We start from the raw sequence: 72,089 nt of genomic DNA, 5'->3' as shown, positions 1-72,089 counted from the left end.
TAGTAATATCTAACTAAATGGTTGTGTTTCTAGCTCCAACAGTGCAGTAATATCTAACTAAATGGTTGTGTTCATAGCTCCAACAGTGCAGTAATATCTAACTAAATGGTTGTGTCATTGGCTCCAACAGTAATATCTAACTAAATGCTTGTGTTCCTAGCTCCAACAGTGCAGTAATATCTAACTAAATGGTTGTGTTACTAGCTGCAACAGTGCAGTAATATCTAACTAAATGGTTGTGTTCATAGCTCCAACAGTGCAGTAATATCTAACTAAATGGTTGTGTCATTGGCTCCAACAGTAATATCTAACTAAATGGTTGTGTCATTAGCTCCAACAGTGCAGTAATATCTAACTAAATGGTTGTGTTATTGGCTCCAACGGTGTAGTAATATCTAGCTAAATGGTTGTGTTCATAGCTCCAACAGTGCAGTAATATCTAACTAAATTGTTGTGTTCCTAGCTCCACAGTGCAGTAATATCTAACTAAATGGTTGTGTTCATAGCTCCAACAGTGTAGTAATATCTAACTAAATGGTTGTGTTTCTAGCTCCAACAGTGCAGTAATATCTAACTAAATGGTTTTTGTTATTGGCTCCAACAGTGCAGTAATATCTAACTAAATGGTTGTGTTTCTAGCTCCAACAGTGCAGTAATATCTAACTAAATGGTTGTGTTCCTAGCTCCAACGGTAATATCTAACTAAATGGTTTTGTTTCTAGCTCCAACAGTGCAGTAATATCTAACTAAATGGTTGTGTTCATAGCTCCAACAGTGCAGTAATATCTAACTAAATGCTTGTATTTCTAGCTCACACAGTAATATCTAACTAAATGGTTGTATTCATAGCTCCAACAGTGCAGTAATATCTAACTAAATGGTTGTGTCATTGGCTCCAACAGTAATATATAACTAAATGGTTGTGTTATTGGCTCCAGCAGTGCAGTAATATCTAACTAAATGGTTGTGTTTCTAGCTCCAACAGTGCAGTAATATCTAACTAAATGGTTGTGTTATTAGCTCCAACAGTGCAGTAATATCTAACTAAATGGTTGTGTCATTGGCTCCAACAGTAATATCTAACTAAATGGTTGTGTTCATAGCTCCAACAGTGCAGTAATATCTAACTAAATGGTTGTGTTTAGCTCCAACAGTAATATCTAACTAAATGGTTGTGTTCATAGCTCCAACAGTGCAGTAATATCTAACTAAATGGTTGCCTTCATAGCTCCAACACTGCAGTAATATCTAACTAAATGGTTGTGTTCATAGCTCCAACAGTGCAGTAATATCTAACTAAATGGTTGTGTTCATAGCTCCAACAGTGCAGTAATATCTAACTAAATGGTTGTGTTCTAGCTCCAAATAGTAATATCTAACTAAATGGTTGTGTTCATAGCTCCAACAGTGCAGTAATATCTAACTAAATGGTTGTGTTTCTAGCTCCAACAGTAATATCTAACTAAATGGTTGTGTTCATAGCTCCAACAGTGCAGTAATATCTAACTAAATGGTTGTGTTCCTAGCTCCAAACAGTAATATCTAACTAAATGGTTGTGTTCCTAGCTCCAACAGTGCAGTAATATCTAACTAAATGGTTGTGTTATTGGCTCCAAGTGCAGTAATATCTAACTAAATGGTTGTGTTCATAGCTCCAACAGTGCAGTAATATCTAACTAAATGGTTGTGTTATCTAACTAAATGCTTGTGCTCCAACAGTGCAGTAATATCTAACTAAATGGTTGTGTTCTAAATGGCTCCAACAGTGCAGTAATATCTAACTAAATGGTTGTGTTCTAGCTCCAACAGTGCAGTAATATCTAACTAAATGGTATTTGTGTTCTAACTAAATGGTTGTGCTAAGCCAACAGTGCAGTAATATCTAACTAAATGGTTGTGTTCCTAGCTCCAACAGTGCAGTAATATCTAACTAAATGGTTGTGTTCCTAGCTCCAACAGTGCAGTAATATCTAACTAAATGGTTGTGTTCTAGCTCCACAGTGCAGTAATATCTAACTAAATGGTTGTGTTCATAGCTCCAACAGTGCAGTAATATCTAACTAAATGGTTGTGTTCATAGCTCCAAGTGCAGTAATATCTAACTAAATGCTTGTGTTCCTAGCTCCAACAGTGCAGTAATATCTAACTAAATGGTTGTGGTCCTAGCTCCAACAGCGCAGTAATATCTAACTAAATGGTTGTGTTCCTAGCTCCAATAGTAATATCTAAGTAAATGGTTGTGTTCATAGCTCCAACAGTGCAGTAATATCTAACTAAATGGTTGTGTCATTGGCTCCAACAGTAATATCTAACTAAATGATTGTGTTCCTAGCTCCAACAGTGCAGTAATATCTAACTAAATGCATGTATTCCTAGCTCCAACAGTAATATCTAACTAAATGGTTGTGTTTCTTGCTCCAACAGTGCAGTAATATCTAACTAAATGGTTGTGTTCATAGCTCCAACAGTAATATCTAACTAAATGGTTGTGTTCATAGCTCCAACAGTGTAGTAATATCTAACTAAATGGTTGTGTTCATAGCTCCACAGTGCAGTAATATCTAACTAAATGGTTGCGTTCATAGCTCCAACACTGCAGTAATATCTAACTAAATGTTTGTGGTCCTAGCTCCAACAGCGCAGTAATATCTAACTAAATGGTTGTGTTCCTAGCTCCAATAGTAATATCTAACTAAATGTTTGTGGTCCTAGCTCCAACAGCGCAGTAATATCTAACTAAATGGTTGTGTTATTGGCTCCAACAGTGCAGTAATATCTAACTAAATGGTTGTGTTGTTGGCTCCAGCAGTGCAGTAATATCTAACTAAATGGTTGTGTTCCTAGCTCCAACAGTAATATCTAACTAAATGGTTGTGTTCATAGCTCCAACAGTGCAGTAATATCTAACTAAATGGTTGTGTTCATAGCTCCACAGTGCAGCAATATCTAACTAAATGGTTGCGTTCATAGCTCCAACACTGCAGTAATATCTAACTAAATGGTTGTGGTCCTAGCTCCAACAGCGCAGTAATATCTAACTAAATGGTTGTGTTCCTAGCTTCAATAGTAATATCTAACTAAATGGTTGTGTTCATAGCTCCAACAGTGCAGTAATATCTAACTAAATGGTTGTGTTTCTAGCTCCAACAGTGCAGTAATATCTAACTAAATGGTTGTGTTCATAGCTCCAACAGTGCAGTAATATCTAACTAAATGGTTGTGTCATTGGCTCCAACAGTAATATCTAACTAAATGCTTGTGTTCCTAGCTCCAACAGTGCAGTAATATCTAACTAAATGCTTGTATTCCTAGCTCCAACAGTAATATCTAACTAAATGGTTGTGTTTCTAGCTCCAACAGTGCAGTAATATCTAACTAAATGGTTGTGTTCATAGCTCCAACAGTAATATCTAACTAAATGGTTGTGTTCATAGCTCCAACAGTGCAGTAATATCTAACTAAATGGTTGTGTTCATAGCTCCACAGTGCAGTAATATCTAACTAAATGGTTGCGTTCATAGCTCCAATAGTAATATCTAACTAAATGTTTGTGGTCCTAGCTCCAACAGCGCAGTAATATCTAACTAAATGGTTGTGTTCCTAGCTCCAACAGTAATATCTAACTAAATGGTTGTGTTCCTAGCTCCAACAGTGCAGTAATATATAACTAAATGGTTGTGTTATTGGCTCCAACAGTGCAGTAATATCTAACTAAATGGTTGTGTTGTTGGCTCCAGCAGTGCAGTAATGTCTAACTAAATGGTTGTGTTATTGGCTCGAACAGTGCAGTAATATCTAACTAAATGGTTGTGTTATTGGCTCCAAAAGTGTAGTAATATCTAACTAAATGGTTGTGTTCATAGCTCCAACAGTGCAGTAATATCTAACTAAATGGTTGTGTTCATAGCTCCACAGTGCAGCAATATCTAACTAAATGGTTGCGTTCATAGCTCCAACACTGCATTAATATCTAACTAAATGGTTGTGGTCCTAGCTCCAACAGCGCAATAATATCTAACTAAATGGTTGTGTTCCTAGCTTCAACAGTGTAGTAATATCTAACTAAATGGTTGTGTTTCTAGCTCCAACAGTGCAGTAATATCTAACTAAATGGTTGTGTTCATAGCTACAACAGTGCAGTAATATCTAACTAAATGGTTGTGTTTCTAGCTCCAACAGTGCAGTAATATCTAACTAAATGGTTGTGTTCATAGCTACAACAGTGCAGTAATATCTAACTAAATGGTTGTGTTATTGGCTCCAACAGTAATATCTAACTAAATGGTTGTGTTCATAGCTCCAACAGTGCAGTAATATCTAACTAAATGGTTGTGTCATTGGCTCCAACAGTAATATCTAAATAAATGCTTGTGTTCCTAGCTCCAACAGTGCAGTATTATCTAACTAAATGCTTGTGTTACTAGCTCCAAAAGTGCAGTAATATCTAACTAAATGCTTGTGTTCCTAGCTCCAACAGTGCAGTAATATCTAACTAAATGCTTGTATTCCTAGCTCCAACAGTAATATCTAACTAAATGGTTGTGTTTCTTGCTCCAACAGTGCAGTAATATCTAAATAAATGGTTGTGTTCATAGCTCCAACAGTAATATCTAACTAAATGGTTGTGTTTCTAGCTCCAACAGTGCTGTAATATCTAACTAAATGGTTGTGTTATTGGCTCCAACAGTAATATCTAACTAAATGGTTGTGTTCATAGCTCCAACAGTGCAGTAATATCTAACTAAATAGTTGTGTTCATAGCTCCAATAGTAATATCTAACTAAATGGTTGTGTTTCTAGCTACAACAGTGCAGTATTATCTAACTAAATGGTTGTGTTATTGGCTCCAACAGTAATATCTAACTAAATGGTTGTGTTCATAGCTCCAACAGTGCAGTAATATCTAACTAAATGGTTGTGTTCCTAGCTCCAACAGTGCAGTAATATATAACTAAATGGTTGTGTTATTGGCTCCAACAGTGCAGTAATATCTAACTAAATGGTTGTGTTCATAGCTCCAACAGTGCAGTAATATCTAACTAAATGGTTGTGTTCATAGCTCCACAGTGCAGCAATATCTAACTAAATGGTTGCGTTCATAGCTCCAACACTGCAGTAATATCTAACTAAATGGTTGTGGTCCTAGCTCCAACAGCGCAGTAATATCTAACTAAATGGTTGTGTTCCTAGCTTCAATAGTAATATCTAACTAAATGGTTGTGTTCATAGCTCCAACAGTGCAGTAATATCTAACTAAATGGTTGTGTTTCTAGCTCCAACAGTGCAGTAATATCTAACTAAATGGTTGTGTTCATAGCTCCAACAGTGCAGTAATATCTAACTAAATGGTTGTGTCATTGGCTCCAACAGTAATATCTAACTAAATGCTTGTGTTCCTAGCTCCAACAGTGCAGTAATATCTAACTAAATGCTTGTATTCCTAGCTCCAACAGTAATATCTAACTAAATGGTTGTGTTTCTAGCTCCAACAGTGCAGTAATATCTAACTAAATGGTTGTGTTCATAGCTCCAACAGTAATATCTAACTAAATGGTTGTGTTCATAGCTCCAACAGTGCAGTAATATCTAACTAAATGGTTGTGTTCATAGCTCCACAGTGCAGTAATATCTAACTAAATGGTTGCGTTCATAGCTCCAATAGTAATATCTAACTAAATGTTTGTGGTCCTAGCTCCAACAGCGCAGTAATATCTAACTAAATGGTTGTGTTCCTAGCTCCAACAGTAATATCTAACTAAATGGTTGTGTTCCTAGCTCCAACAGTGCAGTAATATATAACTAAATGGTTGTGTTATTGGCTCCAACAGTGCAGTAATATCTAACTAAATGGTTGTGTTGTTGGCTCCAGCAGTGCAGTAATGTCTAACTAAATGGTTGTGTTATTGGCTCGAACAGTGCAGTAATATCTAACTAAATGGTTGTGTTATTGGCTCCAAAAGTGTAGTAATATCTAACTAAATGGTTGTGTTCATAGCTCCAACAGTGCAGTAATATCTAACTAAATGGTTGTGTTCATAGCTCCACAGTGCAGCAATATCTAACTAAATGGTTGCGTTCATAGCTCCAACACTGCATTAATATCTAACTAAATGGTTGTGGTCCTAGCTCCAACAGCGCAATAATATCTAACTAAATGGTTGTGTTCCTAGCTTCAACAGTGTAGTAATATCTAACTAAATGGTTGTGTTTCTAGCTCCAACAGTGCAGTAATATCTAACTAAATGGTTGTGTTCATAGCTACAACAGTGCAGTAATATCTAACTAAATGGTTGTGTTATTGGCTCCAACAGTAATATCTAACTAAATGGTTGTGTTCATAGCTCCAACAGTGCAGTAATATCTAACTAAATGGTTGTGTCATTGGCTCCAACAGTAATATCTAAATAAATGCTTGTGTTCCTAGCTCCAACAGTGCAGTATTATCTAACTAAATGCTTGTGTTACTAGCTCCAAAAGTGCAGTAATATCTAACTAAATGCTTGTGTTCCTAGCTCCAACAGTGCAGTAATATCTAACTAAATGCTTGTATTCCTAGCTCCAACAGTAATATCTAACTAAATGGTTGTGTTTCTTGCTCCAACAGTGCAGTAATATCTAAATAAATGGTTGTGTTCATAGCTCCAACAGTAATATCTAACTAAATGGTTGTGTTTCTAGCTCCAACAGTGCTGTAATATCTAACTAAATGGTTGTGTTATTGGCTCCAACAGTAATATCTAACTAAATGGTTGTGTTCATAGCTCCAACAGTGCAGTAATATCTAACTAAATGGTTGTGTTCATAGCTCCAATAGTAATATCTAACTAAATGGTTGTGTTTCTAGCTACAACAGTGCAGTATTATCTAACTAAATGGTTGTGTTATTGGCTCCAACAGTAATATCTAACTAAATGGTTGTGTTCATAGCTCCAACAGTGCAGTAATATCTAACTAAATGGTTGTGTTCCTAGCTCCAACAGTGCAGTAATATATAACTAAATGGTTGTGTTATTGGCTCCAACAGTGCAGTAATATCTAACTAAATGGTTGTGTTGTTGGCTCCAGCAGTGCAGTAATGTCTAACTAAATGGTTGTGTTATTGGCTCGAACAGTGTAGTAATATCTAACTAAATGGTTGTGTTCATAGCTCCAACAGTGCAGTAATATCTAACTAAATGGTTGTGTTCCTAGCTCCAACAGTAATATCTAACTAAATGGTTGTGTTCATAGCTCCAACAGTGCAGTAATATCTAACTAAATGGTTGTGGTCCTAGCTCCAACAGCGCAGTAATATCTAACTAAATGGTTGTGTTCCTAGTTCCAATAGTAATATCTAACTAAATGGTTGTGTTCATAGCTCCAACAGTGTAGTAATATCTAACTAAATGGTTGTGTTTCTAGCTCCAACAGTGCAGTAATATCTAACTAAATGGTTGTGTTCATAGCTCCAACAGTGCAGTAATATCTAACTAAATGGTTGTGTTCCTAGCTCCAACAGTGCAGTAATATCTAACTAAATGGTTGTGTTCCTAGCTCCAACAGTGCAGTAATATATAACTAAATGGTTGTGTTATTGGCTCCAACAGTGCAGTAATATCTAACTAAATGGTTGTGTTGTTGGCTCCAGCAGTGCAGTAATGTCTAACTAAATGGTTGTGTTATTGGCTCCATAAGTGTAGTAATATCTAACTAAATGGTTGTGTTCATAGCTCCAACAGTGCAGTAATATCTAACTAAATGGTTGTGTTCCTAGCTCCAACAGTGCAGTAATATATAACTAAATGGTTGTGTTATTGGCTCCAACAGTGCAGTAATATCTAACTAAATGGTTGTGTTGTTGGCTCCAGCAGTGCAGTAATGTCTAACTAAATGGTTGTGTTATTGGCTCGAACAGTGTAGTAATATCTAACTAAATGGTTGTGTTCATAGCTCCAACAGTGCAGTAATATCTAACTAAATGGTTGTGTTCCTAGCTCCAACAGTAATATCTAACTAAATGGTTGTGTTCATAGCTCCAACAGTGCAGTAATATCTAACTAAATGGTTGTGGTCCTAGCTCCAACAGCGCAGTAATATCTAACTAAATGGTTGTGTTCCTAGTTCCAATAGTAATATCTAACTAAATGGTTGTGTTCATAGCTCCAACAGTGTAGTAATATCTAACTAAATGGTTGTGTTTCTAGCTCCAACAGTGCAGTAATATCTAACTAAATGGTTGTGTTCATAGCTCCAACAGTGCAGTAATATCTAACTAAATGGTTGTGTTCCTAGCTCCAACAGTGCAGTAATATCTAACTAAATGGTTGTGTTCCTAGCTCCAACAGTGCAGTAATATATAACTAAATGGTTGTGTTATTGGCTCCAACAGTGCAGTAATATCTAACTAAATGGTTGTGTTGTTGGCTCCAGCAGTGCAGTAATGTCTAACTAAATGGTTGTGTTATTGGCTCCATAAGTGTAGTAATATCTAACTAAATGGTTGTGTTCATAGCTCCAACAGTGCAGTAATATCTAACTAAATGGTTGTGTCATTGGCTCCAACAGTAATATCTAACTAAATGCTTGTGTTCCTAGCTCCAACAGTGCAGTAATATCTAACCAAATGGTTGTGTCATTGGCTCCAACAGTAATATCTAACTAAATGCTTGTGTTCCTAGCTCCAACAGTGCAGTAATATCTAACTAAACGCTTGTGTTCCTAGCTCCAACAGTGCAGTATTATCTAACTAAATGATTGTGTTACTAGCTCCAACAGTGCAGTAATATCTAACTAAATGCTTGTGTTCCTAGCTCCAACAGTGCAGTAATATCTAACTAAATGCTTGTATTCCTAGCTCCAACAGTAATATCTAACTAAATGCTTGTGTTCCTAGCTCCAACAGTGCAGTATTATCTAACTAAATGCTTGTGTTTCTAGCTCCAACAGTGCAGTAATATCTAACTAAATGGTTGTGTTCATAGCTCCAACAGTGCAGTAATATCTAACTAAATGGTTGTGTCATTGGCTCCAACAGTAATATCTAACTAAATGCTTGTGTTCCTAGCTCCAACAGTGCAGTATTATCTAACTAAATGCTTGTGTTACTAACTGCAACAGTGCAGTAATATCTAACTAAATGGTTGTGTTCATAGCTCCAACAGTGCAGTAATATCTAACTAAATGGTTGTGTCATTAGCTCCAACAGTGCAGTAATATCTAACTAAATGGTTGTGTTATTGGCTCTAACAGTGTAGTAATATCTAACTAAATGGTTGTGTTATTGGCTCCAACAGTAATATCTAACTAAATGGTTGTGTTCATAGCTCCAACAGTGCAGTAATATCTAACTAAATGGTTGTGTCATTGGCTCCAACAGTAATATCTAACTAAATGCTTGTGTTTCTAGCTCCAACAGTGCAGTAATATATAACTAAATGGTTGTGTTCATAGCTCCAACAGTGTAGTAATATCTAACTAAATGGTTGTGTTCATAGCTCCAACAGTGCAGTAATATCTAACTAAATGTTTGTGTCATTAGCTCCAACAGTGCAGTAATATCTAACTAAATGGTTGTGGTATTAGCTCCAACAGTGCAGTAATATCTAACTAAATGGTTGTGTTATTGGATCCAACAGTAATATCTAACTAAATGGTTGTGTTCATAGCTCCAACAGTGCAGTAATATCTAACTAAATGGTTGTGTTCCTAGCTCCAACAGTGCAGTAATATATAACTAAATGGTTGTGTTGTTGGCTCCAGCAGTGCAGTAATGTCTAACTAAATGGTTGTGTTATTGGCTCGAACAGTGTAGTAATATCTAACTAAATGGTTGTGTTCATAGCTCCAACAGTGCAGTAATATCTAACTAAATGGTTGTGTTGCTAGCTCCAACAGTAATATCTAACTAAATGGTTGTGTTCATAGCTCCAACAGTGCAGTAATATCTAACTAACTGGTTGTGGTCCTAGCTCCAACAGCGCAGTAATATCTAACTAAATGGTTGTGTTCCTAGTTCCAATAGTAATATCTAACTAAATGGTTGTGTTCATAGCTCCAACAGTGTAGTAATATCTAACTAAATGGTTGTGTTTCTAGCTCCAACAGTGCAGTAATATCTAACTAAATGGTTGTGTTCATAGCTCCAACAGTGCAGTAATATCTAACTAAATGGTCGTGTTCCTAGCTCCAACAGTGCAGTAATATCTAACTAAATGGTTGTGTTCCTAGCTCCAACAGTGCAGTAATATATAACTAAATGGTTGTGTTATTGGCTCCAACAGTGCAGTAATATCTAACTAAATGGTTGTGTTGTTGGCTCCAGCAGTGCAGTAATGTCTAACTAAATGGTTGTGTTATTGGCTCGAACAGTGCAGTAATATCTAACTAAATGGTTGTGTTATTGGCTCCATAAGTGTAGTAATATCTAACTAAATGGTTGTGTTCATAGCTCCAACAGTGCAGTAATATCTAACTAAATGGTTGTGTCATTGGCTCCAACAGTAATATCTAACTAAATGCTTGTGTTCCTAGCTCCAACAGTGCAGTAATATCTAACCAAATGGTTGTGTCATTGGCTCCAACAGTAATATCTAACTAAATGCTTGTGTTCCTAGCTCCAACAGTGCAGTAATATCTAACTAAATGCTTGTGTTTCTAGCTCCAACAGTGCAGTAATATCTAACTAAATGGTTGTGTTCATAGCTCCAACAGTGCAGTAATATCTAACTAAATGGGTGTGTCATTGGCCCCAACAGTAATATATAACTAAATGCTTGTGTTCCTAGCTCCAACAGTGCAGTAATATCTAACTAAATGGTTGTGTTTCTAGCTCCAACAGTGCAGTAATATCTAACTAAATGGTTGTGTCATTGGCTCCAACAGTAATATCTAACTAAATGCTTGTGTTCCTAGCTCCAACAGTGCAGTATTATCTAACTAAATGCTTGTGTTACTAACTGCAACAGTGCAGTAATATCTAACTAAATGGTTGTGTTCATAGCTCCAACAGTGCAGTAATATCTAACTAAATGGTTGTGTCATTAGCTCCAACAGTGCAGTAATATCTAACTAAATGGTTGTGTTATTGGTTTCTAACAGTTTAGTAATATCTAACTAAATGGTTGTGTTATTGGATCCAACAGTAATATCTAACTAAATGGTTGTGTTCATAGCTCCAACAGTGCAGTAATATCTAACTAAATGGTTGTGGTATTGGCTCTAACAGTGTAGTAATATCTAACTAAATGGTTGTGTTCCTAGCTCCAACAGTAATATCTAACTAAATGGTTGTGTTCATAGCTCCAACAGTGCAGTAATATCTAACTAAATGGTTGTGTTCATAGCTCCACAGTGCAGTAATATGTAACTAAATGGTTGCGTTCATAGCTCCAACAGTGTAGTAATATCTAACTAAATGGTTGTGTTTCTAGCTCCAACAGTGCAGTAATATCTAAATAAATGGTTGTGTTATTGGCTCTAACAGTGTAGTAATATCTAACTAAATGGTTGTGTTATTGGCTCCAACAGTAATATCTAACTAAATGGTTGTGTTCATAGCTCCAACAGTGCAGTAATATCTAACTAAATGCTTGTGTTTCTAGCTCCAACAGTGCAGTAATATATAACTAAATGGTTGTGTTCATAGCTCCAACAGTGTAGTAATATCTAACTAAATGGTTGTGTTCATAGCTCCAACAGTGCAGTAATATCTAACTAAATGTTTGTGTCATTAGCTCCAACAGTGCAGTAATATCTAACTAAATGGTTGTGTTATTGGCTCTAACAGTGTAGTAATATCCAACTAAATGGTTGTGTTATTGGCTCCAACAGTAATATCTAACTAAATGGTTGTGTTATTGGCTCTAACAGTGTAGTAATATCCAACTAAATGGTTGTGTTATTGGCTCCAACAGTAATATATAACTAAATGCTTGTGTTCCTAGCTCCAACAGTGTAGTAATATCTAACTAAATGCTTGTGTTCCTAGCTCCAACAGTGCAGTAATATCTAACTAAATGGTTGTGTTCCTAGCTCCAACAGTGCAGTAATATATAACTAAATGGTTGTGTTCATAGCTCCAACAGTGCAGTAATATCTAACTAAATGGTTGTGTCATTGGCTCCAACAGTAATATCTAACTAAATGCTTGTGTTCCTAGCTCCAACAGTGCAGTATTATCTAACTAAATGCTTGTGTTACTAGCTCCAACAGTGCAGTAATATCTAACTAAATGGTTGTGTTCCTAGCTCCAACAGTAATATCTAACTAAATGGTTGTGTTCATAGCTCCAACAGTGCAGTAATATCTAACTAAATGGTTGTGGTCCTAGCTCCAACAGTGCAGTAATATCTAACTAAATGGTTGTGTCATTGGCTCCAACAGTAATATCTAACTAAATGCTTGTGTTCCTAGCTCCAACAGTGCAGTATTATCTAACTAAATGCTTGTGTTACTAACTGCAACAGTGCAGTAATATCTAACTAAATGGTTGTGTTCATAGCTCCAACAGTGCAGTAATATCTAACTAAATGGTTGTGTCATTAGCTCCAACAGTGCAGTAATATCTAACTAAATGCTTGTGTTACTAACTGCAACAGTGCAGTAATATCTAACTAAATGGTTGTGTTCATAGCTCCAACAGTGCAGTAATATCTAACTAAATGGTTGTGTCATTAGCTCCAACAGTGCAGTAATATCTAACTAAATGGTTGTGTTCCTAGCTCCAATAGTAAATGGTTGTGTTTCTAGCTCCAACAGTGCAGTAATATCTAACTAAATGGTTGTGTTCATAGCTCCAACAGTGCAGTAATATCTAACTAAATGGTTGTGTCATTGGCTCCAACAGTAATATCTAACTAAATGCTTGTGTTCCTAGCTCCAACAGTGCAGTAATATCTAACTAAATGGTTGTGTCATTAGCTCCAACAGTGCAGTAATATCTAACTAAATGGTTGTGTTCCTAGCTCCAATAGTAATATCTAACTAAATGGTTGTGTTTCTAGCTCCAACAGTGCAGTAATATCTAACTAAATGGTTGTGTTCATAGCTCCAACAGTGCAGTAATATCTAACTAAATGGTTGTGTCATTGGCTCCAACAGTAATATCTAACTAAATGCTTGTGTTCCTAGCTCCAACAGTGCAGTATTATCTAACTAAATGCTTGTGTTACTAACTGCAACAGTGCAGTAATATCTAACTAAATGGTTGTGTTCATAGCTCCAACAGTGCAGTAATATCTAAATAAATGGTTGTGTCATTAGCTCCAACAGTGCAGTAATATCTAACTAAATGGTTGTGTTATTGGTTTCTAACAGTGTAGTAATATCTAACTAAATGGTTGTGTTATTGGATCCAACAGTAATATCTAACTAAATGGTTGTGTTCATAGCTCCAACAGTGCAGTAATATCTAACTAAATGGTTGTGGTATTGGCTCTAACAGTGTAGTAATATCTAACTAAATGGTTGTGTTCCTAGCTCCAACAGTAATATCTAACTAAATGGTTGTGTTCATAGCTCCAACAGTGCAGTAATATCTAACTAAATGGTTGTGTTATTGGCTCCAACAGTAATATCTAACTAAAGTGTAGTAATATCTAACTAAATGGTTGTGTTCATAGCTCCAACAGTGCAGTAATATCTAACTAAATGGTTGTGTTCATTGGCTCCAACAGTAATATCTAACTAAATGGTTGTGTTCTAGCTCCAACAGTGCAGTAATATCTAACTAAATGGTTGTGTTCTAGCTCCAACAGTGCAGTAATATCTAACTAAATGGTTGTGTTCATAGCTCCAACAGTGCAGTAATATCTAACTAAATGGTTGTGTTGCTCCAACAGTGCAGTATATCTCTAAATGCTTGTGTTCCTAGCTCCAACAGTGCAGTAATATCTAACTAAATGGTTGTGTTCATTAGCTCCAACAGTGCAGTAATATCTAACTAAATGGTTGTGTCTAAATGGTTGTGTTTCTAGCTCCAACAGTGCAGTAATATCTAACTAAATGGTTGTGTTCTAGCTCCAACAGTGCAGTAATATCTAACTAAATGGTTGTCCAACAGTAATATCTAACTAAATGCTTGTGTTCCTAGCTCCAACAGTGCAGTAATATCTAACTAAATGGTTGTGTCATTAGCTCCAACAGTGCAGTAATATCTAACTAAATGGTTGTGTTCCTAGCTCCAACAGTGCAGTAATATCTAACTAAATGGTTGTGTTCATTAGCTCCAACAGTGCAGTAATATCTAACTAAATGGTTGTGTAACATTGGCTCCAACAGTAATATCTAACTAAATGCTTGTGTTCCTAGCTCCAACAGTGCAGTAATATCTAACTAAATGGTTGTGTTACTAACTAGTAATATCTAACTAAAGTGCTCCAACAGTAATATCTAACTAAATGGTTGTGTTCATAGCTCCAACAGTGCAGTAATATCTAACTAAATGGTTGTGTTCATTAGCTCCAACAGTGCAGTAATATCTAACTAAATGGTTGTGTTATTGGCTCAACAGTACAGTGCAGTAATATCTAACTAAATGGTTGTGTTATTGGCTCCAACAGTAATATCTAACTAAATGGTTGTGTTTCTAAATAGCTCCAACAGTGCAGTAATATCTAACTAAATGGTTGTGTTCATTAGCTCCAACAGTGCAGTAATATCTAACTAAATGGTTGTGTTATTGGCTCTAACAGTGTAGTAATATCTAACTAAATGGTTGTGTTATTGGCTCCAACAGTAATATCTAACTAAAACAGCTCTAACAGTAGTAATATCTAACTAAATGGTTGTGTTATTGGCTCCAACAGTAATATCTAACTAAATGCTTGTGTTCCTAGCTCCAACAGTGCAGTAATATCTAACTAAATGGTTGTGTTCCTAGCTCCAACAGTGCAGTAATATCTAACTAAATGGTTGTGTTCCTAGCTCCAACAGTGCAGTAATATCTAACTAAATGGTTGTGTTATTAGCTCCAACAGTGCAGTAATATCTAACTAAATGGTTGTGTTCATTGCTCCAACAGTGCAGTAATATCTAACTAAAGTGCTCCAACAGTAATATCTAACTAAATGCTTGTGTTCCTAGCTCCAACAGTGCAGTGTTATCTAACTAAATGCTTGTGTTACTAGCTCCAACAGTGCAGTAATATCTAACTAAATGGTTGTGTTCCTAGCTCCAACAGTAATATCTAACTAAATGGTTGTGTTCATAGCTCCAACAGTGCAGTAATATCTAACTAAATGGTTGTGGTCCTAGCTCCAACAGCGCAGTAATATCTAACTAAATGGTTGTGTTCCTAGTTCCAATAGTAATATCTAACTAAATGGTTGTGTTCATAGCTCCAAACAGTGTAGTAATATCTAACTAAATGGTTGTGTTCATAGCTCCAACAGTGCAGTAATATCTAACTAAATGGTTGTGTCATTGGCTCCAACAGTAATATCTAACTAAATGCTTGTGTTCCTAGCTCCAACAGTGCAGTATTATCTAACTAAATGCTTGTGTTACTAGCTGCAACAGTGCAGTAATATCTAACTAAATGGTTGTGTTCATAGCTCCAACAGTGCAGTAATATCTAACTAAATGGTTGTGTCATTAGCTCCAACAGTGCAGTAATATCTAACTAAATGGTTGTGTTCCTAGCTCCAATAGTAATATCTAACTAAATGGTTGTGTTTCTAGCTTCAACAGTGCAGTAATATCTAACTAAATGGTTGTGTTCATAGCTCCAACAGTGCAGTAATATCTAACTAAATGGTTGTGTCATTGGCTCCAACAGTAATATCTAACTAAATGCTTGTGTTCCTAGCTCCAACAGTGCAGTAATATCTAACTAAATGGTTGTGTCATTAGCTCCAACAGTGCAGTAATATCTAACTAAATGGTTGTGTTCCTAGCTCCAATAGTAATATCTAACTAAATGGTTGTGTTTCGAGCTCCAACAGTGCAGTAATATCTAACTAAATGGTTGTGTTCATAGCTCCAACAGTGCAGTAATATCTAACTAAATGATTGTGTCATTGGCTCCAACAGTAATATCTAACTAAATGCTTGTGTTCCTAGCTCCAACAGTGCAGTATTATCTAACTAAATGCTTGTGTTACTAACTGCAACAGTGCAGTAATATCTAACTAAATGGTTGTGTTCATAGCTCCAACAGTGCAGTAATATCTAACTAAATGGTTGTGTCATTAGCTCCAACAGTGCAGTAATATCTAACTAAATGGTTGTGTTATTGGTTTCTAACAGTGTAGTAATATCTAACTAAATGGTTGTGTTATTGGATCCAACAGTAATATCTAACTAAATGGTTGTGTTCATAGCTCCAACAGTGCAGTAATATCTAACTAAATGTTTGTGTCATTAGCTCCAACAGTGCAGTAATATCTAACTAAATGGTTGTGTTCCTAGCTCCAACAGTGCAGTAATATATAGCTAAATGGTTGTGTTCATAGCTCCAACAGTGCAGTAATATCTAACTAAATGGTTGTGTCATTGGCTCCAACAGTAATATCTAACTAAATGCTTGTGTTCCTAGCTCCAACAGTGCAGTATTATCTAACTAAATGCTTGTGTTACTAGCTCCAACAGTGCAGTAATATCTAACTAAATGGTTGTGTTCCTAGCTCCAACAGTAATATCTAACTAAATGGTTGTGTTCATAGCTCCAACAGTGCAGTAATATCTAACTAAATGGTTGTGGTCCTAGCTCCAACAGTGCAGTAATATCTAACTAAATGGTTGTGTCATTGGCTCCAACAGTAATATCTAACTAAATGCTTGTGTTCCTAGCTCCAACAGTGCAGTATTATCTAACTAAATGCTTGTGTTACTAACTGCAACAGTGCAGTAATATCTAACTAAATGGTTGTGTCATTAGCTCCAACAGTGCAGTAATATCTAACTAAATGGTTGTGTTCCTGCTCCAATAGTAATATCTAACTAAATGGTTGTGTTTCTAGCTCCAACAGTGCAGTAATATCTAACTAAATGGTTGTGTTCATAGCTCCAACAGTGCAGTAATATCTAACTAAATGGTTGTGTCATTGGCTCCAACAGTAATATCTAACTAAATGCTTGTGTTCCTAGCTCCAACAGTGCAGTAATATCTAACTAAATGGTTTGTGTCATTAGCTCCAACAGTGCAGTAATATCTAACTAAATGGTTGTGTTCCTAGCTCCAATAGTAATATCTAACTAAATGGTTGTGTTTCTAGCTCCAACAGTGCAGTAATATCTAACTAAATGGTTGTGTTCATAGCTCCAACAGTGCAGTAATATCTAACTAAATGGTTGTGTCATTGGCTCCAACAGTAATATCTAACTAAATGCTTGTGTTCCTAGCTCCAACAGTGCAGTATTATCTAACTAAATGCTTGTGTTACTAACTGCAACAGTGCAGTAATATCTAACTAAATGGTTGTGTTCATAGCTCCAACAGTGCAGTAATATCTAAATAAATGGTTGTGTTCATTAGCTCCAACAGTGCAGTAATATCTAACTAAATGGTTGTGTTATTGGTTTCTCCAACAGTGTAGTAATATCTAACTAAATGGTTGTGTTATTGGATCCAACAGTAATATCTAACTAAATGGTTGTGTTCATAGCTCCAACAGTGCAGTAATATCTAACTAAAATTGGTAACAGTGTAGTAATATCTAACTAAATGGTTGTGTTCCTAGCTCCAACAGTAATATCTAACTAAATGGTTGTGTTCATAGCTCCAACAGTGCAGTAATATCTAACTAAATGGTTGTGTTATTGGCTCTAACAGTGTAGTAATATCTAACTAAATGGTTGTGTTATTGGCTCCAACAGCAATATCTAACTAAATGGTTGTGTTCATAGCTCCAACAGTGCAGTAATATCTAACTAAATGGTTGTGTCATTGGCTCCAACAGTAATATCTAACTAAATGCTTGTGTTTCTAGCTCCAACAGTGCAGTAATATATAACTAAATGGTTGTGTTCATAGCTCCAACAGTGTAGTAATATCTAACTAAATGGTTGTGTTCCTAGCTCCAACAGTGCAGTATTATCTAACTAAATGCTTGTGTTACTAACTGCAACAGTGCAGTAATATCTAACTAAATGGTTGTGTTCATAGCTCCAACAGTGCAGTAATATCTAACTAAATGGTTGTGTCATTAGCTCCAACAGTGCAGTAATATCTAACTAAATGGTTGTGTTATTGGCTCTAACAGTGTAGTAATATCCAACTAAATGGTTGTGTTATTGGCTCCAACAGTAATATCTAACTAAATGGTTGTGTTATTGGCTCTAACAGTGTAGTAATATCCAACTAAATGGTTGTGTTATTGGCTCCAACAGTAATATATAACTAAATGCTTGTGTTCCTAGCTCCAACAGTGCAGTAATATCTAACTAAATGCTTGTGTTCCTAGCTCCAACAGTGCAGTAATATCTAACTAAATGGTTGTGTTCCTAGCTCCAACAGTGCAGTAATATATAACTAAATGGTTGTGTTTCTAGCTCCAACAGTGCAGTAATATCTAACTAAATGGTTGTGTTCATAGCTCCAACAGTGCAGTAATATCTAACTAAATGGTTGTGTCATTGGCTCCAACAGTAATATCTAACTAAATGCTTGTGTTCCTAGCTCCAACAGTGCAGTAATATCTAACTAAATGCTTGTGTTATTAGCTCCAACAGTGCAGTAATATCTAACTAAATGGTTGTGTAATATCTAACTAAATTGTGTTCTAGCTCCAACAGTGCAGTAATATCTAACTAAATGTTGTGTTCATTAGCTCCAACAGTGCAGTAATATCTAACTAAATGGTTGTGTTATTGGCTCTAACAGTGTAGTAATATCCAACTAAATGGTTGTGTTATTGGCTCCAACAGTAATATATAACTAAATGCTTGTGTTCCTAGCTCCAACAGTGTAGTAATATCTAACTAAATGCTTGTGTTCCTAGCTCCAACAGTGCAGTAATATCTAACTAAATGGTTGTGTTCCTAGCTCCAACAGTGCAGTAATATATAACTAAATGGTTGTGTTCATAGCTCCAACAGTGCAGTAATATCTAACTAAATGGTTGTGTCATTGGCTCCAACAGTAATATCTAACTAAATGCTTGTGTTCCTAGCTCCAACAGTGCAGTATTATCTAACTAAATGCTTGTGTTACTAGCTCCAACAGTGCAGTAATATCTAACTAAATGGTTGTGTTCCTAGCTCCAACAGTAATATCTAACTAAATGGTTGTGTTCATAGCTCCAACAGTGCAGTAATATCTAACTAAATGGTTGTGTTCATAGCTCCAACAGTGCAGTAATATCTAACTAAATGGTTGTGTCATTAGCTCCAACAGTGCAGTAATATCTAACTAAATGGTTGTGTTCCTAGCTCCAATAGTAATATCTAACTAAATGGTTGTGTTTCTAGCTCCAACAGTGCAGTAATATCTAACTAAATGGTTGTGTTCATAGCTCCAACAGTGCAGTAATATCTAACTAAATGGTTGTGTCATTAGCTCCAACAGTGCAGTAATATCTAACTAAATGGTTGTGTCATTAGCTCCAACAGTGCAGTAATATCTAACTAAATGGTTGTGTTCCTAGCTCCAATAGTAATATCTAACTAAATGGTTGTGTTTCGAGCTCCAACAGTGCAGTAATATCTAACTAAATGGTTGTGTCATTGGCTCCAACAGTAATATCTAACTAAATGCTTGTGTTCCTAGCTCCAACAGTGCAGTATTATCTAACTAAATGCTTGTGTTACTAACTGCAACAGTGCAGTAATATCTAACTAAATGGTTGTGTTCATAGCTCCAACAGTGCAGTAATATCTAACTAAATGGTTGTGTCATTAGCTCCAACAGTGCAGTAATATCTAACTAAATGGTTGTGTTATTGGTTTCTAACAGTGTAGTAATATCTAACTAAATGGTTGTGTTATTGGATCCAACAGTAATATCTAACTAAATGGTTGTGTTCATAGCTCCAACAGTGCAGTAATATCTAACTAAATGTTTGTGTCATTAGCTCCAACAGTGCAGTAATATCTAACTAAATGGTTGTGTTATTGGCTCTAACAGTGTAGTAATATCCAACTAAATGGTTGTGTTATTGGCTCCAACAGTAATATCTAACTAAATGGTTGTGTTATTGGCTCTAACAGTGTAGTAATATCCAACTAAATGGTTGTGTTATTGGCTCCAACAGTAATATATAACTAAATGCTTGTGTTCCTAGCTCCAACAGTGTAGTAATATCTAACTAAATGCTTGTGTTCCTAGCTCCAACAGTGCAGTAATATCTAACTAAATGGTTGTGTTCCTAGCTCCAACAGTGCAGTAATATATAGCTAAATGGTTGTGTTCATAGCTCCAACAGTGCAGTAATATCTAACTAAATGGTTGTGTCATTGGCTCCAACAGTAATATCTAACTAAATGCTTGTGTTCCTAGCTCCAACAGTGCAGTATTATCTAACTAAATGCTTGTGTTACTAGCTCCAACAGTGCAGTAATATCTAACTAAATGGTTGTGTTCCTAGCTCCAACAGTAATATCTAACTAAATGGTTGTGTTCATAGCTCCAACAGTGCAGTAATATCTAACTAAATGGTTGTGGTCCTAGCTCCAACAGTGCAGTAATATCTAACTAAATGGTTGTGTCATTGGCTCCAACAGTAATATCTAACTAAATGCTTGTGTTCCTAGCTCCAACAGTGCAGTATTATCTAACTAAATGCTTGTGTTACTAACTGCAACAGTGCAGTAATATCTAACTAAATGGTTGTGTCATTAGCTCCAACAGTGCAGTAATATCTAACTAAATGGTTGTGTTCCTAGCTCCAATAGTAATATCTAACTAAATGGTTGTGTTTCTAGCTCCAACAGTGCAGTAATATCTAACTAAATGGTTGTGTTCATAGCTCCAACAGTGCAGTAATATCTAACTAAATGGTTGTGTCATTGGCTCCAACAGTAATATCTAACTAAATGCTTGTGTTCCTAGCTCCAACAGTGCAGTAATATCTAACTAAATGGTTGTGTCATTAGCTCCAACAGTGCAGTAATATCTAACTAAATGGTTGTGTTCCTAGCTCCAATAGTAATATCTAACTAAATGGTTGTGTTTCTAGCTCCAACAGTGCAGTAATATCTAACTAAATGGTTGTGTTCATAGCTCCAACAGTGCAGTAATATCTAACTAAATGGTTGTGTCATTGGCTCCAACAGTAATATCTAACTAAATGCTTGTGTTCCTAGCTCCAACAGTGCAGTATTATCTAACTAAATGCTTGTGTTACTAACTGCAACAGTGCAGTAATATCTAACTAAATGGTTGTGTTCATAGCTCCAACAGTGCAGTAATATCTAAATAAATGGTTGTGTCATTAGCTCCAACAGTGCAGTAATATCTAACTAAATGGTTGTGTTATTGGTTTCTAACAGTGTAGTAATATCTAACTAAATGGTTGTGTTATTGGATCCAACAGTAATATCTAACTAAATGGTTGTGTTCATAGCTCCAACAGTGCAGTAATATCTAACTAAATGGTTGTGGTATTGGCTCTAACAGTGTAGTAATATCTAACTAAATGGTTGTGTTCCTAGCTCCAACAGTAATATCTAACTAAATGGTTGTGTTCATAGCTCCAACAGTGCAGTAATATCTAACTAAATGGTTGTGTTATTGGCTCTAACAGTGTAGTAATATCTAACTAAATGGTTGTGTTATTGGCTCCAACAGCAATATCTAACTAAATGCTTGTGTTTCTAGCTCCAACAGTGCAGTAATATATAACTAAATGGTTGTGTTCATAGCTCCAACAGTGTAGTAATATCTAACTAAATGGTTGTGTTCATAGCTCCAACAGTGCAGTAATATCTAACTAAATGGTTGTGTTATTGGCTCTAACAGTGTAGTAATATCCAACTAAATGGTTGTGTTATTGGCTCCAACAGTAATATCTAACTAAATGGTTGTGTTATTGGCTCTAACAGTGTAGTAATATCCAACTAAATGGTTGTGTTATTGGCTCCAACAGTAATATATAACTAAATGCTTGTGTTCCTAGCTCCAACAGTGCAGTAATATCTAACTAAATGCTTGTGTTCCTAGCTCCAACAGTGCAGTAATATCTAACTAAATGGTTGTGTTCCTAGCTCCAACAGTGCAGTAATATATAACTAAATGGTTGTGTTTCTAGCTCCAACAGTGCAGTAATATCTAACTAAATGGTTGTGTTCATAGCTCCAACAGTGCAGTAATATCTAACTAAATGGTTGTGTCATTGGCTCCAACAGTAATATCTAACTAAATGCTTGTGTTCCTAGCTCCAACAGTGCAGTATTATCTAACTAAATGCTTGTGTTACTAGCTCCAACAGTGCAGTAATATCTAACTAAATGGTTGTGTTCCTAGCTCCAACAGTAATATCTAACTAAATGGTTGTGTTCATAGCTCCAACAGTGCAGTAATATCTAACTAAATGTTTGTGTCATTAGCTCCAACAGTGCAGTAATATCTAACTAAATGGTTGTGTTATTGGCTCTAACAGTGTAGTAATATCCAACTAAATGGTTGTGTTATTGGCTCCAACAGTAATATATAACTAAATGCTTGTGTTCCTAGCTCCAACAGTGTAGTAATATCTAACTAAATGCTTGTGTTACTAACTGCAACAGTGCAGTAATATCTAACTAAATGGTTGTGTTCATAGCTCCAACAGTGCAGTAATATCTAACTAAATGGTTGTGTCATTAGCTCCAACAGTGCAGTAATATCTAACTAAATGGTTGTGTTCCTAGCTCCAATAGTAATATCTAACTAAATGGTTGTGTTTCTAGCTCCAACAGTGCAGTAATATCTAACTAAATGGTTGTGTTCATAGCTCCAACAGTGCAGTAATATCTAACTAAATGGTTGTGTCATTGGCTCCAACAGTAATATCTAACTAAATGCTTGTGTTCCTAGCTCCAACAGTGCAGTATTATCTAACTAAATGCTTGTGTTACTAACTGCAACAGTGCAGTAATATCTAACTAAATGGTTGTGTTCATAGCTCCAACAGTGCAGTAATATCTAAATAAATGGTTGTGTCATTAGCTCCAACAGTGCAGTAATATCTAACTAAATGGTTGTGTTATTGGTTTCTAACAGTGTAGTAATATCTAACTAAATGGTTGTGTTATTGGATCCAACAGTAATATCTAACTAAATGGTTGTGTTCATAGCTCCAACAGTGCAGTAATATCTAACTAAATGGTTGTGGTATTGGCTCTAACAGTGTAGTAATATCTAACTAAATGGTTGTGTTCCTAGCTCCAACAGTAATATCTAACTAAATGGTTGTGTTCATAGCTCCAACAGTGCAGTAATATCTAACTAAATGGTTGTGTTATTGGCTCTAACAGTGTAGTAATATCTAACTAAATGGTTGTGTTATTGGCTCCAACAGCAATATCTAACTAAATGGTTGTGTTCATAGCTCCAACAGTGCAGTAATATCTAACTAAATGGTTGTGTCATTGGCTCCAACAGTAATATCTAACTAAATGCTTGTGTTTCTAGCTCCAACAGTGCAGTAATATATAACTAAATGGTTGTGTTCATAGCTCCAACAGTGTAGTAATATCTAACTAAATGGTTGTGTTCATAGCTCCAACAGTGCAGTAATATCTAACTAAATGGTTGTGTTATTGGCTCTAACAGTGTAGTAATATCCAACTAAATGGTTGTGTTATTGGCTCCAACAGTAATATCTAAATAAATGGTTGTGTTATTGGCTCTAACAGTGTAGTAATATCCAACTAAATGGTTGTGTTATTGGCTCCAACAGTAATATATAACTAAATGCTTGTGTTCCTAGCTCCAACAGTGCAGTAATATCTAACTAAATGCTTGTGTTCCTAGCTCCAACAGTGCAGTAATATCTAACTAAATGGTTGTGTTCCTAGCTCCAACAGTGCAGTAATATATAACTAAATGGTTGTGTTTCTAGCTCCAACAGTGCAGTAATATCTAACTAAATGGTTGTGTTCATAGCTCCAACAGTGCAGTAATATCTAACTAAATGGTTGTGTCATTGGCTCCAACAGTAATATCTAACTAAATGCTTGTGTTCCTAGCTCCAACAGTGCAGTATTATCTAACTAAATGCTTGTGTTACTAGCTCCAACAGTGCAGTAATATCTAACTAAATGGTTGTGTTCCTAGCTCCAACAGTAATATCTAACTAAATGGTTGTGTTCATAGCTCCAACAGTGCAGTAATATCTAACTAAATGGTTGTGGTCCTAGCTCCAACAGCGCAGTAATATCTAACTAAATGGTTGTGTTCCTAGTTCCAATAGTAATATCTAACTAAATGGTTGTGTTCATAGCTCCAAACAGTGTAGTAATATCTAACTAAATGGTTGTGTTTCTAGCTCCAACAGTGCAGTAATATCTAACTAAATGGTTGTGTTCATAGCTCCAACAGTGCAGTAATATCTAACTAAATGGTTGTGTCATTGGCTCCAACAGTAATATCTAACTAAATGCTTGTGTTCCTAGCTCCAACAGTGCAGTATTATCTAACTAAATGCTTGTGTTCATAGCTCCAACAGTGCAGTAATATCTAACTAAATGGTTGTGTCATTAGCTCCAACAGTGCAGTAATATCTAACTAAATGGTTGTGTTCATAGCTCCAACAGTGCAGTAATATCTAACTAAATGGTTGTGTTCATAGCTCCAACAGTGCAGTAATATCTAACTAAATGGTTGTGTCATTGGCTCCAACAGTAATATCTAACTAAATGGTTGTGTTTCTAGCTCCAACAGTGCAGTAATATCTAACTAAATGGTTGTGTTCATAGCTCCAACAGTGCAGTAATATCTAACTAAATGGTTGTGTCATTGGCTCCAACAGTAATATCTAACTAAATGCTTGTGTTCCTAGCTCCAACAGTGCAGTAATATCTAACTAAATGGTTGTGTCATTAGCTCCAACAGTGCAGTAATATCTAACTAAATGGTTGTGTTCCTAGCTCCAATAGTAATATCTAACTAAATGGTTGTGTTTCGAGCTCCAACAGTGCAGTAATATCTAACTAAATGGTTGTGTTCATAGCTCCAACAGTGCAGTAATATCTAACTAAATGGTTGTGCCATTGGCTCCAACAGTAATATCTAACTAAATGCTTGTGTTCCTAGCTCCAACAGTGCAGTATTATCTAACTAAATGCTTGTGTTACTAACTGCAACAGTGCAGTAATATCTAACTAAATGGTTGTGTTCATAGCTCCAACAGTGCAGTAATATCTAACTAAATGGTTGTGTCATTAGCTCCAACAGTGCAGTAATATCTAACTAAATGGTTGTGTTATTGGTTTCTAACAGTGTAGTAATATCTAACTAAATGGTTGTGTTATTGGATCCAACAGTAATATCTAACTAAATGGTTGTGTTCATAGCTCCAACAGTGCAGTAATATCTAACTAAATGGTTGTGGTATTGGCTCTAACAGTGTAGTAATATCTAACTAAATGGTTGTGTTCCTAGCTCCAACAGTAATATCTAACTAAATGGTTGTGTTCATAGCTCCAACAGTGCAGTAATATCTAACTAAATGGTTGTGTTATTGGCTCTAACAGTGTAGTAATATCTAACTAAATGGTTGTGTTATTGGCTCCAACAGTAATATCTAACTAAATGGTTGTGTTCATAGCTCCAACAGTGCAGTAATATCTAACTAAATGGTTGTGTCATTGGCTCCAACAGTAATATCTAACTAAATGCTTGTGTTTCTAGCTCCAACAGTGCAGTAATATATAACTAAATGGTTGTGTCATTAGCTCCAACAGTGTAGTAATATCTAACTAAATGGTTGTGTTCCTAGCTCCAACAGTGCAGTAATATATAACTAAATGGTTGTGTTTCTAGCTCCAACAGTGCAGTAATATCTAACTAAATGGTTGTGTTCATAGCTCCAACAGTGCAGTAATATCTAACTAAATGGTTGTGTCATTGGCTCCAACAGTAATATCTAACTAAATGCTTGTGTTCCTAGCTCCAACAGTGCAGTATTATCTAACTAAATGCTTGTGTTACTAGCTCCAACAGTGCAGTAATATCTAACTAAATGGTTGTGTTCCTAGCTCCAACAGTAATATCTAACTAAATGGTTGTGTTCATAGCTCCAACAGTGCAGTAATATCTAACTAAATGGTTGTGGTCCTAGCTCCAACAGCGCAGTAATATCTAACTAAATGGTTGTGTTCCTAGTTCCAATAGTAATATCTAACTAAATGGTTGTGTTCATAGCTCCAACAGTGTAGTAATATCTAACTAAATGGTTGTGTTCCTAGCTCCAACAGTGCAGTAATATATAACTAAATGGTTGTGTTTCTAGCTCCAACAGTGCAGTAATATCTAACTAAATGGTTGTGTTCATAGCTCCAACAGTGCAGTAATATCTAACTAAATGGTTGTGTCATTGGCTCCAACAGTAATATCTAACTAAATGCTTGTGTTCCTAGCTCCAACAGTGCAGTAATATCTAACTAAATGGTTGTGTTCATAGCTCCAACAGTGCAGTAATATCTAACTAAATGGTTGTGTCATTAGCTCCAACAGTGCAGTAATATCTAACTAAATGGTTGTGTTCCTAGCTCCAATAGTAATATCTAACTAAATGGTTGTGTTTCTAGCTCCAACAGTGCAGTAATATCTAACTAAATGGTTGTGTTCATAGCTCCAACAGTGCAGTAATATCTAACTAAATGGTTGTGTCATTGGCTCCAACAGTAATATCTAACTAAATGCTTGTGTTCCTAGCTCCAACAGTGCAGTAATATCTAACTAAATGGTTGTGTCATTGGCTCCAACAGTAATATCTAACTAAATGCTTGTGTTCCTAGCTCCAACAGTGCAGTATTATCTAACTAAATGCTTGTGTTACTAGCTCCAACAGTGCAGTAATATCTAACTAAATGGTTGTGTTCCTAGCTCCAACAGTAATATCTAACTAAATGGTTGTGTTCAAAGCTCCAACAGTGCAGTAATATCTAACTAAATGGTTGTGGTCCTAGCTCCAACAGCGCTGTAATATCTAACTAAATGGTTGTGTTCCTAGTTCCAATAGTAATATCTAACTAAATGGTTGTGTTCATAGCTCCAACAGTGTAGTAATATCTAACTAAATGGTTGTGTTCCTAGCTCCAACAGTGCAGTATTATCTAACAAAATGCTTGTGTTACTAACTGCAACAGTGCAGTAATATCTAACTAAATGGTTGTGTTCATAGCTCCAACAGTGCAGTAATATCTAACTAAATGGTTGTGTCATTAACTCCAACAGTGTAGTAATATCTAACTAAATGGTTGTGTTATTGGATCCAACAGTAATATCTAACTAAATGGTTGTGTTCATAGCTCCAACAGTGCAGTAATATCTAACTAAATGGTTGTGGTATTGGCTCTAACAGTGTAGTAATATCTAACTAAATGGTTGTGTTATTGGATCCAACAGTAATATCTAACTAAATGGTTGTGTTCATAGCTCCAACAGTGCAGTAATATCCAACTAAATGGTTGTGGTATTGGCTCTAACAGTGTAGTAAGATCTAACTAAATGGTTGTGTTCCTAGCTCCAACAGTAATATCTAACTAAATGGTTGTGTTCATAGCTCCAACAGTGCAGTAATATCTAACTAAATGGTTGTGTTCATAGCTCCACAGTGCAGTAATATCTAACTAAATGGTTGCGTTCATAGCTCCAACAGTGTAGTAATTTCTAACTAAATGGTTGTGTTTCTAGCTCCAACAGTGCAGTAATATCTAACTAAATGGTTGTGTTCATAGCTCCAACAGTGTAGTAATATCTAACTAAATGGTTGTGTTCATAGCTCCAACAGTGCAGTAATATCTAACTAAATGGTTGTGTCATTAGCTCCAACAGTGCAGTAATATCTAACTAAATGGTTGTGTTATTGGCTCTAACAGTGTAGTGATATCTAACTAAATGGTTGTGTTATTGGCTCCAACAGTAATATCTAACTAAATGGTTGTGTTCATAGCTCCAACAGTGCAGTAATATCTAACTAAATGGTTGTGTCATTGGCTCCAACAGTAATATCTAACTAAATGCTTGTGTTCCTAGCTCCAACAGTGCAGTAATATCTAACTAAATGGTTGTGTTCATAGCTCCAACAGTGCAGTAATATCTAACTAAATGGTTTTGTCATTAGCTCCAACAGTGCAGTAATATCTAACTAAATGGTTGTGTTATTGGTTTCTAACAGTGTGGTAATATCTAACTAAATGGTTGTGTTATTGGATCCAACAGTAATATCTAACTAAATGGTTGTGTTCATAGCTCCAACAGTGCAGTAATATCTAACTAAATGGTTGTGGTATTGGCTCTAACAGTGTAGTAATATCTAACTAAATGGTTGTGTTATTGGCTCCAACAGTAATATCTAACTAAATAGTTGTGTTCCTAGCTCCAACAGTGCAGTAATATATAACTAAATGGTTGTGTTTTTGGCTCCAGCAGTACAGTAATGTCTAACTAAATGGTTTTGTTATTGGCTCGAACAGTGCAGTAATATCTAACTAAATGGTTGTGTTATTGGCTCCAAAAGTGTAGTAATATCTAACTAAATGGTTGTGTTCCTAGCTCCAACAGTGCAGTAATATCTAACTAAATGGTTGTGTTATTGGCACGAACAGTGCAGTAATATCTAACTAAATGGTTGTGTTATTGGCTCCAAAAGTGTAGTAATATCTAACTAAATGGTTGTGCTCATAGCTCCAACAGTGCAGTAATATCTAACTAAATGGTTGTGTTCCTAGCTCCAACAGTAATATCTAACTAAATGGTTGTGTTCATAGCTCCAACAGTGCAGTAATATCTAACTAAATGGTTGTGTTCATAGCTCCACAGTGCAGTAATATCTAACTAAATGGTTGCGTTCATAGCTCCAACAGTGCAGTAATATCTAACTAAATGGTTGTGTTCCTAGCTCCAATAGTAATATCTAACTAAATAATTGTGTTCATAGCTCCAACAGTGTAGTAATATCTAACTAAATGGTTGTGGTCCTAGCTCCAACAGTGTAGTAATATCTACCTAAATGGTTGTGGTCCTAGCTCCAACAGCGCAGTAATATCTAACTAAATGGTTGTGTTCCTAGCTCCAACAGTGCAATAATATATAACTAAATGGTTGTGTCATTGGCTCCAACAGTAATATCTAACTAAATGCTTGTGTTCCTACCTCCAACAGTGCAGTAATATCTAACCAAATGGTTGTGTTCCTAGCTCCAACAGTAATATCTAACTAAATGGTTGTGTTCATAGCTCCAACAGTGCAGTAATATCTAACTAAATGGTTGTGTTCATAGCTCCACAGTGCAGTAATATCTAACTAAATGGTTGTGTTCCTAGCTCGAACAGTGCAGTAATATCTAACTAAATGGTTGTGTTATTGGCTCCAACAGTGCAGTAATATCTAACTAAAATGTTGTACAGTTGGCTCCAACAGTGCAGTAATATCTAACTAAATGGTTGTGTTCCTAGCTCCAACAGTAATATCTAACTTAAATGGTTGTGTTCATAGCTCCAACAGTGCAGTAATATCTAACTAAATGGTTATGTTCATAGCTCCAGAGTGCAGTAATATCTAACTAAATGGTTGTGTCATTGGCTCCAACAGTAATATCTAACTAAATGCTTGTGTTCCTACCTCCAACAGTGCAGTAATATCTAACTAAATGGTTGTGTTCATAGCTCCACAGTGCAGTAATATCTAACTAAATGGTTGTGTCATTAGCTCCAACAGTGCAGTAATATCTAACTAAATGGTTGTGTTATTGGCTCTAACAGTGCAGTAATATCTAACTAAATGGTTGTGTTCCTAGCTCCAACAGTAATATCTAACTAAATGGTTGTGTTCCTAGCTCCAACAGTGCAGTATTGTCTAACTAAATGCTTGTGTTATTGGCTCCAACAGTGCAGAAATATCTAACTAAATGGTTGTGTTCCTAGCTCCAACAGTAATATCTAACTAAATGGTTGTGTTATTGGCTCGAACAGTGCAGTAATATCTAACTAAATGGTTTTTGTTCATAGCTCCAACAGTGCAGTAATATCTAACTAAATGGTTGTGTTATTGGCTCTAACAGTGTAGTAATATCTAACTAAATGGTTGTGTTATTGGCTCCAACAGTAATAACTAACTATATGGTTGTGTTCATAGCTCCAACAGTGCAGTAATATCTAACTAAATGGTTGTGTTATTTGCTCTAATAGTGTAGTAATATCTAACTAAATGGTTGTGTTATTGGCTCCAACAGTGCAGAAATATCTAACTAAATGGTTGTGTTATTGGCTCCAACGGTGTAGTAATATCTAACTAAATGGTTGTGTTCATAGCTCCAACAGTAATATCTAACTAAATGGTTGTGTTCCTAGCTCCAACAGTGCAGTATTGTCTAACTAAATGCTTGTGTTATTGGCTCCAACAGTGCAGTAATATCTAACAAAATGGTTGTGTTCCTAGCTCCAACAGTAATATCTAACTAAATGGTTGTGTTATTGGCTCGAACAGTGCAGTAATATCTAACTAAATGGTTTTTGTTCATAGCTCCAACAGTGCAGTAATATCTAACTAAATGGTTGTGTTATTGGCTCCAACAGTAATAACTAACTATATGGTTGTGTTCATAGCTCCAACAGTGCAGTAATATCTAACTAAATGGTTGTGTTATTTGCTCTAATAGTGTAGTAATATCTAACTAAATGGTTGTGTTATTGGCATGAACAGTGCAGTAATATCTAACTAAATGGTTGTGTTATTGGCTCCAAAAGTGTAGTAATATCTAACTAAATGGTTGTGTTCATAGCTCCAACAGTGCAGTAATATCTAACTAAATGGTTGTGTTCCTAGCTCCAACAGTAATATCTAACTAAATGGTTGTGTTCATAGCTCCACAGTGCAGTAATATCTAAGTAAATGCTTGTGTTATTGGCTCCAACAGTGCAGTAATATCTAACTAAATGGTTGTGTTCCTAGCTCCAACAGTAATATCTAACTAAATGGTTGTGTTCCTAGCTCCAACAATGCAGTATTGTCTAACTAAATGCTTGTGTTATTGGCTCGAACAGTGCAGTAATATCTAACTAAATGGTTTTTGTTCATAGCTCCAACAGTGCAGTAATATCTAACTAAATGGTTGTGTTATTGGCTCCAACAGTAATAACTAACTATATGGTTGTGTTCATAGCTCCAACAGTGCAGTAATATCTAACTAAATGGTTGTGTTATTTGCTCTAATAGTGTAGTAATATCTAACTAAATGGTTGTGTTATTGGCATGAACAGTGCAGTAATATCTAACTAAATGGTTGTGTTATTGGCTCCAAAAGTGTAGTAATATCTAACTAAATGGTTGTGTTCATAGCTCCAACAGTGCAGTAATATCTAACTAAATGGTTGTGTTCCTAGCTCCAACAGTAATATCTAACTAAATGGTTGTGTTATTGGCAGTAATATCTAAGTAAATGCTTGTGAACAGTGCAGTAATATCTAACTAAATGGTTGTGTTTGTGTAATATCTAACTAAAGCTCCAACAGTGCAGTTATTAATATCTAACTAAATGGTTGTGTTATTGGCTCTAACAGTGTAGTAATATCTAACTAAATGGTTGTGTTATTGGCTCTAACAACAGTAATAACTAACTATATGGTTGTGTTCGTAGCTCCAACAGTGCAGTAATATCTAACTAAATGGTTGTGTTATTTGCTCTAATAGTGTAGTAATATCTAACTAAATGGTTGTGTTATTGGCTCCAACAGTGCAGAAATATCTAACTAAATGGTTGTGTTGTTGGCTCCAGCAGTGCAGTAATGTCTAACTAAATGGTTGTGTTATTGGCTCTAACAGTGTAGTAATATCTAACTAAATGGTTGTGTTATTGGCTCCAACAGTAATAACTAACTATATGGTTGTGTTCGTAGCTCCAACAGTGCAGTAATATCTAACTAAATGGTTGTGTTATTTGCTCTAATAGTGTAGTAATATCTAACTAAATGGTTGTGTTCATAGCTCCAACAGTGCAGTAATATCTAACTAAATGGTTGTGTTCCTAGCTCCAACAGTAATTTCTAACTAAATGGTTGTGTTCTTAGCTCCAACAGTGCAGTAATATCTAACTAAATGGTTGTGTTCCTAGCTCGAACAGTGCAGTAATATCTAACTAAATGGTTGTGTTATTGGCTCCACATTGCAATAATATCTAACTAAATGGTTGCGTTCATAGCTCCAACTGTGCAGTAATATCTAACTAAATGGTTGTGTTCATAGCTCCAACAGTGCAGTAATATCTAACTAAATGGTTGTGTCATTGGCTCCAACTGTGCAGTAATATCTAACTAAATGCTTGTGTTCATAGCTCCAAAAGTGCAGTAATATCTAACTAAATGGTTGTGTTCATAGCTCCAACAGTGCAGTAATATCTAACTAAATGGTTGTGTCATTGGCTCCAATAGTAATATCTAACTAAATGCTTGTGTTCCTAGCTCCAACAGTGCAGTAATATCTAACTAAATGCTTGTGTTCCTAGCTCCAACAGTGCAGTAATATCTAAGTAAATGGTTGTGTTATTGGCTCCAACGGTGTAGTAATATCTAACTAAATGGTTTTGTTCATAGCTCCAACAGTGCAGTAATATCTAACTAAATGGTTGTGTTATTGGCACGAACAGTGCAGTAATATCTAACTAAATGGTTGTGTTATTGGCTCCAAAAGTGTAGTAATATCTAACTAAATGGTTGTGTTCATAGCTCCAACAGTGCAGTAATATCTAACTAAATGGTTGTGTTCCTAGCTCCAACAGTAATATCTAACTAAATGGTTGTGTTCATAGCTCCACAGTGCAGTAATATCTAACTAAATGGTTGTGGTCCTAGCTCCAACAACACAGTAATATCTAACTAAATGGTTGTGTTCCTAGCTCCAACAGTGCAGTAATATCTAACTAAATGGTTGTGTCATTGGCTCCAACAGTAAGATCTAACTAAATGCTTGTGTTCCTACCTCCAACAGTGCAGTAATATCTAACTAAATGGTTGTGTTCCTAGCTCCAACAGTAATATCTAACTAAATGGTTGTGTTCCTAGCTCGAACAGTGCAGTAATATCTAACTAAATGGTTGTGTTATTGGCTCGAACAGTGCAATAATATCTAACTAAATGGTTGTGTTCATAGCTCCAACAGTGCAGTAATATCTAACTAAATGGTTGTGTCATTGGCTCCAATAGTAATATCTAACTAAATGCTTGTGTTCATAGCTCCAAAAGTGCAGTAATATCTAACTAAATGGTTGTGTTCCTATCTCCAACAGTGCAGTAATATCTAACTAAATGCTTGTGTTCCTAGCTCCAACAGTGCAGTAATATCTAACTACATCGTTGTGTTCCTAGCTCCAACAGTGCAGTAATATCTAACTAAAATGTTGTGCAGTTGGCTCCAAAAGTGCAGTAATATCTAACTAAATGGTTGTGTTATTGGCTCGAACAGTCCAGTAATATCTAACTAAATGGTTGTGTTATTGGCTCCACATTGCAGTAATATCTAACTAAATGGTTGCGTTCATAGCTCCAACTGTGCAGTAATATCTAACTAAATGGTTGTGTTCATAGCTCCAACAGTGCAGTAATATCTAACTAAATGGTTGTGTCATTGGCTCCAATAGTAATATCTAACTAAATGCTTGTGTTCATAGCTCCAAAAGTGCAGTAATATCTAACTAAATGGTTGTGTTCATAGCTCCAACAGTGCAGTAATATCTAACTAAATGGTTGTGTCATTGGCTCCAATAGTAATATCTAACTAAATGCTTGTGTTCCTAGCTCCAACAGTGCAGTAATATCTAACTAAATGCTTGTGTTCCTAGCTCCAACAGTGCAGTAATATCTAAGTAAATGCTTGTGTTCCTAGCTCCAACAGTAATATCTAACTAAATGGTTGTGTTCCTATCTCCAACAGTGCAGTAATATCTAACTAAATGCTTGTGTTCCTAGCTCCAACAGTGCAGTAATATCTAACTACATCGTTGTGTTCCTAGCTCCAACAGTGCAGTAATATCTAACTAAATGGTTGTGTTGTTGGCTCCAGTAGTGTAGTAATATCTAACTAAATGGTTGTGTTTCTAGCTCCAACAGTGCAGTAATATCTAACCAAATGGTTGTGCAGTTGGCTCCAACAGTGCAGTAATTTCTAACTAAATGGTTGTGTTATTTGCTCGAACAGTGCAGTATATCTAACTAAATGGTTGTGTTATTGGCTCCAAAAGTGTAGTAATATCTAACTAAATGGTTGTGTTCATAGCTCCACATTGCAGTAATATCTAACTAAATGGTTACGTTCATAGCTCCAACAGTGCAGTAATATCTAACTAAATGGTTGTGGTCCTAGCTCCAACAGCGCAGTAATATCTAACTAAATTGTTGTGTTCCTAGCTCCAACAGTAATATCTAACTAAATGGTTGTGTTCATAGCTCCAACAGTGTAGTAATATTTAACTAAATGGTTGTGTTCATAGCTCCACCAGTGCAGTAATATCTAACTAAATGGTTTTTGTTCATAGCTCCAACAGTGCAGTAATATCTAACTAAATGGTTGTGTTATTGGCTCTAACAGTGTAGTAATATCTAACTAAATGGTTGTGTTATTGGCTCCAACAGTAATAACTAACTATATGGTTGTGTTCATAGCTCCAACAGTGCAGTAATATCTAACTAAATGGTTGTGTTATTTGCTCTAATAGTGTAGTAATATCTAACTAAATGGTTGTGTTATTGGCTCCAACAGTGCAGAAATATCTAACTAAATGGTTGTGTTATTGGCTCCAACGGTGTAGTAATATCTAACTAAATGGTTGTGTTCATAGCTCCAACAGTAATATCTAACTAAATGGTTGTGTTTAGCTCCAACAGTGCAGTATTGTCTAACTAAATGCTTGTGTTATTGGCTCCAACAGTGCAGTAATATCTAACAAAATGGTTGTGTTCCTAGCTCCAACAGTAATATCTAACTAAATGGTTGTGTTATTGGCTCGAACAGTGCAGTAATATCTAACTAAATGGTTTTTGTTCATAGCTCCAACAGTGCAGTAATATCTAACTAAATGGTTGTGTTATTGGCTCCAACAGTAATAACTAACTATATGGTTGTGTTCATAGCTCCAACAGTGCAGTAATATCTAACTAAATGGTTGTGTTATTTGCTCTAATAGTGTAGTAATATCTAACTAAATGGTTGTGTTATTGGCATGAACAGTGCAGTAATATCTAACTAAATGGTTGTGTTATTGGCTCGAACAGTGCAGTAATATCTAACTAAATGGTTGTGTTCATAGCTCCAACAGTGCAGTAATATCTAACTAAATGGTTGTGTTATTGGCTCTTACAGTGTAGTAATATCTAACTAAATGGTTGTGTTATTGGCTCCAACAGTAATAACTAACTATATGGTTGTGTTCGTAGCTCCAACAGTGCAGTAATATCTAACTAAATGGTTGTGTTATTTGCTCTAATAGTGTAGTAATATCTAACTAAATGGTTGTGTTATTGACTCCAACAGTGCAGAAATATCTAACTAAATGGTTGTGTTGTTGGCTCCAGCAGTGCAGTAATGTCTAACTAAATGGTTGTGTTCATAGCTCCAACAGTGCAGTAATATCTAACTAAATGGTTGTGTTATTGGCTCTAACAGTGTAGTAATATCTAACTAAATGGTTGTGTTATTGGCTCCAACAGTAATAACTAACTATATGGTTGTGTTCGTAGCTCCAACAGTGCAGTAATATCTAAGTAAATGGTTGTGTTATTTGCTCTAATAGTGTAGTAATATCTAACTAAATGGTTGTGTTCATAGCTCCAACAGTGCAGTAATATCTAACTAAATGGTTGTGTTCCTAGCTCCAACAGTAATTTCTAACTAAATGGTTGTGTTCTTAGCTCCAACAGTGCAGTAATATCTAACTAAATGGTTGTGTTCCTAGCTCGAACAGTGCAGTAATATCTAACTAAATGGTTGTGTTATTGGCTCCACATTGCAATAATATCTAACTAAATGGTTGCGTTCATAGCTCCAACTGTGCAGTAATATCTAACTAAATGGTTGTGTTCATAGCTCCAACAGTGCAGTAATATCTAACTAAATGGTTGTGTCATTGGCTCCAACTGTGCAGTAATATCTAACTAAATGCTTGTGTTCATAGCTCCAAAAGTGCAGTAATATCTAACTAAATGGTTGTGTTCATAGCTCCAACAGTGCAGTAATATCTAACTAAATGGTTGTGTCATTGGCTCCAATAGTAATATCTAACTAAATGCTTGTGTTCCTAGCTCCAACAGTGCAGTAATATCTAACTAAATGCTTGTGTTCCTAGCTCCAACAGTGCAGTAATATCTAAGTAAATGGTTGTGTTATTGGCTCCAACGGTGTAGTAATATCTAACTAAATGGTTTTGTTCATAGCTCCAACAGTGCAGTAATATCTAACTAAATGGTTGTGTTATTGGCACGAACAGTGCAGTAATATCTAACTAAATGGTTGTGTTATTGGCTCCAAAAGTGTAGTAATATCTAACTAAATGGTTGTGTTCATAGCTCCAACAGTGCAGTAATATCTAACTAAATGGTTCTGTTCCTAGCTCCAACAGTAATATCTAACTAAATGGTTGTGTTCATAGCTCCAACAGTGCAGTAATATCTAACTAAATGGTTGTGTTCATAGCTCCACAGTGCAGTAATATCTAACTAAATGGTTGTGGTCCTAGCTCCAACAACACAGTAATATCTAACTCTTTAAGGAATACCTAGGATAGGATAAAGTAATCCCTCTCACCCCCCCTCCCCCTGAAAAGATTTAGATGCACTACTGTTCCACTGGAGGTCATAAGGTGAATGCACCAATTTGTAAGTCGCTCTGGATAAGAGCGTCTGCTAAATGACTTAAATGTAAATGTAAATGTAAATCTAACTAAATGGTTGTGTTCCTAGCTCCAACAGTGCAGTAATATCTAACTAAATGGTTGTGTCATTGGCTCCAACAGTAAGATCTAACTAAATGCTTGTGTTCCTACCTCCAACAGTGCAGTAATATCTAACTAAATGGTTGTGTTCCTAGCTCCAACAGTAATATCTAACTAAATGGTTGTGTTCCTAGCTCGAACAGTGCAGTAATATCTAACTAAATGGTTGTGTTATTGGCTCGAACAGTGCAATAATATCTAACTAAATGGTTGTGTTCATAGCTCCAACAGTGCAGTAATATCTAACTAAATGGTTGTGTCATTGGCTCCAATAGTAATATCTAACTAAATGCTTGTGTTCATAGCTCCAAAAGTGCAGTAATATCTAACTAAATGGTTGTGTTCCTATCTCCAACAGTGCAGTAATATCTAACTAAATGCTTGTGTTCCTAGCTCCAACAGTGCAGTAATATCTAACTACATCGTTGTGTTCCTAGCTCCAACAGTGCAGTAATATCTAACTACATCGTTGTGTTCCTAGCTCCAACAGTGCAGTAATATCTAACTAAAATGTTGTGCAGTTGGCTCCAAAAGTGCAGTAATATCTAACTAAATGGTTGTGTTATTGGCTCGAACAGTCCAGTAATATCTAACTAAATGGTTGTGTTATTGGCTCCACATTGCAGTAATATCTAACTAAATGGTTGCGTTCATAGCTCCAACTGTGCAGTAATATCTAACTAAATGGTTGTGTTCATAGCTCCAACAGTGCAGTAATATCTAACTAAATGGTTGTGTCATTGGCCCCAATAGTAATATCTAACTAAATGCTTGTGTTCATAGCTCCAAAAGTGCAGTAATATCTAACTAAATGGTTGTGTTCATAGCTCCAACAGTGCAGTAATATCTAACTAAATGGTTGTGTCATTGGCTCCAATAGTAATATCTAACTAAATGCTTGTGTTCCTAGCTCCAACAGTGCAGTAATATCTAACTAAATGCTTGTGTTCCTAGCTCCAACAGTGCAGTAATATCTAAGTAAATGCTTGTGTTCCTAGCTCCAACAGTAATATCTAACTAAATGGTTGTGTTCCTATCTCCAACAGTGCAGTAATATCTAACTAAATGCTTGTGTTCCTAGCTCCAACAGTGCAGTAATATCTAACTACATCGTTGTGTTCCTAGCTCCAACAGTGCAGTAATATCTAACTAAATGGTTGTGTTGTTGGCTCCAGTAGTGTAGTAATATCTAACTAAATGGTTGTGTTTCTAGCTCCAACAGTGCAGTAATATCTAACCAAATGGTTGTGCAGTTGGCTCCAACAGTGCAGTAATTTCTAACTAAATGGTTGTGTTATTTGCTCGAACAGTGCAGTATATCTAACTAAATGGTTGTGTTATTGGCTCCAAAAGTGTAGTAATATCTAACTAAATGGTTGTGTTCATAGCTCCACATTGCAGTAATATCTAACTAAATGGTTGCGTTCATAGCTCCAACAGTGCAGTAATATCTAACTAAATGGTTGTGGTCCTAGCTCCAACAGCGCAGTAATATCTAACTAAATTGTTGTGTTCCTAGCTCCAACAGTAATATCTAACTAAATGGTTGTGTTCATAGCTCCAACAGTGTAGTAATATTTAACTAAATGGTTGTGTTCATAGCTCCACCAGTGCAGTAATATCTAACTAAATGGTTTTTGTTCATAGCTCCAACAGTGCAGTAATATCTAACTAAATGGTTGTGTTATTGGCTCTAACAGTGTAGTAATATCTAACTAAATGGTTGTGTTATTGGCTCCAACAGTAATAACTAACTATATGGTTGTGTTCATAGCTCCAACAGTGCAGTAATATCTAACTAAATGGTTGTGTTATTGGCTCCAACAGTGCAGAAATATCTAACTAAATGGTTGTGTTATTGGCTCCAACGGTGTAGTAATATCTAACTAAATGGTTGTGTTCATAGCTCCAACAGTAATATCTAACTAAATGGTTGTGTTCCTAGCTCCAACAGTGCAGTATTGTCTAACTAAATGCTTGTGTTATTGGCTCCAACAGTGCAGTAATATCTAACAAAATGGTTGTGTTCCTAGCTCCAACAGTAATATCTAACTAAATGGTTGTGTTATTGGCTCGAACAGTGCAGTAATATCTAACTAAATGGTTTTTGTTCATAGCTCCAACAGTGCAGTAATATCTAACTAAATGGTTGTGTTATTGGCTCCAACAGTAATAACTAACTATATGGTTGTGTTCATAGCTCCAACAGTGCAGTAATATCTAACTAAATGGTTGTGTTATTTGCTCTAATAGTGTAGTAATATCTAACTAAATGGTTGTGTTATTGGCATGAACAGTGCAGTAATATCTAACTAAATGGTTGTGTTATTGGCTCCAAAAGTGTAGTAATATCTAACTAAATGGTTGTGTTCATAGCTCCAACAGTGCAGTAATATCTAACTAAATGGTTGTGTTCCTAGCTCCAACAGTAATATCTAACTAAATGGTTGTGTTCATAGCTCCACAGTGCAGTAATATCTAAGTAAATGCTTGTGTTATTGGCTCCAACAGTGCAGTAATATCTAACTAAATGGTTGTGTTCCTAGCTCCAACAGTAATATCTAACTAAATGGTTGTGTTCCTAGCTCCAACAATGCAGTATTGTCTAACTAAATGCTTGTGTTATTGGCTCCAACAGTGCAGTAATATCTAACTAAATGGTTGTGTTCCTAGCTCCAACAGTAATATCTAACTAAATGGTTGTGTTATTGGCTCGAACAGTGCAGTAATATCTAACTAAATGGTTGTGTTCATAGCTCCAACAGTGCAGTAATATCTAACTAAATGGTTGTGTTATTGGCTCTAACAGTGTAGTAATATCTAACTAAATGGTTGTGTTATTGGCTCCAACAGTAATAACTAACTATATGGTTGTGTTCGTAGCTCCAACAGTGCAGTAATATCTAACTCAATGGTTGTGTTATTTGCTCTAATAGTGTAGTAATATCTAACTAAATGGTTGTGTTATTGGCTCCAACAGTGCAGAAATATCTAACTAAATGGTTGTGTTGTTGGCTCCAGCAGTGCAGTAATGTCTAACTAAATGGTTGTGTTCATAGCTCCAACAGTGCAGTAATATCTAACTAAATGGTTGTGTTATTGGCTCTAACAGTGTAGTAATATCTAACTAAATGGTTGTGTTATTGGCTCCAACAGTAATAACTAACTATATGGTTGTGTTCGTAGCTCCAACAGTGCAGTAATATCTAACTAAATGGTTGTGTTATTTGCTCTAATAGTGTAGTAATATCTAACTAAATGGTTGTGTTCATAGCTCCAACAGTGCAGTAATATCTAACTAAATGGTTGTGTTCCTAGCTCCAACAGTAATTTCTAACTAAATGGTTGTGTTCTTAGCTCCAACAGTGCAGTAATATCTAACTAAATGGTTGTGTTCCTAGCTCGAACAGTGCAGTAATATCTAACTAAATGGTTGTGTTATTGGCTCCACATTGCAATAATATCTAACTAAATGGTTGCGTTCATAGCTCCAACTGTGCAGTAATATCTAACTAAATGGTTGTGTTCATAGCTCCAACAGTGCAGTAATATCTAACTAAATGGTTGTGTCATTGGCTCCAACTGTGCAGTAATATCTAACTAAATGCTTGTGTTCATAGCTCCAAAAGTGCAGTAATATCTAACTAAATGGTTGTGTTCATAGCTCCAACAGTGCAGTAATATCTAACTAAATGGTTGTGTCATTGGCTCCAATAGTAATATCTAACTAAATGCTTGTGTTCCTAGCTCCAACAGTGCAGTAATATCTAACTAAATGCTTGTGTTCCTAGCTCCAACAGTGCAGTAATATCTAAGTAAATGGTTGTGTTATTGGCTCCAACGGTGTAGTAATATCTAACTAAATGGTTTTGTTCATAGCTCCAACAGTGCAGTAATATCTAACTAAATGGTTGTGTTATTGGCACGAACAGTGCAGTAATATCTAACTAAATGGTTGTGTTATTGGCTCCAAAAGTGTAGTAATATCTAACTAAATGGTTGTGTTCATAGCTCCAACAGTGCAGTAATATCTAACTAAATGGTTGTGTTCCTAGCTCCAACAGTAATATCTAACTAAATGGTTGTGGTCCTAGCTCCAACAACACAGTAATATCTAACTAAATGGTTGTGTTCCTAGCTCCAACAGTGCAGTAATATCTAACTAAATGGTTGTGTCATTGGCTCCAACAGTAAGATCTAACTAAATGCTTGTGTTCCTACCTCCAACAGTGCAGTAATATCTAACTAAATGGTTGTGTTCCTAGCTCCAACAGTAATATCTAACTAAATGGTTGTGTTCCTAGCTCGAACAGTGCAGTAATATCTAACTAAATGGTTGTGTTATTGGCTCGAACAGTGCAATAATATCTAACTAAATGGTTGTGTTCATAGCTCCAACAGTGCAGTAATATCTAACTAAATGGTTGTGTCATTGGCTCCAATAGTAATATCTAACTAAATGCTTGTGTTCATAGCTCCAAAAGTGCAGTAATATCTAACTAAATGGTTGTGTTCCTATCTCCAACAGTGCAGTAATATCTAACTAAATGCTTGTGTTCCTAGCTCCAACAGTGCAGTAATATCTAACTACATCGTTGTGTTCCTAGCTCCAACAGTGCAGTAATATCTAACTAAAATGTTGTGCAGTTGGCTCCAAAAGTGCAGTAATATTTAACTAAATGGTTGTGTTATTGGCTCGAACAGTCCAGTAATATCTAACTAAATGGTTGTGTTATTGGCTCCACATTGCAGTAATATCTAACTAAATGGTTGCGTTCATAGCTCCAACTGTGCAGTAATATCTAACTAAATGGTTGTGTTCATAGCTCCAACAGTGCAGTAATATCTAACTAAATGGTTGTGTCATTGGCTCCAATAGTAATATCTAACTAAATGCTTGTGTTCATAGCTCCAAAAGTGCAGTAATATCTAACTAAATGGTTGTGTTCATAGCTCCAACAGTGCAGTAATATCTAACTAAATGGTTGTGTCATTGGCTCCAATAGTAATATCTAACTAAATGCTTGTGTTCCTAGCTCCAACAGTGCAGTAATATCTAACTAAATGCTTGTGTTCCTAGCTCCAACAGTGCAGTAATATCTAAGTAAATGCTTGTGTTCCTAGCTCCAACAGTAATATCTAACTAAATGGTTGTGTTCCTATCTCCAACAGTGCAGTAATATCTAACTAAATGCTTGTGTTCCTAGCTCCAACAGTGCAGTAATATCTAACTACATCGTTGTGTTCCTAGCTCCAACAGTGCAGTAATATCTAATTAAATGGTTGTGTTGTTGGCTCCAGTAGTGTAGTAATATCTAACTAAATGGTTGTGTTTCTAGCTCCAACAGTGCAGTAATATCTAACCAAATGGTTGTGCAGTTGGCTCCAACAGTGCAGTAATTTCTAACTAAATGGTTGTGTTATTTGCTCGAACAGTGCAGTATATCTAACTAAATGGTTGTGTTATTGGCTCCAAAAGTGTAGTAATATCTAACTAAATGGTTGTGTTCATAGCTCCACATTGCAGTAATATCTAACTAAATGGTTGCGTTCATAGCTCCAACAGTGCAGTAATATCTAACTAAATGGTTGTGGTCCTAGCTCCAACAGCGCAGTAATATCTAACTAAATTGTTGTGTTCCTAGCTCCAACAGTAATATCTAACTAAATGGTTGTGTTCATAGCTCCAACAGTATAGTAATATTTAACTAAATGGTTGTGTTCATAGCTCCACCAGTGTAGTAAAATCTAACTAAATGCTACAGTACAGTATAAATATATGGACGAGCGATGTCAGAGCGGCATAGACAGATACAGTACAATAGGATAGAACACAGTATATACATATGAGATGAGTAATGCATAGACTAAGATACAGTAGAATAGGATAGAATACAGTATATACATATGAGATGAGTAATACATAGACATATACAGTAGAATAGGATAGAATACAGTATAGACATATGAGATGAGTAATACATAGACAGATACAGTACAATAGGCTAGAATACAGTATATACATATGAGATGAGTAATGCATAGACTAAGATACAGTAGAATATAATATAATACAGTATAGACATATGAGATGAGTAATACATAGACTAAGATACAGTAGAATAGGATAGAATACAGTATATACCAGAGGTGGGACTAAGTCATTGTTTTACAATTCACTAGTAAGTCTCAAGTCTTAGCACTCAAGTCCCAAGTCAAGACAAGCTATGGGGCGCAATCGGGCGATGTAGGCTTTTACACAATCGCCCAACCTTAACACACACACACACACACACACACACACACACACACACACACACACACACACACACACACACACACACACACACACACACACACACCCTGTCTGTGTGTGGTTACAGTAGGCTACAGGTTACAGTAGGCTAACGTATGTCAATGGTTTTACGAACAGCAGTAACATCAGGCAGGATTTAGGCTACAAGATCCCACCCAATGTGTTCTCTAATCTCATAAAACATTTGAGTGTCGTTATCCTCCCAAGGGGAAAGTACTGGAGTATTGAAAACATGGGAGGCAATAATTCAGACCCCTGCCTTTGAGAATTACATGTTAAACTAAATCTCATTTTCTGAGAAATTGTATCAGTATAAAATAATATAATTTTCCTTTTTTTTGTTGGTGTAACAATACATCATGTAGATGTATATAATGAACAGACTAGGTCTATACTGCTCCTACATGGTGTAACAATACATCATGTAGATGTATATAGTGAACAGACTAGGTCTATACTGCTCCTACATGGTGTAACAATACATCATGTAGATGTATATAATGAACAGACAAAGTTTATACTGCTCCTACATTTTTGTATTATTATTATTATTATTCACCTTTATTTAACCAGATAGGCAGTTTAGAACAAGTTTTCATTTACAACTGCGACTTGGCCAAGATAAAGCAAAGCAGTGCGACAAAAACAACAACATAGTTACACATGAACAAACATTCAGTCAATAACACAATAGAAGATCGAGAATATATTTTTATGTTTAGGAATATTGTGAAACATGTTCATTCCACTATTAATGTAGATATTATGGACATTTTATTAAATCTAACGTTTTACCATTGGAACACTTGATGTAATTAAATCAAACGTTTTACCATTGGGAAGCTTGATGTAATTGAGTAATTATTATTTTCGGATATAAAGACTAGGCTGTATCAACAAAAAACGGATTGCAACTTGCAAAAACATCTGGGAAGAAAATTACAGACGGAGTCGCAACAACTTCCAACTTTGTTCGACTTTTGAAGCTGCACAAAGAACGGTAAGTCGTGGCTAATACAGCCGACAGTTATACACTATTTTTTTGTTGCTAGTATAGCATGTAGGCCAACGTAACATTAAACCAATGAGCCTCCACACAGTCAGTCAGTGCGGGAACGTGAACATTGCACCCAAGATTAAGCTTCAACTGGCCAGGCAGTTGTTTATGAGATTAGAGAACACATTGGGTGGAATCGTAGACCATTCCTCCATACAGAATCTCTCCAGGTCCTTGATTTCTTTTGTCTGCGCTTATGGGCTGCCCTGTTCAATTCAAATCATAGGTTTTCAATTGAGTTCAAGTCCGAAGACTGAGATGGCCATTGAAAATGTTGATTTTGTGCCCAATGAACCATTTCTTTGTGGATGTTGATGTGTCTTGCTGGAAGGTCCACTTATGGCCAAGTTTCAGCCTCCTAGCAGAGAGGTAACCAGGTTTGGGGCTAAAATATCCTGGTAGTGGGTTAAGTTGATTTATTTTATACAGTAATTTTAGCTCATCTTTATCAAGGGTATCAATAACTAGGTGCTTATTTTGATATCTAGTTATTTGACTGAATCAGAAATACAGATGTGGAGTAGATGTAGAGTTTGTTTTGAATTCTCATAAAAAAATCTGAACTAATCAAAACAACACTTGTTGCTCTTTGTACATGTTGATATAATATTATTATTTAATGGCGAGGGAAAAAACGATTCCCTAAACTGCTTTATAATATTATAATTCAATGAAGAAAATAAAAATTGTTTTCCCTCCTCAACTGCGTTTCCTCCCTCCAGACAGCTGATGGCGATATGTGTCTTTCAGGCGATGTTTCTACTGTGACGTCTAATCTAGTGGACGGAACGCTTCTTCTACAACTGCAGCCACCTCGGTAGCTCGCCAGATAACAAAGTCGGAACATTCAAGTTCTTTGGGACAATTTCGTGGTTTATTTGCCACTATGATTTCAACATACTTATGTGGAAACAACTAGCTACCCCATTTAATTTAATATTCACGTTGTCAGTTAGCTGGCTGGTTAAGTTTGCACTAATCTAGTCGCTAATGCTAACTAGCAATTATCCCCGACCATGAGTTCACTAAGCTTCTCTCCTCCTTCTAAAGAAGAGGTCTGCTGGACGGAGAAAGAGGGTCTCGTCAAAGAGGAGGCGGAAGAGGAGGCTGTTACAATACAAGAACAAGTAGAGGGCGAGGTTGTTACCGTGAAAGAAGAAGAGAAAGACGCATTCAGAGTGAAAGAGGAGGATGTTACTGTGAAAGAAGAGGAGGAAGATGCCGTTTTTCGAGTGGAGGATGAAGTGAAAGAAGATGACGTTTTTGGAATGAAGGATGAAGAGGGGGAGATTACTGTCACATTAGAGGAGGACGAAGAAGAGAAGACTGGAGATCTGATTAACACCAGTAAGTACAGTGAGTACTATCTTATAAAACAGGGACACAAACTGCAGTTGTTGAACTAATGTGTGATTTTTAAAAGAGCATTCTACACTTGAATATGTTTTTGTACTGTAGAAATTGTTCATGATGTCCTCCAGTGATTTTTAAACTTTTCTGGTTTGAAAGTGATATATAGACACAGTAAAGTATAAATACACTAAAGGGAAACAAATAAATGTTTTGGGCAAAATAGTGTTTTTTTTTAGACAACTGCATACTAGAAGGAGTGAGGATGTCATAGTAAGTAGAGGTCGACCGATTATGATTTTTCAACGCCGATACCGATTATTGGAGTACCAAAAAAGCCGATACCGATTAATCGGACGATTTTTGTATTTTATTTGCAATAATGACAATTACAACCATACTGAATGAACACTTATTTTAACTTAATATAATACATCAATAAAATCAATTTAGCCTCAAATAATGAAACATGTTCAATTTGGTTTAAATAATGCAAAAACAAAGTGTTGGAGAAGAAAGTAAAAGTGCAATATGTGCCATGTAAGAAAGCTAACGTTTCAGTTCCTTGCTCAGAACATGAGAACATATGAAAGCTGGTGGTTCCTTTTAACATGAGTCTTCAATATTCCCAGGTAAGAAGTTTTAGGTTGTAGTTATTATAGGAATTCTAGAACTATTTCTCTCTATATTGCCAGTGTAACAGTATAGCTTCCGTCCTTCTCCTCACTCCTCCCATGCAGAGCAAGGGAAACAACCACTCCAAGGCTCAGAGCGAGCGAGTGACGTTTGAAACGCTATTAGCGCACGCTAACTAGCCAGCCATTTCACTTCGGTTACACCAGCCTCATCTCGGGAGTGGATAGGCTTAAACAGCACAAGGCTTGACGCACCTTTATTTACCTTTATTTAACTAGGCAAGTCAGTTAAGAACAAACGAAGCACAAACGCACAACGAAGAGCTGCTGGCAAAACGCACAAAAGTGCTGTTTGAATTCATGTTTACGCGCCTGCTTCTGCCTACCACTGCTCAGTCAGATACTTAGATACTTGTATGCTTGTATGCTCAGTCAGATTATACACAACGCATGACACTCTAGATAATATCTAGTAATATCATCAACCATGTGCAGTTAACTAGTGATTATGATTGATTGATTGTTTTTTGTAAGATAAGTTTAATGCTAGCTAGCAACTTACCTTGGCTTACTGCATTCGCGTAACAGGCAGTCTCCTTGTGGAGTGCAACAAGAGGCAGGTTGTTATTGCGTTGGACTAGTTAACTGTAAAGTTGCAAGATTGGGTCCCCCGAGCTGACATGGTGAAAATCTGTCGTTCTGCCCCGGAACGAGGCAGTTAACCCACCGTTCCTAGGCCGTCATTGAAAATAAGAATGTGTTCTTAACTGACTTGCCTAGTTAATTAAAGATTACATAAAGGTGTCAAAAAATATAGATTTCCGATTGTTTTGAAAACCTGAAATCGGCCCGAATTAATCGGCCGTTCTGATTAATTGGTCGACCTCTAATAGTAAGGCCTTCAAGGAGTTGGCTTGATGGGAAGTCGTGACGTCATCCAATAGGCGACAGATCTTCATGTGAATATTCATTATTCTTTTTAAAATCGTTCCTGTTCTGTCAAGTTGGTTGTTGATCATTGCTAGAAAGCCATTTTAAAGCCTTGCTATAGACTTTTAAGACAATTTTAGTCCAAACTGTAACTAGGCCACTCAGTAACATTCAATGTCATCTTGGTAAGCTCCTCCAGTGTAGATTTGGCATTTGGCCTTGTGGTTTAGGTTATTGTCCTGTTAGTACAGTTTTTTTGTATTCAGATCTCTGAAATGCACTCTAACAACATAACATTTAGTGTCTCCTTATATTACGCTGGGAAAACCGTTTTCATGGGCACAGAAATCCTAAATCATTTCAGAGTTTGCAAAATCCAATGGTTCTAACCGAGAGTCACCTAAATAACCTCTCTGCGCACAGAACCCGTTAGCGGAATGAAATTCGACAACATGCGGTGATCGCTACATAAATAGTTATATTAAACATTCATGAAAATACAAGTGTCTCACATGTTTCGAAAGCCTAGAATCTTGCTAATCCAGATTTTAAAAAGGATTTACTGTGAATTATCTGAGGATAGAGCCCCATAAAAAACAGCTATTCAACCAGCACAGGCGTAACAAAATCACAAACTGCAATAAAATAAATTGTTTACCTTTGACGATCTTCCTCTGTTTGCAATCCCAATGCTCATTGTTACACAATGAATGGTCTTTTGTTTGATAAAATCCATTTTTATAGCCTAACGCGAAACATTTTGTGAACCGCTTGTCGTTAATTGCGTCTCATTCCATTTTCGACGACACATTCGATGTAAATACACACACGAAACGTGACATTTCCAGTCATGTTTGGTTTCATTGCAATCAACTGTTTTGTTTGTAACACAACCAAACCTGATGGGTCATTTCGTGGGGCGTATTGACTGAAAGAAACCGTTTAAGACAACAAGTAATTGTTTTGCACCAATGATATGACCGCTGTTTAGTTGATTGACTGTATTTTAACCCAATGACCAATGATCGTCTTGAAATCTAGCTGGGTAGATAGCCAATGAGCTGAGGTAAACGGCAATATGTAATGTTTATGTGTTGGAAGTCCAACCCATGTCGTAAACTCCGCCATATCATATCCAGGTGTTAGAATGGCCAAGTCAAAGTCCAGACCTGAATCCAATCGAGAATCTGTGGAAAGAACTGAAAACTGCTGTTCACAAATGCTCTCCATCCAACCTCACTGAGCTCGAGCTGTTTTGCAAGGAGGAATGGGAAAACATTTCAGTCTCTCGATGTGCAAAACTGATAGAGACATACCCCAAGCGACTTACAGCTGTAATCGCAGCAAAAGGTGGCGCTACAAAGTATTAACTTAAGGGGGCTGAATAATTCTGCACGCCCAATTTTTCAGTTTTGATTTGTTAAAAAAGTTTGAAATATCCAATAAATGTCGTTCCACGTCACTTGTTGATTCTTCACAAAAAAATACAGTTTTATATCTTTATGTTTGAAGCCTGAAATGTGGCAAAAGGTCGCAAAGTTCAAGAGGGCCGAATACTTTCGCAAGGCACTGTATATATATATATATATGTATATATGTGTATATATATGTATATGTGTTTATTATACCTGTTGATACAGGGCTCATATGTGAAACTATTCTAACTGAACATTTTCTTTCACAGTGACACTGACTCTGAATGGGAGCCCCCAGTGCCAAGGTGTCCATCCCCCACTGAAGCTGGTTCATCCAGCTCCTGCCACAAGTGGTGTTCATCTGCCCAAATTTATTTCTGCAGGCATGGATGTGCCTCAGGGCCAAAAGCGCACAGGACGGAGGCGTCGCTGTGTTCTTTGCAAAATGAAGTCTCCCATCACCTGCACCACATGCTTGGTGACCCTCTGCTTTACAGCAGAAAGAGACTGCTATGGCACCTGGCATCAGCATCACAATATTGTGTAGAGGACTGAGGGTCTTCCAAATATTGAAAGTGTTATTTTGTAAATGTATTTGTTCTTTTTCTTTTTGGGGGGTGGTGTGTTAGAATACCATTTTGGTATTCTGTATATAGTTATTCCATTCAAAATGTAAAACTTCACCAATTTGGCAACTTGGGTACATTTGAGCTACTTGTGTGGGACACCTGGGTAACTTCATGATGGATGTCATGTAGCACACTCATTTTGGAAGTTATCATTCTGAAAATTTGCACAAGTACTGTTGCCCTCTTATGTTTTTCACTGAAATTGTCCCCATCATCCTATCTGAATGTTTGTTTTGTCTTGTTGATTTTAAAGATGATGATACAATTTATAATACAATGTATTATCTAAACCAGATCTATTGTGTTATATTCTCCTACATTCAATTCACATTTACACAAACGTCAGAATGTTTTCTTTCAAATGAAATCAAGAATATGCATATCCTTGGTTCTGAACCTGAGCTATAGGCAGTTAGATTTGGGTATGTCTTCAGGCGGAAATTGAAAAAAGTAGGAGGGTAACTGTAAGAGGTTTAACTTTATTGACCACACCCAAATGTATACTGTCATTAATGTGGTTCTTCAATAATTACACATAATTGTTAATACTGTAGCTGTTTAGTTAAAGTCACATGTTCAGCTGATCCAGGGAATCATTTTCTGAATGACAATGACATGACAAACATCACGACATGCAACAACAGCCAAAGTGCTTCTTCATTCATTACTCTGGTAAAGACAGTTATGCCGTGCTCCATGTTGGATCCAACATCCCTAACAGATTGGTGTTTATAATGTTAGTGTCTGCTTGATTTACAGTAGGGTCTCGTTAGTCTGTTTGCACACAGAGATACTTAGCTCATAATGTGTAGAGAACTGTTCCTTGATGGAAAGGCTGTTGTACAACACACAGAGCTATTTTCATATATTTATTGTTAGGTGAAGTTTTGGGTCCTACAGTAGTGTACTCTAGGACCCATAACAATAACATAGACCTACTCTAGGACCCAAAACTTCACCTAACAACAAATATACCTATGTAATGAATGAAGAAGCACTTTGGTTGTTGTTGCATGACATACATAGGTCTATGTTATTGTTATGGGTCCTAGAGTACACTATGTATGTCATGCAACAACAACCAAAGTGCTTCTTCATTCATTACATAGGTATATTTGTTGTTAGGTGAAGTTATGGGCCAATTTGGCAAACTGTACAAACCCTCATTGTCAGGCTGATGGAAAAGCTAGCCAAAGAGTATTTTACTGGTTGAAGTGTTTTTTAAGGTCAAAGCGATTGATTTGCGATGATGACACAAACATTATATTAAGCAGGACATTCAAACGAGCCTTACAATTATAATCCAAAGCATTGTGAAATACACTCATAAGCAACCTGGAAATGGAGGTTACTCCCCTAAGTTTTCCCCTTTTCACATTCAGAATACATTGTGAAAAACTTCATCTTTGCTCACCATTTAAGACATAATACATCCATAACTAGTGGTTTCCTCATTAGCAGGGAGGTGTTTCCACAACTAAATTGCATGTGCATCACCAGCGTGCCGCAATCTTAGCAAACACAGAAAGGGGTCCATATTGGAGACTAAAAGTCATCTGGCACACTGCTTAGAGTTTCAACAACATGAATAACTTATTTCTAGCCTACAATCATCGATGTTAGTACTAATGTGAAAACAAGACAAAATATGACTCTTGCTCATTTTAAGACAAATATCAAATAATGCCACGCTGTTGGCATCACCTTTTACAGTGGATTTCTGCTGGTGTGGGCCTTCAACCATCTGTCTGACTTTGTCATTCACACAGGAAAGAGACGTGACTATCGTGGATCCTCTGGAAAGCCTCAACAACCTTATGATGCTTATCAGGCAGAGAAGAGTCTCTCCACATTAGAATACCTCAAGAAACACCCGCAGAGATCCACAGGGAAGAGAACTCACCGCTGCTCTGACCGTGGGAAGAGGTTCACCTCACCAGCAGGCATTAAAAAACATCAGAGAATCCACACAGTAGAGAAACCTTTTAGCTGAACTCAATGTGGGAAGAGTTTTGATACATCTAGCCATCTGAAGATACACCAGCGAATACACACAGGAGAGAAACCTTATAGCTGTACTCAATATGGGAAGAGTTTTACTCAGCTAAGCAACCTGATATCACACCAGAGAACACACATGGGAGAGAAACCCTATTGCTGTGATGAATGTGGGAAGAGTTTTGTTACATCTAGCTATCTAACTGTACACCAGAGAACACACACATGAGAAAATCCTTATACTTGTAATCAATGTGGGAAGAGTTTTGTTACATCTAGCTATCTAACTGTACACCAGAGAACACACACAGGAGAGAAATCCTATACCTGTAATCAATGTGGGAAGAGTTTTACTCAGTCAAACAGCCTGGTACAACACCAGATAACACACACAGGAAAGAAATCTCGTAGCTGTGACGAGAGATACTCTGATAAAAGATCTCTGATCAAATTTCAGAAAATACATGCATGAAGGAGTTGTTTCATGATATCAATGAAATAATGTCACAATGTAGAATGTTTTAACATTGTAGTAGGAGTATTTTAATGATGTCACAATGTAGAAGTCTAAAGGTTTGTCCCCTGTTCTAATGATTTCATCATGATATGGATATTAGCCTCAGGGGGAAAATCCAGGCTCTGAATTGAAAGTACTATTTATGTGATGTAACAAAAATTGACTCTCAAAAAAAGAGTTGTGTTACACTTACCACATTAGTGACCCACTTGAATCAAAATGCAACACTTCAAAATGTATTATACATTGTATTGACCTGCTCCCTTATTAATAAGTGAATAAAGATTTAGTTTAAGAATAACTCTGACTTGTGTGATACGTTTGTCTCTCCTCATTTTATATTAAAGAAATTAACTACCACATTTGGCGATTTGGATGTGAATCTTGACTTGATGACCGCTCCTGGCGACATGGGTAAGTGGTGCACCAGGGATCCCTCAAACTTGGGTCTCAGGGAGACCACACTTCGGGAACGGAGAAGATGGACCCACCTTTGATCTGAGAGGCAGCGAGTCGAGGTGATACCACATCTCGAACGTAGTTTAAAAAAAAGAATGAGGTGAGCGAAACAAGTGGAGTTTTTAGAAAAGCCTCGAAGGCTCTGAGTGTGTATTCCTGTGTGAGGGGGGCACCTTGAAGGTGTAAACAGGAGGTTCTGAGGCTGAGTCGGCTATCTGTGAGCTGGATGAAAACTAGAATCTGTGTTTTCTAGTTAAGACCATTTATGATATAGTATAAGATAGTAAGGTGCATCTGTAATTATTTTAAACCTGTAATTTTTTAAAACCTGTAATTGTTTTAAGCCTGGACCCCATTTTAGAAGTATTGAAACATGTAAATGTATGAGTTGCATTATCATAGGAACTAACCATGACATAGAAATGTGAAAATATTCCTGCAGGTTAAAATAATGTTGAAAAACAACTAATTGATTAGGTATGTTTGGGAATAGCATTGTGTGACTGTGATATGAGAGTTGTGTGAATGTGGAAATTAGTCTTAATCTGACGTTTTGATAGTAAAATATGAAATATGCTTAATCAGATGATTGAAATTCGGATAATAAGCGGGATGATATTTTAGAAAGCAGCAGAAGGTCTATAGTTCCTGGGAGGCTTGATTTTGCCATGGTCTCTGGGAGATTAGAGAACCGTTGACGATCCGGTCAGTGTCCGGGAAACAAACATATTTTGGGGGTGGGTTTCGCTGGGAGTATGTTTAAAGAGCTGCTTCGTGTCTATGGAGAGTCCTTGAAAAAGCTAATGGAATGGTTGTTGTGAGTACCTGAGAATTTCTTACGTTTTATATGGATTCTGTGAATATATGAAAATATGATGAATTGTATGTGTGTATAATCGATTACTAGAGATTTGTTAAAGTAATACTGGGAATATAATTGGATACAATTTAAACAACCTATATGTAGACGAACGTAGGTTTTGAGAGTTGGTATCTTTAACCTGATACCCAGTTACTGTGCTGTAGTCAGGTGGCCGAGCGGTCTAAGGCTCTGCGTTCAGGTTGCGGTCTCCCGTGGAGTTGTGGGTGCAAATCCCACTTCTGACAGTTGTTTAGCGCCTCTCACGCAGGAGTCATGCTGCTTGGCAGTAATAATAAGATGATGAAATAATAATTTATAATAAACACTCTCAAAAGCAACCTTCTGGAGCTCAGCAAAGATCAAAGAAAATGAGAAAAAAATATCTACTTAATAACAAATGAATGAGGGGAACATTTCATGTTATTGCATTATAATGAATTATTATATTATCTTTCAATTATTAAATTATAAATTGCTGTAAGCTATGCCTGCCGGCCCACTCCAACTAGCCTGTTTTCTTCCGTCACAGTGTTCGTGGCCGAGCGGTTAAGGCGATGGAGTTCGAAATCCATTGGGATCTTCCCGCGCAGTTTCAAAAAAAAAATTTTTTTTTGACCCCTCCGGAGGTGGAAGTTTAGTCGTATTTCTTATACCAATCACATCCTCTCAGATCTCCACAAGTACATAGGAATTAGGTGTCCATTTTGGATAGGACTGCAGGCCATCTATCCCACCTCACACCTTTACACACCTGGTTATCCATCCTTCTAGCTCTATAGGCCACAGTAGCATAGGTTACAGGTTTGTAGTCAAGCCACAGATTTCAGGTGAGATCCCATACTACACTCAACAATACAACAACACGATTCTCATGAATAACCATTTAGCCATTTGCTAAGATTTCCCCCATTTTGACATGTGGACCTGTTGTCACTCTTACCCTGACGGATAGCTCCAGACACTTTTTTGGTCCTATCTGAGGCATTTTTAAATTCATGTCAAAATGGCCATATTCTGAAGACACTCTTATAGTCTGCAGGGTAATCGAACTCGCCGCATCTAAAGTCAAGCCACAGGTCATAGGTGAGATCCTTTGTTAAACCCTAAAAGTAAAAGTAAAAAACACGATTGCGTTGAAAATAACCATCAAGCCATTCAGGTCGCAGATTCCACAAAAGGCATGGTTTGAAATCCACTTCTGACAACTTATTAGGGCCTGCATGTCATGCTGCTTTGTGAAAAGCAGTTGAAAAATAAATTACTTAAAGTAATGTAAATAACACCTAGTTAATATGAGTAGTGAATAACTATCGTATTTTTAACATTCTGCTAAAACTGCTAGTTGAAGAGAGGCTGAAAGAGAATTGCAAGAATCGCACAATTTCACAGGCGGGCCACAAACAGGCAAATAACAAAATGCATCTCGGAACGCACAACTCGTCGGTCGTTGTCAGTGGATTGTTCTGGCGGGAAGAACAAAAATATAGTCTGCAGGGTAATAGAAGTCTCCGCATCTAATGTCAAGCCCCAGGTCACAGGTGAGCTGCCTTGTTAAACCCTAAAAATAAATACAAAATGTGTTTCGTTTGGGATGTCACTCCCAACGAAGCTGTGGCTTCCTTGAAAAACCAGCTTGCAAGGCACTCTGCCGGGTATACCCCAACAAAGACAAGACATTATTTTTGGAAGTCGGTTTCTCAGAGCACTGCCTTAGCGCTGGGTTGTACCAATCCATGGCTTAGGAGGCCAGTGTCTTAGGCCACTGTAGTTCTTTGTATTCAGTATGACCTAAACGAACTGATGGAAGAGTTATAAAACATATTTTTAATGGCACATACACATGCCCATTAAACTACGTATTATAAAAAATAAAAAAATTGCACTTCAATGCTAAAAATAATCTGGTAAGCAGAGAATGGTTTCGAGCCATTGAACTCTGGGTTATAGGCCCAGCAAACTTCCACTGCGCCACTCTGCTTTCAGCCACTTCAGAAAAGACTAGATCTCACAATCCATGGCTTAGGAGGCCAGTGTCTTAGGCCACTGGGGTTCTTTGTAATCAATATGACCAATACGAACTGATGGAAGAGGTCAAAAAAATGTATAATGGCACTTACACATGGAATGAAACTACGCATTTTTTTAAAATATATGTTCGCTCTTCAATGCTGACAAAGCTGGTTAGCAGACGATGTTTTTGATCCATCAACCTCTGCGTAATGGAACCAACACACTTCAACCACCCCAGATGGGACTTGAACCCACAATTCCTGGCTTAGGAGGTCAGTGCCTTATCCATGAGGTCACTGGGGCACTGTTTGCTTTTCACAACCAGTACGAACTGATAGAAGCAGCAAAAACAATGTGTAATGGACGGCACTGACACATGCCCATGAAATTCCGCTTTCTTATTTCTGTTTAGGTTTCATTTTTAAAAACAGACTGGTTAGCAGAGGATGGTTTCGATCCATTGCCCTCTGGGTTATGGGCCCAGCACGCATCCGCTGCACAACTCTGCTTTCAGCCACTTCAGAAAAGACTAAACTTCACAATCTATGGCTTAGGAGGCCAGTGTCTTAGGCCACTGGAGTTCTTTGTATTCAGTATGACCTAAACGAACTGATGGAAGAGGTCAAAGAAAATGTATAATGGCACTTACACATGGAATGAAACTAGGCATTTTTTAAAATATTTGTTCGCACTTCAATGCTAAAAAAAAGCTTGTTAGCAGCAGAAAAAGATTTTGATCCATCAACCTCTGGGTTATGGGCCCAGCACACTTCCGCTGCGCCACTCTGCTTTCAGCCACTTCAGAAAAGACTAAACCTCACAATCTATGGCTTAGGAGGCCAGTGTCTTAGGCCACTGGAGTTATTTGTATTCAGTATGACCTAAATGAACTGATGGAAGAGTTATAAAACATATTTTTAATGGCACATACACATGGAATGAAACTACGCATTGTTTTAAATATTTGTTCGCACTTCAATGCTAAAAATAATCTGGTAAGCAGAGAATGGTCTCGTGCCATTGAACTCTGGGTTATAGGCCCAGCAAACTTCCCCTGCGCCACTCTGCTTTCAGCCACTTCAGAAAAGACTAGATCTCACAATCCATGGCTTAGGAGGCCAGTGTCATAGGCCACTGGGGTTCTTTGTAATCAATATGACCAATACGAACTGATGGAAGAGGTCAAAAAAAATGTATAATGGCACTTACACATGGAATGAAACTACGCATTTAAAAAAATATTTGTTAGCACTTCAATGCTAACAAAATCTTGTCAGCAGAAAAAGCTTTTGATCCATCAACCTCTGGGTTTTGGACCCAGCACACTTCCACTGCGCCACAATGTTTCCAATCAACCCAGATGGGACTTGAACCCACAATTCCTGGCTTGGGAGGCCAGTGCATTATCCTTTAGGCCACTGGGGTACTGTTTACTTCTCACAGCCAGTACGAACTGATAGAAGCAGCAAAAACAATGTGTAATGGACGGCACTGACACATGCCCATGAAATTCCGCTTTCTTATTTCTGTTTGCGTTTCATTTTTAAAAAGAGACTGGTTAGCAGAGGATGGTTTCGATCCATTGCCCTCTGGCTTATGGGACCAGCACGCATCCGCTGCACAACTCTGCTTTCAGCCACTTCAGAAAAGATTAAACCTCACAATCTATGGCTTAGGAGGCCAGTGTCTTAGGCCACTGGAGTTCTTTGTATTCAGTATGAATAAAACGAACTGATGGAAGAGTTATAAAACATATTTTTAATGGAACATACACATGGAATGAAACTACGCATTGTTTTAAATATTTGTTCGCACTTCAATGCTAAAAATAATCTTGTAAGCAGAGAATGGTTTCGAGCCATTGAACTCTGGGTTATACTGATGGAAGAGGTAAAAAAAAATGTATAATGGAACTTACACATGGAATGAAACTAAGCATTTTTTAAAAATATTTGTTCGCGCTTCAATGCTAAAAAAAAGCTTGTTAGCAGCAGAAAAAGCTTTTGATCCATCAACCTCTGGGTTATGGGACAAGCACACTTCCGCTGCGCCACTCTGCTTTCAGCCACTTCAGCAAAGACTAGATCTCACAATCCATGGCTTAGGAGGCAAATGTCTTAGGCCACTGGGGTTCTTTGTAATCAATATGACCAATACGAACTGATGGAAGAGGTAAAAAAAAATGTATAATGGCACTTACACATGGAATGAAACTACGCATTTAAAAAAATATTTGTTCGCACTTCAATGCTAAAAAAAGCTTGTTGGCAGAAAAAGCTTTTGATCCATCAACCTCTGGGTTATGGGCCCAGCACACTTCCGCTGCGCCACTCTGCTTTCAGCCACTTCAGCAAAGACTAGATCTCACAATCCATGGCTTAGTAGGCCAGTGTCTTAGGCCACTGGTGTTCTTTGTAATCAATATGACCAATACGAACTGATGGAAGAGGTAAAAAAAAATGTATAATGGCACTTACACATGGAATGAAACTACGCATTTTTTTAAATATTTGTTCGCACTTCAATGCTAACAATTGTCAGCAGAAAAAGCTTTTGATCCATCAACCTCTGGGTTATGGACCCAGCACAATTCCACTGCGCCACAATGTTGCCAACCAACCCAGATAGGACTTGAACCCACAATTCCTGGCTTGGGAGGCCAGTGCCTTATCCTTTAGGGCACTGTGGCACTGTTTACTTCTCACAACCAGTACGAACTGATAGAAGCAGCAAAAACAATGTGTAATGGACGGCACTGACACTTGTCCATGAAATTCCGCTTTCTTATTTCTGTTTGCGCTTCATTTTTATAAAGAGACTGGTTAGCAGAGGATGGTTTCGATCCATTGCCCTCTGGGTTATGGGCCCAGCACGCATCCGCTGCACAACTCTGCTTTCAGCCACTTCAGAAAAGACTAAACCTCACAATCTATGGCTTAGGAGGCCAGTGTCTTAGGCCACTGGAGTTCTTTGTATTCAGTATGACCTAAACGAACTGATGGAAGAGTTATAAAACATATTTTTAATGGCACATACACATGGAATGAAACTACGCATTGTTTTAAATATTTGTTCGCACTTCAATGCTAAAAATAATCTTGTAAGCAGAGAATGGTTTCGAGCCATTGAACTCTGTGTTATAGGCCCAGCAAACTTCCCCTGCGCCACTCTGCTTTCAGCCACTTCAGAAAAGACTAGATCTCACAATCCATGGCTTAGTAGGCCAGTGTCTTAGGCCACTGGGGTTCTTTGTAATCAATATGACCAATACGAACTGATGGAAGAGGTAAAAAAAATGTATAATGGCACTTACACATGGAATGAAACTACACATTTTTTTAAATATTTGTTCGCACTTCAATGCTAACAAAAGCTTGTCAGCAGAAAAAGCTTTTGATCCATCAACCTCCGGGTTATTGACCCAGAACACTTCCACTGCGCCACAATGTTTCCAACCAACCAGATGGGACTTGAACCCACAATTCCTGGCTTGGGAGGCCAGTGCCTTATCCTTTAGGCCACTGGGGCACTGTTTACTTCTCACAACCAGTACGAACTGATAGAAGCAGCAAAAACAATGTGTAATGGACGGCACTGACACATGCCCATGAAATTCCGCTTTCTTATTTCTGTTTGCGTTTCATTTTTAAAAAGAGACTGGTTAGCAGAGGATGGTTTCGATCCATTGCCCTCTGGCTTATGGGCCCAGCACGCATCCGCTGCACAACTCTGCTTTCAGCCACTTCAGAAAAGACTAAACATCACAATCTATGGCTTAGGAGGCCAGTGTCTTAGGCCACTGGAGTTCTTTGTATTCAGTATGACCTAAACGAACTGATGGAAGAGTTATAAAACATATTTTTAATGGCACATACACATGGAATGAAACTACGCATTGTTTTAAATATTTGTTCGCACTTCAATGCTAAAAATAATCTGGTAAGCAGAGAATGGTTTCGAGCCATTGAACTCTGGGTTATAGACCCAGCAAACTTCCCCTGCGCCACTCTGCTTTCAGCCACTTCAGAAAAGACTAGATCTCACAATCCATGGCTTAGGAGGCCAGTGTCATAGGCCACTGGGGTTCTTTGTAATCAATATGACCAATACGAACTGATGGAAGAGGTCAAAAAAAAATGTATAATGGCACTTACACATGGAATGAAACTAAGCATTTAAAAAAAATATTTGTTCGCACTTCAATGCTAAAAAAAAGCTTGTTAGCAGCAGAAAAAGCTTTTGATCCATCAACCTCTGGGTTATGGGACCAGCACACTTCCGCTGCGCCACTCTGCTTTTCAGCCACTTCAGCAAAGACTAGATCTCACAATCCATGGCTTTGGAGGCCAGTGTCTTAGGCCACTGGGGTTCTTTGTAATCAATATGACCAATACGAACTGATGGAAGAGGTAAAACAAAATGTATAATGGCACTTAGACATGGAATGAAACTACGCATTTTTTAAAATATTTGTTCGCATTTCAATGCTAAAAAAAGCTTGTTGGCAGAAAAACTTTTGATCCATCAACCTCTGGGTTATGGGCCCAGCACACTTCCGCTGCGCCACTCTGCTTTCAGCCACTTCAGCAAAGACTAGATCTCACAATCCATGGCTTAGTAGGCCAGTGTCTTAGGCCACTGGGGTTCTTTGTAATCAATATGACCAATACGAACTGATGGAAGAGGTAAAAAAAATGTATAATGGCACTTACACATGGAATGAAACTACGCATTTAAAAAAATATTTGTTCGCACTTCAATGCTAACAAAAGCTTGTCAGCAGAAAAAGCTTTTGATCCATCAACCTCTGGGTTATGGACCCAGCACACTTCCGCTGCGCCACAATGTTTCCAACCACCCCAGATGGGACTTGAACCCACAATTCCTGGCTTGGGAGGCCAGTGCCTTATCCTTTAGGCCACTGGGGCACTGTTTACCTCTCACAACCAGTACGAACTGATAGAAGCAGCAAAAACAATGTGTAATGGACGGCACTGACACATGCCCATGAAATTCCGCTTTCTTATTTCTGTTTGCGTTTCATTTTTAAAAAGAGACTGGTTAGCAGAGGATGGTTTCGATCCATTGCCCTCTGGGTTATGGGCCCAGCACGCATCCGCTGCACAACTCTGCTTTTAGCCACTTCAGAAAAGACTAAACCTCACAATCTATGGCTTAGGAGGTCAGTGTCTTAGGCCACTGGAGTTCTTTGTATTCAGTATGACCTAAACGAACTGATGGAAGAGTTATAAAACATATTTTTAATGGCACATACACATGGAATGAAACTACGCATTTTTAAATATTTGTTCGCACTTCAATGCTAAAAATAATCTGGTAAGCAGAGAATGGTTTCGAGCCATTGAACTCTGGGTTATAGACCCAGCAAACTTCCCCTGCGCCACTCTGCTTTCAGCCACTTCAGAAAAGACTAGATCTCACAATCCATGGCTTAGGAGGCCAGTGTCATAGGCCACTGGGGTTCTTTGTAATCAATATGACCAATACGAACTGATGGAAGAGGTCAAAAAAAAATGTATAATGGCACTTACACATGGAATGAAACTAAGCATTTAAAAAAAATATTTGTTCGCACTTCAATGCTAAAAAAAAGCTTGTTAGCAGCAGAAAAAGCTTTTGATCCATCAACCTCTGGGTTATGGGACCAGCACACTTCCGCTGCGCCACTCTGCTTTTCAGCCACTTCAGCAAAGACTAGATCTCACAATCCATGGCTTTGGAGGCCAGTGTCTTAGGCCACTGGGGTTCTTTGTAATCAATATGACCAATACGAACTGATGGAAGAGGTAAAACAAAATGTATAATGGCACTTAGACATGGAATGAAACTACGCATTTTTTTAAATATTTGTTCGCATTTCAATGCTAAAAAAAGCTTGTTGGCAGAAAAAACTTTTGATCCATCAACCTCTGGGTTATGGGCCCAGCACACTTCCGCTGCGCCACTCTGCTTTCAGCCACTTCAGCAAAGACTAGATCTCACAATCCATGGCTTAGTAGGCCAGTGTCTTAGGCCACTGGGGTTCTTTGTAATCAATATGACCAATACGAACTGATGGAAGAGGTAAAAAAAATGTATAATGGCACTTACACATGGAATGAAACTACGCATTTAAAAAAATATTTGTTCGCACTTCAATGCTAACAAAAGCTTGTCAGCAGAAAAAGCTTTTGATCCATCAACCTCTGGGTTATGGACCCAGCACACTTCCGCTGCGCCACAATGTTTCCAACCACCCCAGATGGGACTTGAACCCACAATTCCTGGCTTGGGAGGCCAGTGCCTTATCCTTTAGGCCACTGGGACACTGTTTACTTTTCACAACCAGTACATACTGATAGAAGCAGCAAAAACAATGTGTAATGGACAGCACTGACACATGCCCATGAAATTCCGCTTTCTATACGAAACCTTCAGCTCCGCCCCTTGGCCGGCAGCGGGGTGCTAGAGGTGGTTAGCGTCCCGTTCCCTGGATTGGACAGGGCACTATAGATACTTCAGGTTATCTCGGTATAACCAGGACCGCTCGCGTAGCCCTGCCTCTCTTTCTATATCGAAGCGTTGTCCCTGTAGAGAGTCTTTTGACTTGTCACTCTCAACGGTCTAGCTCTAGCTGGGATGTGTGAACCCCACCTTTATCCTCTAGACTCTTTGCTTCACCACTAATTGGTCCATGAGTTGATATTGATATCTATATGATTTCCTGTGGTTGACTAGTACATACATCTGTTCATACCCATATAAGGATGAATCCTCCCCCCCCCCCCCCCCCTCCTCCCTCTCTGCAGATGACTTCGTCAACCATTTTGAAAAGAAGGTCGACGACATCCGATCCTCGTTTGCTAAGTCAAACGACACCGCTGGTTCTGCTCACACTGCCCTACCCTGTGCTCTGACCTCTTTCTCCCCCCTCTCTCCAGATGAAATCTCGCGTCTTGTGACGGCCGGCCGCCCAACAACCTGCCCGCTTGACCCTATCCCCTCCTCTCTTCTCCAGACCATTTCCGGAGACCTTCTCCCCTACCTCACCTCGCTCATCAACTCATCCCTGACCGCTGGCTACGTCCCTTCCGTCTTCAAGAGAGCGAGAGTTGCACCGCTTCTGAAAAAATCTACACTCGATCCCTCCGATGTCAACAACTACAGACCAGTATCCCTTCTTTCTTTTCTCTCCAAAACTCTTGAACGTGCCGTCCTTGGCCAGCTCTCCCGCTATCTCTCTCAGAATGACCTTCTTGATCCAAATCAGTCAGGTTTCAAGACTAGTCATTCAACTGAGACTGCTCTTCTCTGTATCACGGAGGCGCTCCGCACTGCTAAAGCTAACTCTCTCTCCTCTGCTCTCATCCTTCTAGACCTATCGGCTGCCTTCGATACTGTGAACCATCAGATCCTCCTCTCCACCCTCTCCGAGTTGGGCATCTCCGGCGCGGCCCACGCTTGGATTGCGTCCTACCTGACAGGTCGCTCCTACCAGGTGGCGTGGCGAGAATCCGTCTCCACACCACGTGCTCTCACCACTGGTGTCCCCCAGGGCTCTGTTCTAGGCCCTCTCCTATTCTCGCTATACACCAAGTCACTTGGCTCTGTCATAACCTCACATGGTCTCTCCTATCATTGCTATGCAGACGACACACAATTAATCTTCTCCTTTCCCCCTTCTGATGATCAGGTGGCGAATCGCATCTCTGCATGTCTGGCAGACATATCAGTGTGGATGACGGATCACCACCTCAAGCTGAACCTCGGCAAGACGGAGCTGCTCTTCCTCCCGGGAAGGACTGCCCGTTCCATGATCTCGCCATCACGGTTGACAACTCCATTGTGTCCTCCTCCCAGAGCGCTAAGAACCTTGGCGTGATCCTGGACAACACCCTGTCGTTCTCAACTAACATCAAGGCGGTGGCCCGTTCCTGTAGGTTCATGCTCTACAACATCCGCAGAGTACGACCCTGCCTCACACAGGAAGCGGCGCAGGTCCTAATCCAGGCACTCGTCATCTCCCGTCTGGATTACTGCAACTCGCTGTTGGCTGGGCTCCCTGCCTGTGCCATTAAACCCCTACAACTCATCCAGAATGCCGCAGCCCGTCTGGTGTTCAACCTTCCCAAGTTCTCTCACGTCACCCCCGCTCCTCCGCTCTCTCCACTGGCTTCCAGTTGAAGCTCGCATCCGCTACAAGACCATGGTGCTTGCCTACGGAGCTGTGAGGGGAACGGCACCTCAGTACCTCCAGGCTCTGATCAGGCCCTACACCCAAACAAGGGCACTGCGTTCATCCACCTCTGGCCTGCTCGCCTCCCTACCACTGAGGAAGTACAGTTCCCGCTCAGCCCAGTCAAAACTGTTCGCTGCTCTGGCCCCCCAATGGTGGAACAAACTCCCTCACGACGCCAGGACAGCGGAGTCAATCACCACCTTCCGGAGACACCTGAAACCCCACCTCTTTAAGGAATACCTAGGATAGGATAAAGTAATCCCTCTCACCCCCCTTAAAAGATTTAGATGCACTACTGTTCCACTGGATGTCATAAGGTGAATGCACCAATTTGTAAGTCGCTCTGGATAAGAGCGTCTGCTAAATGACTTAAATGTAAATGTAAATGATGTACTTCCTACATAGCTTAAAGTGCTACCTTCCTCTTATAGAGTCCAGCCTATTCAAGCAATAATGATTCTAATAGATTTTCCCAGCCAGCAGATTCTCCTTCTACCGTGGGCGGAGCCAGTTGATACCAGTCAGGTTCTGCTGTTTGGAAGCTTGGTTCTTCAGGGGGTGACATAGTCCAGGCGGGTAGCTCATCCGGTACTGTCAGTTCTTTCATGGGTATTTGTTGAGGCGGGATGAAAGGCCGGTCAGAGGGGAGATCCTTTTTGTGTTCCACTACACCCTCTCCAGGATCTAACCCGTTCCCTTTCCTTTTTCTCCTTACTCCCCCTAGCCCAGTGTCACCTAGTTCCTTTGCTATGGCCAGACATTTACCATCTGACCTACACACCACTCCCCAAACCTCGGGCTGTCCTTTGGTTCCTTTCTTTGCTATTCTTAACCTTAAATAATACTCATCATTATGTTTGCACCTGCTAATTATTCTGCCCCATGTAAATAAGTCTGAGAAACGTCCTTCCATGGGCCAGGGTTCTGACTCATTTTCCCTGTACCACAATTTCTTCTCCCTATAGCATACTTGAAAACATAAGCACTTTTTACACAATGGTCTCGTTGTTACATATCCTCCCAAATGGGTTGGACATGTATACTCCCCTCTAGTCCCTTGATTACAGCCTGAGCATCTTGGAACCAGTCTCAGTTGTTCTTCTCCTCCAACCTGTTGAATAGGTCTCGTAAGCCATTCCATGTAATTCAACAGTGCCAGTACGTCTATCCCAATCTACTTCCTGTCCTTTGTACACCATCATAAGGTTCAACTCCCAAATTTTTCCCCTGTTCACTATCAGTTTAAGTTTAGGCCACTTATCTCTCTGGGCTAGACACAAAATACATACGCTGTCTAACATCCGTCCTCTTAACATTAATCTCCTGCTGAGTACCGCTTCAGTATTTCTATCACATGAGCCACATGTTTTAAGAGTGTCAGGGTGAGGAATTATTATTACCGGTGCTATCCACCCTACAGGATAATTCCTAGTGTCTGGGAACTCTGGCATACCCTTACTTTCTAATTCTTGCCATCGGGTCATTACTCTGTGCCCTATTGGCCTATTAACTTCTTCTTCTTCCCAATCTTCTCCCCCGGACTGGGTGTCTTCCATGGGGCCCTGGAGAAAGAAAGGTTATTCTCCTATTGTCTACCTTGCCCCTTCCTGGTCCTCTTTTTGTCCCTGCGACTTTGAGGCCCATCGTTCCCCTGGGGGTCATTCTGGGTCAGAGCTCCTACAGCTCTTTCTGCGGCCAGGGTCAAGTCGGCCAGTCTATGGCCTAAGACTTCAAGGTTCTCCCTATATCTTAGTTCTAACTTTGTGTCTGGACCATACCGTACAGGCCCTCTTTGCTGGGGTCTGGGAGGCACTGAGGTAATACAAGTGTGCCCGTAGGAATGTCTATGATTCCCTGGCTCCCTAAGCCTGAACCCATTTTGCCTCCTAAGGCCTCTTTGGGTTCCTCTTCTGTGCTTCCTACTGAAGTCAGCCAGAGTTTTACTTTCCCCTGTCTCAGTACATCCAATTACTTTGGACATTGGCTCCCCCCTAGCCTTTCTAATGGCTATTTTATCGTCTGCGCTAGGGAACCAGTGGTCCTTTACGGCCACATAATTGTTTAGGTTCCACTGGTCACAGCTGAGTCTTTCCCATTTTGGTGGGAAGATTTGGCAACTCAGTAGTGATCTAGCACTCCGTACATGAACCAGGGGCTATGGTTTAGCATGGTGAGGTCTTCCTGAGACCAATGGGCTTCCAGGTCTTTAACTACCAGAGCCTCGTCCCACTGCCCGGTCAGCGTACCATTTCCTATGTCCCCAGCCACCCTCCGGGGGTTAAGGGTCAAGGTTCGGTATCACGGCTTTCTCCATGCCTTTCTGGGCCATGAGTCACTTTTCCAAGAGATTCAGGTTGGGTCCGTTGGGACTCAATTTCCTGATCCATCTGTCTCCCTCCTCTGTTACTGGCCCCGTGGCTCCCCATGATGTACCAATGGGGTCATGGTTACGCCTAATGCGGTATGCTACACCCTCTTGATAACAATGAGCACATATGAAGGTGGTGCCGCCTAACACTACCCCATTGCTAGAGTCTAGCCCTAGTGGCAATGGTTCCAATTGGCCACAACCCCCACAATTTGTATATGCTTTAAGGGCAGCTAAATGTCTTATCCGCATGTCTATGAACCCTATCCTACTCTCCTCTACCTCTATTAATACCCCTGCTTCCCCTATTGTTTCTGTCACTGGGGGGGGGGGCACTATTACTTTAGCCATCCTTACCCCATCCCAGGGCTCGGCGTATTCCTCCTGGCCCTGCTTGGAGTAGGAGGAAAGAAGATGGCTAAACACTACACTACTTTCAAAATGTTTGTGGGCCACCCCATTTCTTCTCCACTACTTAGGATCAATAGGACAGTTACCCAGAGGACCAGTGGGACGGCCTTTAAGGCTGTGTTCAGCTGATCTTTTGTTTTTAGTTTTTTCATTAATTTGACTATTTGGACACATAGCATGCCAACTAGGCCTGCTTCAATGATCCGCGCCACATAGTGTATTCCAATTATGGTAGCACACATAGGTTCCATTTTACCATCTGTTCCGTTCTTCTCTATTGCACCTATTTTACTTACTACAGTCATAGCTGCAGCTAAGGCTTCTAAGAATAGACAGACCAAATAATATTTTCCTAATAATGTGTACATTCTCTGGATTAGTATTATTGGTACAACGGACAGCATTATTCTTTGTCCCATCGTTAACCCTAGTCTAGCAATGGCCACTAATGAATTGATAAATAGAGTAACCCAAGTTACTAAGCCATTATTTTGCCTATTTTCCCATGCTATTTTCCCAAAAATTACGAGAACTAATATTTGACAACAGATGTTTTCCCATACCTGGTCAGAGAAGGGACTGCATGCCTCAGCCGAGGTGTCATGGTCAGTTTCATTGGAAGTCATGGTAGAGGATATCTTTAAGTTTCACTGCCTAAAGTTAACCTGGTTGTTGATTTGCGTGGTGTGAAGAGCAGGATGATTCTTTGTCTCTGAGCAGGAAGGTGTTTGTGATCTGAGTTGTCCAGGGCTCTCTTATTTATTCGCCTTTTTGCCCCTTAAACTTGAGTCACATCTGTTCCTCTCGGGGTCATGAGCAGTACGTCCTGTTCAACAGGAACTGCTGGTTCCTGTCTTATAGGAGGGTGCACTCTTTCATATACCATGCTCCAGATGATCAGTCCCTTTATCAACCATCTGATCCCCTAACGGATTGACCAGGTGGTTTTTAGGGCCAGTTCACTTATTTTGACCATTTCAAAAACAGCCCTCTCCAAATTCTCTTGAACACTTTGTCTATAGGCATTACCATTTTTTTTCGCATACCCTAACGCTGCCATTATTGTGACATTTTCACCTAGGCTGTTGTTCCACTTAGTGTAATTAGGTCTGCCCTCTCCAGGGTCTGATCCAAATGTCAGTTTCACCCTAGCCAGGAATGATTTCTTAGGTGGGCTATACTCTCTCTATCCCATATCCATCACTAGGTCCCTCTCCAAGGTCCCTATCTCTCAGATACTCATGGCTGGAGTTAAATTGGAACCTTTGACCTGTTAGAGCTGGGTCTGGGCCTGCAGTTCCAGTGGGAATTGGCCAGAGTGGTGCTTCTATTCTAACTGGGGTTAAGAGGGCACTTCTGGTTAGTTTGACCTCTGTGGCCCTCTGTCTGCGACATTCCAGGCAATCTTTGTCTGAGATGTTTCCATATCTATCCCAGGCACACTGACACCCTCTGAGGTCCCAGGAACCATTAATGGTCCTTATGTCTAGTGCACAGTTGGTCATGGTGTTGCAGTTGCACCTGCCACACGTCTGAACTCTTCCATACCTGCACCTATACTCTCCTGAGGCTCCATCAGAGCACACCTCTAGTTGCCTGATGCTCAGCGGGCCCTTCGTATTGCATATCGCCAGTGGGCTCATTGCATACGTCACAAGGGACACACTTCAGTCTGCTTGAGCCAGGTAGACCTGTCGGAACGCTTCGTTCCCGGACTACTCTTCCTGTGCTCCCTCCTTTGAGGCCCTAAAATGGTGTTTGGACTCCTCCTGACTTGGAGGCCTGCTCTGCACTCTAGGAGGTATTTCCAGTCTGGTACGATTATGGAGGACCTACTTTCCTAAGTTGTGCTATGTCAACTGTTCTTCCACAAGCTGTCCTTACAGTATTAGTGCTTATAATTTCCTCAATAATACGTTTTTTACCGTATTTCTTGGGCACTACTTTTGTCTGCCGCTGGATTTTGTCTGATCCTGATCCAGTCTCCTACCTTTAAAACACAAGGTAGAGGGGTAGACTGGGGATTAGGAACATCCACCGTACTATTTTGTCCTGGTAATCCCATTAACTCTCTTGGACTAGGCCCTGAACTGGTTGGGGTGCTACTTAACTCTATGCATGCTTGCACTAGCTTTGGTCCCCAATCTTTGTCCGCTCTCCACAACCCCAAAGTTGTTTTGAGTTTGCCAATGGTCCTCTCTGCACACCCATTTGCTTGAGGTGTGTAGGGAGGTGAGAAAGTGTGCTTTACTCCCCTCTGGGTGCACCATTCCTCTACCTTTTTGTTTTTATACTGACGTCCATCGTCAGTCCTGATCGATTGAAACCGTCCTAGGGTCAAAGTCAAAAGGTTAAGCATTGTCAACACATGCAGAGCATTGCATGTTTTCGCTGTGTGTACCATTGTGTAGCTTGTTGCCATGCACACCGCTACTATAGCATACCTATGTCCCAGTACCGTAGCACTTTTCATGGGACCCATAGTCTCTAATGCTATTTGACTCCAGGGCGTGCTCTTCCTAGATTACTAGGCTTTTGCTCTTGACAGGTAATGCACTGCTGGCACACCAGTTTGACCTCTACTGGGTCAAATTCAATCTGGTCCTGTCTAAGACGCTTCATAAAGATTTTGGGACCTAGATGTCCCCAATCTATCTGTAACGCCTTGAGTTAGTCTGCTTCAGTTTTGTAGAGAATTATTCTGCCCATCTGGGCTAGTTCATCTACTTCCCTGTTGCCCATTTGATTGAAGTCAGCTTCCTTTCCACCCCCATCTACTGTGTGGGCTTTTTGGTGACTGACAACACTATCCATTCAATCCATTAACTCATGGATCTTTCTCCACTCTCCTTCGTGCTGAATTGTTTTGTTTTTAGCACTTCTATACCCATTATTCTGCCATATCTTTTTGCCAGAAGTCATGGCCTGGGCACTGTAGTAACTGTCTGTAACCAGTTCTATTTTAGATTGGGTGTAGAACAGTGTAGCAGTGCTTCCATTATGGCCATGACTTCTGCTTTTCTTGCTATTTCTTGTTTCCTTTTTATGAGTGTTTCGCCAGTGGCTTTGTTTTTTACAATAAAACCCCACTTGGTTACTTCCTGTTTTCTCACTTCCATCCGTGAGCACTACTATGTCCCTAGGTTTATCCTCCTTTGGTTTCACCTTGACTGTTGTAGGTCCTGGTCCTGGCTCGTCAGTGTCCCATCCTTGGTCACTGATGAACATAACTCCTTTGGTGGCATGTACGTTCCTCCACTTATCCCAAGTGGTGGTTTTAATACCTACCATTTTTTTGTATGGTTAGTGGCCCATAGTTCGTTTAGTTCTGTGTCTTTTATGATTATGGCCTGTCCTTGGGCAAGGGACACTATTTTGTTCCAGTATAGCTCTAGCAGGGCCATTTTAGCCCCTGTACTGGAGTACTTCATTGTGGGCCCTTTCAGCTGTTTGCTGTAACATTTTAATTGTTTTTCCTGATAGCTCATTCGAAATCCAAATGTAGCCATCCCTCACTACCTCTGGCCCTTCAAGTTTCAGACACAGCCAGAGGGGTACGTTGGGGTCTCTGGGCTTATTTTCTTGGGCTTCTATGGCCATTAATTTCAAATTTTCCCATGATTCTTCCATTTTCTTGTCCCATGTTATGGTTTGTCTACCATATTCTGTCACGGTTCATGAATCCACTGCCTCCTTTTCTCTCTCTCTCTCTCTCTCTCTCTCTCCCGTGTTTGTGTGGGCGTGGTTCCCAATCTCGGCCTGATTGTCTGCGCCAGCTGGAATCACTTATCTTCCCTTTATATGTTCTGTAACCAGTGTTTCTTGTTGTCAGATCGTTGTTACTTCCCTGAGGTTGTGTCGTGTGTCCGTACTCATCTCTCGCCGCCCTTGTGTGGATTATCTGCTGTGCTCCTTCCTACCCATCCGGACACTCTCCCCTGGGTTTCTCAGCACGCTCACATAGGAGGATGTGCCCTAGTCCCTGGGTCGGATTCCGTCTGAGTACAGTCTGTCTGTCCTGTTGCTGCTGTAACCTATATTCATTAAACCATCGTTGCTTGCATCTTGCATCCGCCTCTGTATTGTTACAGAACGATCTGACCAGACCATGGATGCAGCGAGTTCAACGAGTCTGACCGAATTCATTTCCCGTAGTATCACGAGAATGGATCAACAAGAGGAGAACATCTCCAGCACAGGTCGGGAAGTACAAGCCATTGCGACGCAGGTATCCCAGCTGACCCAACAATTACAACATCTGAGGGGTCTCGCTGCGCCACCTACACCGGCAGTTCAACCCGCCCCGCCAGAGCCGGATTCCCAGCTAGAGCCACGGCTACCGACACCAGAGGGTTATTCAGGTGATCCTGACTATTGCAGAGCTTTTCTTACGAGATGTTCCATGCATTTCTCGTTGCAGCCACGGACCTTCAACCGTGAACAGTCTGAGGTAGCATTCGTACTCACACTGCTATCAGGCAAAGCGGCTCTTTGGGGAACGGCGGTGTGGGCGAACCAGGACCCATGCTGCACCTCTTTCCAGACACTCTCCGAGGAGATGAGAAGGGTCTTCGATCGGGCCGTGGCGGGTAGGGAGGCGGCCAGACTACTCGCTGACCTTCGCCAAGGAGACCGTTCAGTATCGGAATACTCCATCCAATTCCGCACTCTGGCCGCAGAGTGTCAGTGGAACGAGGAGGCGCAGTGGGACATGTTCCTGCATGGGCTGGAGGACCGGATCCAGAAGGAGATTTATGTTCTGGACCTTCCCAGGAGTTTAAATGGACTAGTGGAACTAGCCTTGAGGGTCGACGCTCGTCTGAGTCGTGTTGGCCGCCGAGCATGCCCTAACAGACCGTATAACGACACGGAGGGCTGGCATGCCAGCGGCGGGAACACGGCCAGTTCAACCTCCGCTCACGAACCCATGCAGCTGGGAGAGCTCGCCTCTCCCGGGAAGAGGGAGAGGCGGAGATCCCAAGGACTCTGTCTCTACTGTGGTAGAGCGGGCCACTTTATCCACTCCTGCCCGGTAAAAGATTAGGCCCGGTAGTAAGAATGAGGCTACTATCGGGTGGTGTCACCACAGAGAAGACCTCATCATCTACTCTCCTCCCGGTAAGACTAAGATGGGCCAACCACACGCACGACACCCAAGCCTTACTGGACTCAGGAGCAGAGGGTAATTTCATGGACTTCAAGCTCGCTCACAAACTCCAGATTCCTATCACCTCACTCACGCACAAGATATCCGTCAACGCTCTCAATGGTCAAGAACTACCCAACATTTCTCACACCACTGAACCTATCACACTCATCACTTCTGGCAATCACACTGAGACACTATCATTTCTACTTATGGACTCACCCCTTGCACCATTAGTTCTCGGCCACCCTTGGCTCACCCAACACAACCCCAGAGTTGACTGGGGTCATAATTCTATATCCATGTGGAGTAACAAATGTCTTGAGTCCTGTTTAGTGTCTGCTTGTTCGTCTGTGTCTGATTCTGTGTTTCTAGAGGAGGCGGTGGATTTGTCTAACGTGCCCGTTGAATACCTCGACCTGAAGGAGGTGTTCAGTAAGTCCCGTGCTGCTTCTCTTCCTCCGCATCGTCCCTATGACTGTGCAATAGAATTATTGCCAGGTGAGTCTCCGCCTAAAGGCAAGTTATATTCACTCTCTGTTCCTGAGAGGGAGGCTATGGAGAGATACATCTCTGGTTCTCTGGCATCTGGATTCATTCGTCCTTCCTCTTCTCCAGCGGGGCGGGGTTCTTCTTTGTGGAGAAGAAGGACGGATCTCTGCGTCCTTGCATTGATTACCGTGGGTTGAATAACATCACAGTGAAAAATA

At 38.8% G+C, this 72,089-nt stretch overlaps 1 protein-coding gene and 1 non-coding gene across 3 annotated transcripts; one reads left to right on the top strand and one right to left on the bottom strand.

Moving 5' to 3' along the window:
* The first annotated feature begins 45,179 nt into the window (after positions 1-45,179).
* On the top strand, positions 45,180-49,659 carry LOC135572440 (uncharacterized). 2 transcript variants are annotated; one of them, XM_065020419.1, is made up of 2 exons: positions 45,180-45,766; positions 49,010-49,659. In XM_065020419.1, the coding sequence occupies exons 1-2, from the start codon at positions 45,427-45,429 to the stop codon at positions 49,285-49,287; spliced, it is 618 nt and encodes a 205-aa protein (XP_064876491.1). In that variant the 5' UTR covers positions 45,180-45,426; the 3' UTR covers positions 49,288-49,659. The 2 variants fall into 2 exon arrangements, with proteins under 2 accessions (XP_064876491.1, XP_064876500.1); XM_065020428.1 differs by having other exon boundaries at positions 45,185-45,757.
* Positions 49,660-60,070: 10,411 nt separating this feature from the next.
* On the bottom strand, positions 60,071-60,143 carry trnag-ccc (transfer RNA glycine (anticodon CCC)). Its single transcript has one exon. It is a non-coding gene; the product is annotated as a tRNA-Gly (tRNA).
* Positions 60,144-72,089: the final 11,946 nt, after the last annotated feature.

The sequence above is a fragment of the Oncorhynchus nerka genome, linkage group LG2 (genome assembly GCF_034236695.1).
Source record: "Oncorhynchus nerka isolate Pitt River linkage group LG2, Oner_Uvic_2.0, whole genome shotgun sequence".
NCBI classification, from domain to species: Eukaryota; Metazoa; Chordata; class Actinopteri; order Salmoniformes; family Salmonidae; genus Oncorhynchus; species Oncorhynchus nerka.
The sequence above is the reverse complement of the archived record's forward strand: the minus strand, read 5'-3'. Positions and strand labels throughout refer to the sequence as shown.

Excerpts from the sequence above, each read along its gene's own strand:
- LOC135572440 (XM_065020419.1), top strand. The coding sequence starts at position 45,427 with ATGAGTTCACTAAGCTTCTCTCCTCCTTCTAAAGAAGAGGTCTGCTGG. Across the intron at positions 45,767-49,009 it reads GATTAACACCAGTAAGTACA|TGACACTGACTCTGAATGGG; the intron begins GTGAGTACTATC and ends TTTCTTTCACAG.